The 59,915-nt window shown below is 41.0% G+C and overlaps 2 protein-coding genes across 2 annotated transcripts; both read right to left on the bottom strand.

The window, feature by feature from the left end:
* Window positions 1-4,749: 4,749 nt before the first annotated feature.
* On the bottom strand, window positions 4,750-41,494 carry trappc10 (trafficking protein particle complex subunit 10). The gene is made up of 23 exons (XM_071534383.1): window positions 41,349-41,494; window positions 36,348-36,429; window positions 35,612-35,747; window positions 30,440-30,639; window positions 27,996-28,191; window positions 26,669-26,780; window positions 25,236-25,483; window positions 24,042-24,188; window positions 23,296-23,410; window positions 20,621-20,697; window positions 20,239-20,330; window positions 18,835-18,975; window positions 17,780-17,889; window positions 16,312-16,844; window positions 15,880-16,021; window positions 14,658-14,816; window positions 13,462-13,691; window positions 12,715-12,815; window positions 12,286-12,409; window positions 11,296-11,460; window positions 9,570-9,750; window positions 8,715-8,909; window positions 4,750-6,047 (listed from the first exon to the last, which is right to left on the bottom strand). The coding sequence occupies exons 1-23, from the start codon at window positions 41,407-41,409 to the stop codon at window positions 5,800-5,802; spliced, it is 3,795 nt and encodes a 1,264-aa protein (XP_071390484.1). The 5' UTR covers window positions 41,410-41,494; the 3' UTR covers window positions 4,750-5,799.
* A 3,613-nt stretch (window positions 41,495-45,107) lies between these two features.
* On the bottom strand, window positions 45,108-52,309 carry cnga4 (cyclic nucleotide gated channel subunit alpha 4). The gene is made up of 7 exons (XM_071534389.1): window positions 52,158-52,309; window positions 51,771-51,872; window positions 51,460-51,566; window positions 49,700-50,283; window positions 48,622-48,867; window positions 47,493-47,658; window positions 45,108-45,877 (listed from the first exon to the last, which is right to left on the bottom strand). The coding sequence occupies exons 1-7, from the start codon at window positions 52,307-52,309 to the stop codon at window positions 45,108-45,110; spliced, it is 2,127 nt and encodes a 708-aa protein (XP_071390490.1).
* Window positions 52,310-59,915: the final 7,606 nt, after the last annotated feature.

Raw genomic sequence — 59,915 nt, 5'->3', positions numbered from 1 at the left:
AGGAAGAAGTATACACTTATTTTTTCCCACCCCTTTCTCAACTACTCATCCATAAACTCATATATAGAATTTAGAAACAACCGTCCCAATTCTACCCAAATATCCACCCGATGTCAACAAAAAAAAACTAAACCTTTAACACAACCCTTCCTCATCCATATACCTCTTAAAAATATATTTTTTGTATATCTTCTTGAACTGATTCATGTTTGTACTTACAGTATCAAACTGATGTGAGGTATGTGCGTATTCGGTCTTTTAAGGGGAAACAAATCTCATCTCCTTTTTGTTTCAAACTGCCTTACAGACACACTGTATCTGCCTAGAAGAATGATAGGAATGTTATAGTGATTTTTTCATGAGGCGGTGCCCATGTCACAGCTGTTGATAAAGCCACACTGGTCCCTCTCTTTCTTCTTGTTAACCCCTCTGTGCCGTTATCTGTATCAAGACAGCTCAAGGATCTGGGGAATATGGATCAACTTTATCAGCAAAGTCACACCTCTGGGTTTCTGCCAGGAAGTGTGTGTGTGTGTGTGTGTGTGTGTGTGTGTGTGTGTGTGTGGGAATACTATCACCAGAGAGCTCTTATCAGCATTTAGCTGGCTCTCAGACATGCAGAGGCATTCTGGGATGGGTTTCTGTATCCATGGCGATGCGAGCCTGGTATACAGCGACCACACTGTGACCTCGCCTCTGAGCGACCAGCAGGAACGCCTGTAGCCATCCAGCAGCCGGGCTCCTCCAGTCACATGACATGTCTGCAGCAGTGCCCAACACACGTGGTCGTGGAGTTTAGGAGTGACTGTATGTCTGTGTGGGGTGGAGAGAGAGATGGAAAGAGAAACGGTGATTGAGAGAGTGAGTGTGTGGAAGCAAGAGAGAGAGAGAGAGAGAGTATTTGTGATGAATAAATATGTATGAATGTATGTGAAAAGTTCTGTTTTTAATGGCTAATATATATATTTTGCTGGTTTATTTTTTCTCACAAACCGAATTTTTCCACACACACTGATACGTGGGAGGGGATGGGATTAATTTTCTGAAATGTTGGTTAATTGATGATTAATTTCTTATTACATGCTTTGGCAATATTGTTTTGTTTGTAAACTATCATGCCAATAAAGCACATTGAATTGAATTGAATTGAATTGAATTGAATTGAATTGAGAGAGGGAGAGAGAGAAAGAAACTGAGTGAGTGCAAGCAAAAGAGAGATTACTAAGAGAGTATTGCGGCAGTATTAATAATTAATTCATTCATTCATTCATTAATGAATTAATTATCTGCAAAGATGCAAGCTGTGGCTGCATTGCTTTCTAGTCTATTACAATTTTTTTCCAGCAAGGTCACTCAGGTCCTCAGACCACGGTCTAAGATAAAAACTAGAGGTTAGTGTGACTTTTCAGTCTTTCAGCTTCTTTTCTTCTTCTTCTTCTTCTTCTTCCATCTTTCTCTCTGCTAAAAGTGTCTGCAACAAGTCCTACAGCAACCATATTTGGCAGGTGGATGGCTCCTATGACTCAGGTCAAGATGATTATCTTCAGTACTGCCTGTTTGTCTTATCCATATCTTGTTCCCTGCTGCTGTGATAACCAAAGGAATTATTAAGGGGCAATCTAATCTAATCTAATCTAATCTAATCTAATCTAATCTAATCTAATCAGTGCATGCAGTCATGAGGTCCTATCAAAGCTATATTAATTATGGCATGTTGGTTTAATTGTGTGCTTGCAGTTCATTCATTCAATTCATTTTTGAATCATCTGTTTGCAGAGTACAGAGTTCAGGAGGCAGTTCAGGCAGCTACAGGCTCTGCATCAACAACCACAGCTGCAGTATCTGCAGCATGTTAACCCATCCTGCCCTCCACCTGAAGGAGTGTCAAAAGCCCAAAGCAGCTCTCCCATGGCCTCTCCAACACCACCAAGACTCAGCCCCACACCCACAGACAAACCCATCCGACCTCCCTACAGTACCCACCTTCAGATTCTTCCCCAGACCAGCACACTGTAATACCAAGCCGTTCTCCTCCCGCATCGCTGGATGAAAGCAGCGTGTCACACAAAGGTCACGTACCTGTCTACGCTCTGACAGGCTGCTGCCCTGCTGAGTGTGTGTCTGTACAGGCAGTGTGGGAGAGGCCAGATGTTGGGAACACACACACACACACTTCACTTGTCAACCCGACCATGCAAACACTGCATGACCCACACCTCACCAGTCTGGTGTCCATCCCCAGCCCTGCATATTCAACCTCTGGTGAGCAGACTTCAGCTGGAAACACACACACTACGCACAGAGCACAGCTGAAAAAGTCCACTAATGTGAACAAGAAATAGAAGTCAACGGGCCTCATGCAGGAAGCGATATACAAACAAATTTTCTCTTATTTTTGTTCGTATCCACGATTTGTTCTTATTTTGTTAGGACCCACTGATTTCTGGGATTCACCAATGTTTTCTTATTTTTGCTCTTCTCTTAGGTGAGAGAACATTTAACGAGTGGTCGAGAGACTCTGACCAAGATAAGAAAAAAAACATCTCGTTTTCACAGTCCACAAATTGTTTGTCCACCGCGAGGAAACATAAGTTTTAAATTTGAGGAACATAAAAAAACGCATGAATATCATATAATCAAATTTAGATTATTATATGTTTTAGAGTAATTATAATGACTGGATTATTAAATTCATGGGCTAAAGAAATACTATTGGTCCACTGATCCCAATTAAGACTATAAAAACCCTTGGATGATATTGCGTGCGTTCAGCTTCTGATTGGCTGACATTCTGCTCTGAGATGCTTCGTCCATCCAGACCTTACAGAGAACAGAAGAGTTTTTACAGATCACAGATCTATCTGATGAGGCGGATGAACGGCTGCTGAGCCGGTTCAGATCGCCAAGAGCAGCTCTCCAATTCTTGGCCATGTGCCAGAGTATTTCCACACGGCACACCTGCCCTTATATGGTGTTTAGGGGGCGTTACTTATGCTAATAACAAACAATCGGCCACGCCCCCTCCAATTTATGATCAAGTGGGATTCATCATTCAGCACCTGGGTAAGAGCAGATGTGGATGGTTAAGAACGTTTGGTGCATCTGGAGTTGACTCCTCTTATTTTTTCTCTTAACAAAAAATTAAGAGAAAATATAAGAGAAATTTAAGAGAATGCTGCTGCATGAGGCTCATTGTATCGCTCAGTGAAAATGTAAAAGATATCAGCATGTTGGGGTGCTGCTTCATTTAGGGTTCATCCAGCAACATTTCAAAACTGATCGTGGTCAGGTACAGAGCAGTGTGCTTGAAACCTTACTGAATAAACCACAAAGGAAGCATTGATCCACTGTGTAGTTGACTTCTTCTTTTCATTTGTCCTGTCATTTATAAGAAGAAACAGAAACAGGGGCAGGGCTTCCTTGCATGCAAAGAAATCACTGTAATAGAAGTAATTGTGTCCACATGTCCACACGTGTTGTGTGTAAGTTGGTACCTGAACGCTTTGTGATATTTTGTTCCTGAAGATGCACCACCCTCTACTCATTTTTGACATGTGGACACAATTACTGCTATTAAAGTGATTTTTTTGATAGCCCTGCCCCTGTTTTTTTTCTTGTTTGCTCTGCCATTTTTGGGCCCCAATTCTTTCCAAACTATCTTTGAGCTTCACTCCTGTCATTTATATAAAGCATCCAGTTCAGTCTTTGTAAGTCAACTTCCTCGATGTTCCCTTTAACCATAAACAAGCACTTAAAGTCCCACTGAAACGGAAGTTAGAGCGTCTTTAGCTTCTGTACTGTGACGTATTTCCCAGTGAAACAGAATATTTGAGTGGTGTACAGTTACAAGAGGGATTTAAATCAAATCCTTCGCATTTGATTGGACCGCTAAACAGTGGGCGGGGCTTAGAGTTTAGTGCGATGTGGAGCTACAGAGAGAAACGGAGCTACAGAGGACTGTTGGCTCCACACACACCAGGCTGAAGAATGATTGACGGGTGGATGTCATGATATTATTGGTTGAAATCGGTTGGTTCATGCTTACGTAAGCACACGGCATATTTTGTTTTACAGGAAGAAAACATGATTGGATTTTGATATAAGAATACAAAGAAATGGATTTTTTGTATTTTTTTTGGCATATATTGTTAAATAGGTGCACAATATGACCGGGGATGTGATCTAAAAGAGTTAAAAATGCATTTTTCATTTCATCTCGACTTTAACTGAACATGAGAGCACACACTACACAAAAATGTTAATGTAATTAATTTAATTAAATTCACTGCCAAATGTCTTTTCCATAACATTTTTCTAATCTTGTGGCCAACATCTGAGGAAAATTCCACTTTGTTCAGAAATGTGATGTGATTAAATAATTTTGTTCCACTGCACTAGAGCATGTAGAACTTTTTTCTGTTCATATTTGGCCTATTTTTTTTATTTCCCATGTGTAAAAAGTGCAAGCATGAACACCTTTTTCCTTCAAGATTTTATTAAACGCACAGTAGTGGAGACTAAAGCTATACAAGGTGATGACCTGTCCTGTCAGTGTGATATCTCAGCTGATATCTCAGACACCACCGGTCTAATTTGGATTAAACTTGTGTTCCAACATTCAAAAAATTTCTAAATTTGAAAGCCTCTCAAACTCTTGGAAGATAATTATGGCGAGGATAGTGAGTGAGGTCAAGGAGATTTTTAAGCTAAAATATGGATATAAAACACTATACCACAAAGTCAGGTCCAATGAATTTTTAATATAGTTGGCAATCAAAGAAGATTTGATTTAAATCACATTTATTTACAGAGCAGTATGTACAGTGGCCAAAGTTTGTTGGTTTTTTGGGGGGTGGGGGTGGAAGAAGTAGGTAGGGGGATAGTTACATTCGTGACATTCATTCTTTCAAATGAATGAATGAATAAATTCAATAATGAGTTATTTCATTCATTTATTCAAGACTTATGGTATGTGCGCATACCTTAGACAGATTCGGCAACGCACACACTCCTCACACACAGACAGAATAGATAGACACACTGTATATGGACATACGACTGATAGATAAGACAATAGATAGACATTGTGCACTGACTGATCCTTTTTCAAAGTCTCACCTGGTCAAACACACTCGTATGGACACACATACACACACACACACACACACACATACACACAACTACAAATGTACAGATACACACTGGACACACCCAGTCGAGGTACAGTACTTCAGTAGTCAATCTAGGTGTACACACACATCTAGGGCTTTGGTGCGTCTGAAGGAACACGGCCGTTTTCAGGTGAGTGAACAGGGGTTTGGCAAAGCATGATGGGACAGTCGGGAGTGTTACTGTGAGTTCCGTGGAGCAGGAGGGGTACCGACCAGAACCATCAGTCCGTATATAGAACTGTAGATCCATCCAACGAGCTATGTACAAAGTATGGCGAAGAGAACCGAGGAGGAACAGAAATCTTGATTTAAATTTTATCAGCATTGGTTCTTCACTGTGTCTAGTTCACGATGTCTCCAGTGATGTGAAAATTTCATGCTTAGGGGGGGGGGAGAGGGAGGGCAGGGTTAAGGGGGTGGGGGGAGCAGAGCCCACAGAGAGAGAGAGAGAGCCCATAACAGTTTTTTGGACATCGTCCCGTGGACCCGATCCGCCCCCCGGAGCTCAAGCCCAGCAGAGTCCCATCCAGGGGGCTCGGATCGAGCCGTAAGGGAGGAGGCGGTGGTGGCGGCGGTGCCGGTAAACGGGGGCGGGCGGGGGGGCTGGGGGGCGGTCCTGCCACCGGGGTCACGTAGCGTTGACCTCCATGATGTGGTCGTCGGTGGCGGGCAGCACCAGGACCTGCCGGGCGTGGCTGTGGTTGAAGACCTGTCCGGGGCTGAAGGGCTCCAGGCGCGGCATGGCCAGGCCCTTCTGCTGCGGCTCCCCGCTGCCCACGGAGTGAACGCTGCCCCGGCTGCGGATGCTGGCCGTGTCCCCCTGGTCGTCCAGGGTCTTGTCGAGCAGGGAGAGGGTGTCGTTCTCCACACAGCTGTCTGTTGGTGGCAAGGAGGAGTTACTCAGGGTATGTGCAGGAATCCTGAAGTTAAATTCAATACCTTTTAAGACCTTTTTTTAAGACCGTTTCAATATATTTTAAGACCTCAACGCCACTTCATTACATCAGCAACACACCTTTAACTTACATTTACTATACATTCATTTTGAGATTGCAAAACTAAACAGTCTTAGTTTGCGATAACTTCTATGGACCACTGTGTCAATACAACGGGAATTCTGGGAGGGAACAAAGCTCAAGAGAATACATTGAGTGATGAACCCAAAAGCAAGGTTTATTAAAAGTAATAACAGTAACACGCTCACACACACACACACACACACACACACACACACACACCACGGTCATTAACAAAAATCTCTGTGGTCTTTGCATGCTTTGCTCTGTTTCCCGTTCACTTTCCATAGTACTTTCCACTTAGTGACAGCCGACACAGAAGAATCCCAAATTCACCCAGACAAGAGAGCACCTCTTAACTTCCAGGTTATCCATTACTGTTTCCGGTCGTAGTTTGTTGTAGTTTGTTGTGAGGAGCAAAATAAATAAATTCACGCAAACTTTTAGCACACAAACGTTTGGGCAGATAGGCTATTCACATTGAAAAAAAAAGCTACAAAATTTAATACCTCATAAAATGGCGATTAAGACTTTTTAATACTTTTTAAGGGCCTTAATTTTTGCTAAATTGATTTATTACCTTTGAATACTTTTTAAGACCCCGCAGACACCCTGTTACTGTGCGTTCATACTGCAAGCAACAACATCAACAAGCCCATTAAATTCCTATATAGCTGAGCAACCAGGGAAACTCGGCCAATGTGCGGACGACCAACAAGCTTGTCGGTAGAGAAAAGTCGGCCACAGCTGAACTTTTCGCAGTCATCAGATGTCAAACAGCCAATCAGATTTCAGTGCTTCCCTACCAATGTGATTTTGTTTCATGAACAGTAAATTCCACCTGGCAGCCGTTCAAAGTCCCAGTCTTCTACAAGACCACAAGAATGTCTCAAAAACCATAACTGGAGAAAGGCTGCATCATCGTCAGGGTGGACGGTAAGCTCTGAAGTCATTTTAATGAGTTTTTCCCCCAAATTAACGCTACCTAATTAGTGCTTGCTAGCCAGCTATGTTAACTCATCAAAAAGATGTAATGTTATGAAACATAATACCAAAGCCGTGAAAACTACGTGATTTGCCTGTTCAAAACTTTGCAGCTGCAGACCACAACACAGATGCAGATGGAGCCTCTCACTAGAGGTCTTCATGGGTCTACCTGGACCCTAGGATCCGAGACCCGACCCCTACGGGTTCGGATCCACGTTTTATTATGGTCAATCGGGTCCGGGTCGGGTTCCATTCTATTACCGGGGGTCCCGGGTCTGTTTATCATTATGTGTAATACCCAAGTGGATCCGAGCAGACCCGTGATCAGTGCTGATCACGAGAAACGCATGGAAGCGCTGTGTGCAACTTGCGTGATGATTAATCTGACCTAGGATCAGATTACAAGAGCGAAAATAAGGTGAAAAAAACATTGAGCAGCGCCAGCGAGTTGGAGCGGAGGAAAGGCGCAAGATGGAAACCTTCTTCACTGAGGTGAAAAATAAGCTAAAAGAAAATGAATATAATTTAATAATTAATTTCCTTGTCACTTAGCGCTACGTAGCTGCTAGATTCCATTATGGAGTCTCACTGTCACCTTTTATTAGGCACCATATGTTGTATCCGACATGATAAACGTTTTTAGCAGTAGAACGGCATTTTTAGTGGCAATTTTAATTACCGGGTTTGTCGGGTCCATAAAATAGACCCGACCTGATCCTCTCTCCTCTCGGACATGCACCGGGTCGGGTCTGTCATATCTCGGGCAAAAAGGGTCGGTATATACAGTACTGTGCAAAAGTCTTAGGCACCCTAGATTTTTTATATAAATTTCTTAGAAGTCTTAGATGTTTATTTGTTTTCTGCATTAGTGTGTCAATAGACTGCTGTTTATTGTAAATTTTTGATATTCAGAAACTTTTCATTTCATTCGTTTTGAAAGCATCTTCGCTTTATGGATATCTTTGACATATGCCTAAGACTTTTGCACAGTACTGTATATATTTTTTTTAAAATTATCGGGTCCAATCGGATCTCAGAACGAATTTCCCAGGTCCAGTAGGGTTTGGGTCTGTCATTTTGGACCCGTGAAGACCTCTACCTCTCACATCACCCACAATCGGTCAGAATAAAAAGGCCCATCAACCATGCTGCTAGCAGTGTGAACGCGGACCTGTATGCATCATGAGTAATATGCTACACTGCCACAAAACAAAACTCAACTTTCAAATTTGGAATTTGATTTGTGTTTATTCGACATTCTCTCTTCTATACAACTTCCTCTAGAAAACTATAGTTCCTGAACAATGATAATTAGGGCTGTTCTTATGCACAATAATGCCTGCAATATATGCAAAAAAGAAAATAATTGACTATTTAGTCCAAAGAATAAACAAGTAAAAGAATCTGGAGTTGTGCACATCCCTGATCTAGATTCTGATCCAGTGTTGCTGTATGTATGTATGTGTGTGTGTGTGTGTGTGTGTGTGTGTGTGTGTGTGTGTGTGTGTGTGTGTGTGTGTGTGTGTGTGTATGGTCTTACCGGGGTCTGGTTGGATTGCCGGAGCCGCAGTGTGAGGCAGGTACTTCAGCACTTTGATCTTGGGAAAGGGCAGATGCCCTGCGAACAGGGGCATCACCTCAATCTGCACCTTGTGGGTGGCGTTGGCCGACATGGGCATGGATACCATTCCTGAACTCTTCCCACACACCGCCCAGTTGCTGCTGCTGTCAGCCACTGTGGAGAGCACACACACACACACACACACACCCAATGGGCTGAAGTCCAAAAATACTAAGGTTCAAAAAAGCACACAATTTCCCCTTTTGTAGATACAAGATGATTGAAAACACCTGAAAAACACCTGAGCAGGAAGCCAATGAACTCACAGGTGACAAATGCAAAGTATGACCACTAGATGGGTCTACAAAATGTATAGAAGGAAGTAGAAAAAAATAATGTACAGACAAGACAGAAAACAATAACAAAATATACCCCCATCTATACCAACATAGGCACTAGACCACATGCATCAGAACAACTACAAAAAAGGACTAAAATCGATTTCTTCATTCAGTCCTGGGTATACTGTGGCCTGCATTTGGTATATATAAAAACTTTCTCTCTGCAATAATAATTTCAGTCGCTCACCACCCCGAATGTTCTTTTTGATGGTTTCTACGCCTTCAACCATAAAGCTGGATTACTGTTATGTACATTATAAAAATGCTTAGCCATAAAATACTAAAATGAAACGTGAAACTAAATAAACTAAAAACGAAACCTAAACATGTAGAAAAAATAAAAACGAAACTAAAACTACCAAACCCAAGCTGTAATCTATGTGAAAATTAGACGAAAATAAAAACCGATGGAAAAACTCTGCTTCAGACTGACCTTCATACATGAGCTTGGTGGTTTTGAGGCCGTCGGTCTCAACCTTGCTCTCCTCGCCCGTCTCTCCCTCTCCGGGCTCGGTCAGTCGTGTAATACACATCTCCAGCCCACAGAGGGCGCCGGAGCGACAGTGCTGTTCCCCGGCGGCGGGCAGGATATCGGCTCGCACGCTGTATAAGGTCTGATGACATCAAACAGCAGAATGAAGCAGGGGAAAGGACTCAGGTGCAGTAGAAGACGCAGCACTGTGCAACGAGCAAGGTTTCTACTGTCCCACTGCATCAAATACATCTGTGGGGGGTTGATAGGGTTGTTGTTGATCAGGGACAAGACAACTTGGCCAAGTGCTGAGATTTCTGGCTTTCAAAACTCACTTTCTGGCTCGTACTCTGTTTTGGGGAAAAAAACAGTCCCCATCCCTTGGAGATTGAAGACACTTTCAGTCCCCCTCCCTCACCTACTGGCATTTTCAACTACTCAGTGATGGAGGACGGTGCTCTATGTGAGCGACTGCCGTTGCAGTACAGTAAGCACTGAGTTTTAGTGGCTCGCTTGGCCAGTTACCAAACAGTATGTTTTGTTGGTTGTGAAATGATATGACACAACGACTGTCTTGTTGGGAAACGTTTTCCTCTTTGCAATCAAGCATGCAGAGTGCTGACAACATGGTTTGCACTACATAGAAACATGAACACCGCCTTGTTCTGTGAGTGCGTTCCCCCCCGGCTCCATACACACAAGCAGCATCAGTCAGTCACAACAGCAGACAGGGTGTGCCGGGGTTAAAGTGGGCCGGAACGATCCGGAACGATCCGGAACGATCCGGAACGGCGTCCCGGCACCTTCGATTAATAAGTAAATAAATCTGATTGGCAGTTTCATACATAATAATGTCAAGCGAGTTCACGGGGCTGCCAACTCTCACGCATCGACCGAGAGACTCACACAACTGACATTTTTCACACGCTCTCACGCCACAAGTCCATTTTCTCACGCAGTGAAAAACAAATTCATAACTGATAACGTCGCGACGTGAAAAAAGGAAACTGACAGCAGGACAGACGAGACAGAGCAGCACCAGGCAGCAGAGAGTTATTCAGACCATCTGAATAGTGAGAAATATACACAAATTTATTATATTGTAATTTATTCCCATGCATGCTGCTCAGAGTAATCTCAGTCAGCGGCTCTTCTGTCTCTCCCTCTCCTCTCAGGCAGGAGTGAGAGTGAGTTGCTATGGTTACGGGGACGCTCTGTGTCTCTATCGCTCTGAAACTTTCTCATGATTCCCAATAAAAGGTTTTTTAGGTTAGTATGCCTATGCAAAATCATGAATGTAAGCATCTCAATGCTAAAATCTAGTAATATAACATAATTTTACATTTTTGCTTAACATTATACAGGGTTGCTGTTTCTTGACTTAATCCAAGAGGCTAGGTGGTGTAGAAATGCAAGAAATATGTTTTAAATTACACATTTTTTCTGACCCCCCCCCACCAATTATGTATCTTACCATAAATACATACACAATACTACAGCCACTGAGCAGCAGGTTACTTGTTCAATTTTCCCGTCCAGTTACTCTGTTCTGATTTTCTAAACTGGTCCGGAGATTTTGAACTGGTGACATTCCAGTCAGAACCTCACTGATCAAACCTTTAGGCTACTGATGCCCGCCGTTTAAAGAAGCACAAAAAAAGAGGAAAAGAGGAAAAGTCCGACTTACAGTGACTCTCTCCAGCTGGAAATGGTAGTGGAAGGGTTTGAAGGCCGAGACGTCTTGGTTGAGCGGGGAGAAGTTGGCAGAGAATATGCACTGGAGACAGGAGGGCAGGTCAGCCTTCCACCTCACCTCCCACAAGCAGAACACACTCTGCCTAGTGCACACCAGCTGGACACACAAACACCAGATGTCAAGATGAATTCAGGGAAATGGCTTTGATGTCCCTTTGATGTGTGCCTTAAGCTAGATCAACACCTGAGAATAGCACTGTCACAGATACTGCACATACATTCAATTCAGAATTATTTTGGGAAAAAAATACTTTCAAATTTCAACTTTCAAACTTCCAAAAAACTTTCATATGTCAATTTCACATGACAATGCTTAATGTTCAGTGTGGGAACAGAATGATACACTCAGATGGCGAACAATAATTTTTCCATTTTGAGGCTGTTTCACAAGTACATTAATTACATTATGTAGTCGAGATAATGCAAATAACACAAACATCATTAAATATTTGTATTAGAGCTGCAACAATTAATCGATTAGTTGTCAACTATTAAATTAAATCGCCAACTATTTTGATAATCGATTAATCGGTTTGAGTAATTTTTTAAGAAAAATAAGTCAAAATTCTCTGATTTCAGCTTCTTAAATGTGAATATTTTCTGGTTTCTTTCCTCCTCTATGACAGTAAACTGAATATCTTTGGGTTGTGGACAAAACAAGACATTTGAGGACGTCATCTTGGGCTTTGGGAAACACTGATCCACATTTTTCACCATTTTCTGACATTTTATAGACCAAACAACTAATCGATGAATCGAGAAAATAATCGACAAATTAATCGACAATGAAAATAATCGTTAGTTGCAGCCCTAATTTGTATACTCATATAAACAATACATTTGAGATATTGTTTCTTCTCCCGATCCATCCTTCAGTTACTGACAGTTCCAGTTTCAGCTTTCTTGTGGCTTTTCCAGTCACCTGTTGTGCTTTAGTGTTGAGGGACTGCAGCTCCAGTGAGGCATGCTGCTTCTCCGTCAGCTTCACTTCTGCCAGCTGGAAGTTCACATCTGACACATTCTGCACACACACCTGGATGTATTTCCTGTGGGATCAAGTCAAAGGTCACGGGTCAGGTGGGGGGGGTATATGGAAAGGTCATTCAAATAAGTAAAAGGCAAATAAGTAAACAGGTTCCTATGTATATGAAGAGTTTCATTACAAAGAGCTACTTTTCCAATTTCGAAAAACACTGCTCATAAATTATATTGTGAGAAAAGGCCTCGAGTTTGAGTGGAGGTGATTTTTCAAAAAAGAGATGAGATTTTGGAATTAAATTGCTCATTTGTAAATTCTTGTTTGAAACAGGTATACTGATAGGAATACATTGCTTTGTGGGTCCAGGCTCACCTGTTGCCAGCAGAGAGCAGTGAGTGTTTGGTCTTGAAGGGGATGTAGAAGGTGAGGGCTAGCAGGGTGGAGTAGATAGACCAGGGGCAGTCTATAGACATCTGTGGACAGACACCAGCATTACTTCACTATCTAACTGCTCAAAGAATCATGAGAAAAAACAGCAGCTAACTAGCTCAAGTCTGACCATGATGTCTGATGACTACATGTACAGACTGGATATACAATTTGCCCTATTCTTACTATATAACACTTTCCTTTGCTGTATCCCAATGACAATTTAGCAGTTGCAACTAGGGCTGAACGATTTTGAAAAAATATCTAATTGCGATTATTTTGACTGATATTGCAATTGCGATATAATTTTCGATATTAGAGGGAATGATAATTTGTACATCATTATTCTCATTTTCATTGAAAAACATATTAAAATGATTATGGCGTGATTTCTGCGGGGATCTGTACCAAACAAAGATGTTTTCTTAAGTCTGTAGAAGATAATGTGTAGGCCAGGACATCTCTGCAGCACCACAATATTTCATTTAAAACGGTATTTTGACACATTTCGCCTTTAACAAATATTGCGACTCCTGCGATTTGAAAATTGCAGTAGGCCATATTGCGATTTTGATAAAATTTTGATTAACTGTTCAGCCCTAGTTGCAACCACCCAATGTTCCCCATGTGGACCACTAAAGTTGAATGCAATCTCATCTTCTAAAAGTGTGTTTGTCCTACGGGCCTCACCCTCTGGTCGATGGCGGTCATGGGGGTGTTGGGGTGGCTGTAGCTGCGGGGCCGGTGGCGGACCTCCCCATTGGTCAGCCTCTCATTGGCGGGTCGGTCAGAACCGGACGGGATGATGCACAAAACCTCCAGCTGGAACTCCAGGGTGTGGTAGGGTGGGGTGGGGGGCAGACTGATGCTGGTCACCTTCTCAGATGACTGGATGGACAGGACGCTCTCCCCTATCACCTCTAAATAACATTAGCAAAAAACCATTAAAAATATTTTGTGATATTTTTAAATTAAAAACTATAAATGGCATCTATTCTTTTTTTTTCTTTTTTTTTATAAGGACAACACACAATCGACATTTCTGTAAATGTGCTAGTGTTAGCCAGCTGGCTAATTTTCAACTATAGTCCTTGTGGCGAGATGTTTTAAAACCTATAAACCTACAATATCAATCTATCTATAGTATATAGATAGTATACAGTTTGTAGTACACAGTATATAGTACCTATCTACCTGTCTATAGTGCCTATCCTCCTGTCTATAGTACCTATCCACTTAGCTGTATTACCTATCCACCTGTCTATAGTACCTATCCACCTACCTAAAGTACCTATCCACCTGTCTATAGCAGCCTTTCTATCCACCTATCTATAGTACCTATCCACCTATCTATAGTACCTATCCACCTGTCTATGGTACTGTACCTATCTACCAGTCTATAGTACCTATCCACTTAGCTGTAGTACCTATCCACCTGTCTATAGTACCTATCCACCTATCTATAGTACTTATCCACCTGTCTATGGTACTGTACCCATCTACCTGTCTATAGTATCTAGCCGCTTATCTATAGTACCTAGCCACCTATCTATAGTACCTATCCACCTGTCTATAGTACCTATCCACCTGTCTATAGTACCTATCCACCTGTCTATGGTACTGTACCTATCTACCAGTCTATAGTACCTATCCACTTAGCTGTAGTACCTATCCACCTATCTATGGTACCGTACCCATCTACCTGTCTATAGTACCTAGCCACTTATCTATAGTGCGTAGCCACCTATCTATAGTACCTATCCACCTATCTATGGTACCTATCCACCTGTCTATAGTACCTATCCACCTGTCTATAGCAGCTTTTCTATCCACCTGTCTATAGTACCTATCCACCTATCTGTGTGTGCGTATTTGTGTGTACAGACCAGCAGCAGGGTTGCGGATGGAGGCGGTGCAGCTTGTGGAGGGCAGGATGGGCATGGTCTCAGTATTGCTGAGCTGCAGGGCATCTCCCTTCTTCACAGCATAGTGGCCCGTCAACAGAGTGAACTTGACCATCTGAGGCAGGCCGGCCAGCAGCGGCTCTGAAAACACACGCAACCACAATGAATGGATGTCGCAAGAACATGAAAAATGACTTTCACCATGTTAGCCAATTCTCTATATCATAACTTATGCCTATTTAGCGATAAATCACAAAAAAAAAATGGAAAAGTGAATTCCATAAAATTCCGTACCAGTGGGCTTACATAAAAATTACATGACGGGGTGTAGGAGCTCACCCCCAAAAGCTCTGTTTCCTTTTTCTAAGACACCATGGTTGTGTCCTGGTGGCTGGAATTTGTTCATTTTAAACAATCAGAATATGTACAAAGCATTTAACTGCTGCCAGCTCTTCAGCCAAGGATGAAACCAGCGACCGGTGGTACACTCAATACTGGAAAACCAAATAAGCTATGGCATTGTTTTCCTCTGATATAACAGTTTATTGTTCACTTAAAGTGATTCAGTTTGTCACAGCACATTTATTTAGATTGCAAATTTCAATGGAATTCTATGCTCCATTCATTCTCCCATTGGAAGGCCATGACATTGATGATGCAGCCACCTAGTGGTTCTGCTGTGCATTCTCGATGAGAAGCATGAACAGGCAGCAGTGTTTCTTCTATTATGTTCTATTACCTTGTGTATAATATTACAATTTAAAAAAGAGTTAGTTCCCATTTAAATAAGGCAATATGAATATCTTCATTACAGTTTACAGGATTAAATATATGTTGTAGTGCCTGGCCAATGACTTTTGGATCAGATAAAGATCAAAATATTTAGAGTAAAATCCCTAATCTGAATGTATTTACCAATTTATTTACCAATTATTTTTTCCTTGAAGAAGGCATAATGCCGAAACATGTTGATCTAATCTAAAACAAATATTTTCATATGGAGAGAAGTGTGCAACCTTCATTATGCAAACTTCCTTGATTAACATCACAATTTACTCTCACCTTCATTGAAATATTGTAATCTATGGACACCAAAAGTATCTGTGGATATGACCCGGTGCCATTATTAAGGTGACACAAAAATTCTGACAAATTTGGGTTGCTAATGTCAGTGTCCCAGACCATCAGCATGCTGCAGTCAGACCTGAGAGAGGCTCCACGGTGAGCTGGGGCTCCTGAGAATAGACTTCATACTGGACCGATGGGTAGATGTGAGGCAGCACAAATTGCACCTGGCCCACCGTGGCACACAGCTGACGCATTGTATAAGTACCCGGGTCTCCACTCTACATAGAAAAACAGAGAGACATAGGGGGAGGAATTTTTAGAAGGGAAAAAGGAGGATGGAAGGAAATGCAGAGATGTCCAGAGTGACAGAGCAAAAGACAGAAAGGAAGAGAATCAGAGGTTTAGAGGGAGGTTTATATAAGAGAGACAAGGGATGGTTGGGAGAGAGCGATAGTGGGATAGAGATATATTTAAAAACTTCATTTTTTAATGAATGGTAAACACTCAATTAACTTGCTCCATTTCAACAGGAAGCTGTCTGTGAAAGCAGCAGAGAAGTGGCTCTTACTGGTGCTGTGAATACAATGCTGTTATTCCCGGGCTCCAGCGTTATATCTCGCACTTTCAGCATCTGTGCTCCGTCGTCCACGACAACCGCGGGAGGGCTGACACAGTTGGGCGTCTCTGGCGACGAGCTGCTGTCATGACGACGCATGACCAGGTGTGTGTTTTTACACACCATGCCCGTGGAGTTGAGGGAGTTGTCCGAGGGACTCCTGTCCTGAATCTCGTCCAGCTCTAAAGAAGGACCGGCAGCGGAGGAGAACGGGGGACCCACTGACGAGTTGCCCTGGCTGAAGTCTACGGTCCCTTGGTTCGTTAGTCTCTGAGCCCCCTTAGACCTTCCATGAGTCCCACCGTGCTCTAGGCTAAAATGAATGCTAGCGGCTAGCTGCTGCATGCACACTGACACGGGCATCAGGCATCGCAGACTTAGCTCCACCTGTAGGGCGGCGCCGGAGTGCACGGAAGCCGTTGCCGGATGGAACTGCAGCCGTGTGAGTTGGGCAAACGCACCCATGCTGAGAGTCACTTTCTGGCCTATGGAAGAAACAAATAGAGTTCAGTGTTTAAAAAGTACAGACTGCACGGTCCCAGTTTCTGAATACACGAAAAGGACTGTGGGAGTTCATCGTTAAGGAGTGAACATTCAGTGTTAAATGTTGACAATAATACAACTGTCTGTTGTTGATGAGATACTGCTATCTAGCTGCTAGCTATATTTAGATGTCTATACAAGGTTCCTACACATTTTCAATTAAAGAATTCCATATTTTTTCCAGGCCTTGATTTGTTTTCAAGATTTTGTCTGGTGTTCAATATGATTTACGCAGATAGACATCTTGCCCCTGCTAACTAGGTCATATCACTGTATAGATGAAGATTGTTCTTCACAGAGACAAATATCAGAATATGTGAGATGATTGGCAGGGCTCGGATTGGATTTGATTTTGGTGGGTATTTGATATAATGCAGCTGACAGCGGCTGGGTAATAAGAGCGTCCCTCTATCTGAACATTATTCTTCACATCAACACAAACTGTGGACTCAAAGTGGCTCTACAACAACATAAAAGCTATTATGTGTGTATCGGACCTGAACCACAACATTTTCCATACTTTTCCAGACATTTTTTCAAATTCCCAAACTATTCAAGACTTGGAAATGATCAAATTCATTTTTAATACTTTTCCAGACTTTCCAGACCTGCGTAGGAACCCTGTCTATATGCCCACCTTTGATAAAAAGCAACAAGTTCACAGACCTTCTCTGAGGGTTGTCAAAGGCATTCTGGGAAATTTAACAAATCACTAACTGACGTAGATGAGGCAAGGTGTAAACACCAAATAACTAAATGACAATACTTCATCAAAAAAATAACCCCTGGAATGTAATGAACAGATTGAACAGTGTAAGAGTGTGAGAGGGTGTAGTTTTTAAGAGGTGTCATCCTGGTGATGAACATGATCACTTACACTTGTCTGTTGATTTGCTGGCAAAGGTCAGGATTTCCTGACAAAAGTGCTTCCTCTCCTCATTAGTCAGATTTACATCGCCGGCCAACAAGGCACTGGTCTGCAGGTAGCTATGACGGGGTGTAAAGGAAACCAAATAGCACAAAGGAACTGCTCTTAAATTATCAATGAGATGGCACATGTCAGAGCACAACTCTTAGATGGGCCAGCCCAATAAAACCCTCACTGGAAAGATGGTGACACTAGAATGGGCTTGACTCACTCACACATTTTTCATTATTTCTTTTCTAACATTCGCAGTGTCCAAAATGAACTCTGTGGATCTACTGCAAAGGGCTGGTAAACTCAAAAAATGACTAACCAAGAATGATTTTTACCGGCCAAAAAATGAATATACGTCTTCATCATTTTTTCTTTTTGCTATGTGTCGCCACACGGGAATAACGTTAAATTATTGTAATGGCTGACTAACCTAAACACCTAAATAAATGACACACACTTAATGTTTTCTATGTACCATTTCTGTGTCATACGCAAGGGCAAACAAACTCAATTAAATTAATTTGCATTTCAGTCAAATTCATATCAGCTTACATGCAAGCTAATGAAGTATAGCAGTAAATAGAAAGGAAAGCGTAGTTATGGTTAGCAATGCCATGAAGGAAATAAATTGAGGTTGCGGACAAACTTACTTACTTGCTAACTGAGCTAAATACCAACATGCTTGGGATATTGTTTAGGGTTTTACAGTCAGGGTGGGGTGTTCTGTTGTTAAGGCAGCTATCTATGCTTGTCAAGCGCTGCCGGAAACCCTGAGTGTTTGTGCGAAGCTACATTTTAGATTATTATCAAGGCCATTTATTTCGGCAAGGAATTTCCACTCCCGATGTATTCAACCAATTACCTAACCCTATTTGACACTTGGCAGGAGGCAATTTTGTACCCTGAATGTAAGGAATTTCTAAAAAAATGGGTCTTTTTTATATATTTTGCCCTAAAATAACTACAGAGCATCAATCTAAGGTCATGTTCAGTGTTTGTGCTTTAAAGGATACTCCTCAGTTCGCCCCAGCAGTTTCTGACACTCGGCGATCTGTATCCTGGTGTTAGTGACAGGCAGACTCCACCCCTCTGACACATATGACCTCAGAGCTTCCTGCAAGAATCCCTCCGCCCGCTCAGGGTCCCCCTTCCTCCTGATAAACACACACACACATACATTACGCAAATTCATCACCTTTACTTTTCCAAGAACAGTTCTAAAAGTAAAAGAACGTAATCTCCAGACAGACAACTATAGAAGACAGACTATAGAAAAGCAGTGGGAGTATCAACAGGTTATCTGCAGGTTAAAAACTTTTAAAAATCTACTTAATGCTACCTGTAACTGAATTTAACACCAATTTAAAGCCCCATGTGTAGAATATTTATCGAAATATATCATTCTGAAACTAATTTTGATATCACAGTGTAATGGTCTATAGCAAAATTAGACCATTGCAGTGTAAATTGGTTTATTCTACGTGTTTATTCTATCTGCCCCTGGGTACGGTTTTCCGCGAATTGTGCAGAATTGAATTATGGCACAAAGGAGGAGCCTCAAACAAAAGAAGAAGAAGAGGAGGACTGCCTCACTTCTTGCTGTTGAACTACTTGTTCATGTGGCAAACAAATGTAAATGTTGCTGTAGTTTAAGTTACTACAGTCCTTGAATAATCAGCATCACAACAACATCATTCCCCAATGTATTGTCACAAAGAATAGATTCACTCTACTATACAGCTACACTCCGGTAGATTACTTAGATCTAACTAAGCAACAATCAATCACAAAAGTGGTCATAGATTACTTATTGCCCCTTTAATAGATTCATCATTTAAAAAAAAAAAAAAATCCAATTTTGGTGGGTGGGGGCATCCCAGTGGCACAGTTTGGGACTTCTGTCGACCCCCTCTCTCTCCCCCAGTATTTCTGTTGATGTTCTGTTCAACAATACTCAACAAATAATCTTTAATTTTGGTGGGTCGGACTGTTATTGCCCGTGCTTGTTATGTGCATCCGCCATGGTGCTTTTTTGCCCCCCAACCCCATGTAAATCAAATGCCCTCTCTATTGATTTGCTCTGGTGCCGGGGCTATATTACTTTATTATTTATGTCAATTACAGGCCACCGTAAGCGGAGCCAGAGACCAGTCGATGTTGTTGCAATTCCTACTGGTCGCCGATAGAAGTCGATAAAAGTCAAATCAAAAGATAGATTAATACCCCTTCAATCTAAGAGTGGACAAAGAAACCCGTCATTGCATGGTGAAAAAAATAAGACCTCTAATAACTGTATTTAAGGCATTTTGATACTTTTTAAGGCCTCAAATTTTAATTATTTATTTTGAGACTTTTTCAGACATTTTAAGGACCTGCAGATACCCTGACTGAACTAGCAGCTTCCCTCTCTTCCTTACATGTAGAACTCAGCCAGGCTTTTCCCCACCAGTCTGGCCGACCTCAGCCTGCTGATGGCCCTGTACATCTCCATAGCAGCATGAGACAGCTCCTGATGGACGGAAGGGAGAAATCAATAGGTTGGGGGGTGGGGGGCGTTGGGGGTGGCGAGGTAAAAAAGGGAGGGAAGGAGAGAGGAAAGACAGGAGGAAAGACAATATGGAATAGTGCATCACCGGACGTTTCCAGAATATTAGATTACATTAGATGACATGAAACTTTAATGATCCCTGTGGGGCAATTGGGTAAGGAGTGAAGAGAATGCGTAGTAACTTGCTCTAACTCTCTCCCAAGATAGTAAAAAAAAAATACCAAGCAGTTTTCAATGAAATTTGCACTTACAAGATAGTGCCTCTCAAAGGCCTCCACAGACGATAAGGCTTCTTTCAGCTTTTTGTAAGGGCTCTGCAAACTGTTAACTGTTGAAGAAGAAAGACAGAGTAGTGTAAGAATAAAGCACACAAAGTTTTTATTACACTGCAACCCAGAGCCACTATTTCTTCATTACTGAATCAAACCCAGCTGACCAAACCAGCATGTGCCGCTTTCCGTTAAAGCCAAATTCTACCTTGAAACACAATTCACATGTTCTCCCTATGATCTTTGGACAGTTCTGTCTTCAATTGTAAACACAAACAAGGTGAGACAAGAGAGTAGATTCTTTTAAAGATCATGAGAAAACACCTCTCAGGGTATGTGCAGGAATCCTGAAGTTAAATTCAATACCTTTTAAGACCTTTTTTAAGACCGTTTCAATATATTTTAAGACCTCAATGCCACTTCGAGCTGTAACGGGTTACATCAGCGACACTCCTTTAACTTACATTTACTATACATTGATTTTGAGATTGCAAAACTAAACAGTCTTAGTTTGCGATAACTTCTGTGGACCACTGTATCAATACAGGAGAATTCAGATCGGCCGCCTGGTGCACAAGAGAGCGTCTCTTAACTTAACTAACCGGGTTATGCATTACTGTTTCCGGTTGTAGTTTGTTGTAGTAGTTGTGAGGAGCAAAATAAATAAATTCACGCAAAATTTTAGCACACAAACTCTTTGGACAAATAGACTATTCACATTGAAAAAATAGCTACAAAATGTAATACCTCCTAAAATGGTGATTAAGACTTTTTAATACTTTTTAAGGGCCTTAATTTTCACTAAATTGATTTATTACCTTTGAATACTTTTTAAGACCCCGTGGACACCCTGCTGCTCCAATGACAATACATCGGAGACCAAATTTATGGACACAGAGTACATTGCTCAAGCTTGGGAGCTTGAGCAATGAGTAGAGATTAACAAAATATAAATTATGCTTGCAGAAAAAAAAGGATGTTAAGGCAAACATCTATAAATGTTGTTATGAAGCTTATTATGTGACCTAATAGGCTACTATGGTGTGATAAAACGATTAAGGCTCCAAATAAAATGTCCCCCTTTGTTATTATCCTTATCTTTGCCACATTGCATGGTCCAAACTATTCAAGACCTGGAAATGATCAAATTCATTTTTAATACTTTTCCAGACTTTCCAGACCTGTGTAGGAACCCTGTTAGCCCTTCAAAGGTAGGATGCTCGTTGCTTGTGTGTATGTGTGTGTGACAAGTTCATCCTTCCATCCATCCATCCAAAACACTGAATTACTAACTGAATCACTTTGTTGGCGGAGTCTGTTTTCACACACAAGGAATTCGACCAGGTTCTTTGCTCTCAGTTTACAATACAACAAACAACGATGTATCATGAAGCTCCCGGAAGCCAGAGACCGCAACAATCAGTTTCTCCTCCTTGTCAATATGGAACAAATATCCGATATGAACTTAAATAGAAAGCGAGATGTTACAGCGGGAAGAAAATCAAATCCCTATCGGCAAGTGGTTGCCGCTAATTTGTATAAAGTTGACTGTGGTGGAAGTTTGGAGAGTAGAGTTGTCTTTCTGTCGTCTTTATTTCCTGCAGACGAGGCACGATGCATTCACAGCAGGTGTGATCAGCAAAGGGCGAGAAACCAAGTCTCTGTCTTATAGCTGAATCCCCAGAAAGCCTGGCCCATCCCTATCTTAGGTTTCTTCTGATAAGAAGTTTTGGTGCATAACAAAATCCAGTTCGTACTGGACACTCAAGGCCATCTCTGGGCAGAACTTTTATTTATCTCAAACTGGTGGAGAATGGAAAATTACTGAAGGCAGAGACAGCATTCAACTGAGGAATGAGATTGTGCTTAATACATAATGAATAGAATGGTACATAACGGTATAAATTCTACTACATTAACCTCAGCTCAAATTCATTTCGTGGGCAGCCTCTGTGTGATGCATTATGTACGTCGTGTGGAGGGACACTTGCATGGAGCTTAAGTTAACAAGGAGTGAACCGCTATAAAACTGGGAATGGAATAGCATCATACCCGTGTCACTTCATCTTCTATTGCCATGGAGAACCATGGAAGTATTATAATATTGTGGAGAACACAACGTGTTCTGTATATCAGCTGTTTGAATAAAATATATTTACGAGGCAAGATTAAAATCACATTTGTAGATAATTTTGCCTCCATCCATATTCGTCATCAGCCAAGAAAATATTCAACATTTTAGGCTGTTTTATACCTTTAATTCGAAAAAGAATTATGGGAAATCCAAATCAAGAAATTGGCTTGAGTCGGACCCTGAGCAGCCTCCATCAGAGGGAGGACACATTCGAGGGGGAGGGAACACTGATATGAACTCCATGAAAAATGTGGTTAATTGTATTTATGTTACCTTCCTTTAACCTATAGGGACATAATATCTGCATTCCCAACACTTTTCCCCTTGTTAATGTGCTTTCTGTCTGAAAGTGTGACAGGGTAATAACATCCCCTCCTAGAAAATATTGTAGTTTTCATCTGGGGGAAAGGTTTTCAAAATTACCGATTATTATTTCCATTCTATCATGTTTCAAGTACTTTTCAAGTGCTTTTTTTGCAGGGCCTGAATCCCAGATGGTCAGAGCTGTTTGTGTGTGTCTTACCGGTCTCAGGCCTCTCATCCCCAAGGCCAGCAAGCAGATCCACAGTCCTGTTCAGGTCCTCAGAGGTTGGCCCCTTGTCCGACACCAGACCACAAAGCTCCCCCAGGGACTTCAGCTGAAAAAAAACATGAAGGAATACATTTCAAAACGCTTTACATAAATATTTTGCAGAAAAAAAAAAAGTTACATGACAGCTACTGCTTAATAGGGCTGAACAATTAATCAAAATTTTATTGAAATCGCAATAAGGTGAAATGTGCGTCAAAATACCATTTTAAAGTAAATATTGTGGTGCTGCAGAGATGTCCTGGCCTACACATCATATTCTACAGACTTAAGAAAACATCTTTGTTTGGTACAGATCCCCGCAAAAATCACACCATAATCATTTTAATACGTTTCTCAGTGAAAATGAGAATAATGATGTAAAAATTATCATTCCCTCTAATATCGCAAATCATATCGCAATTGCAATATCAGTCAAAATAATCGCAATTAGATATTTTTTCAAAATCGTTCAACCCTACTGCTTAATATTTAAAAAAGCAACACACAAATAATTGCATCAGCTAAAATGTTACTATCAGGTGAGCAGGTGAATGCAAATGTTATTCTTTTGTATATAAAAGGCACAAGATACATAATAACATCAGTAACGGACATTTGTGAGTGAGTTCTACTTTTATGCCAGCCATTATTTTTTTCAAGTGTGACATTTTCCATATGGTGAATCTCAAATGTATTACCTTGTCAGTAGCGTAAGCCCAGAGGCCAACGGTATGGGAGCAGTTGGCGGCAAGCTGGGCCTGGTCACAGCAGCCCTCGATCCTGTGGAGAACCTCCAGGCAGCTGAGGAACACCCAGCAGTCCAGCGCCCCCTCCAGGACCGACACCTGAACAACAATCTACATATTTAGGCTGTGATCACACCTCCAGGTCAATTCTTCGGTCAGCTCTCCTCTCTCTCTCTCTTTCTCTCTGAACTACTTTCAGCCGTTTATCTCGGACCGCTGTCGTCCACTGTCAACAGCCAGATTGAGGCTCTGTCTATTCTAATCCCTCTTGTTCTTCTTTTCACTATTCTGCACATATATGCCCTCTGGAGGTGACGTCTGTGACCTTATTCCGACTTACCTTCCCTCGCATTCACATAAGACTAGAAAAAAGCATCTTATAAAAGGGTAAGAAACTTAAACTTAAATGTACGAGCTTTAGTGTGGTTTGCGGAGGTCCACAGGTGTGGAATGAGCTTGATAACACTATAAAAATGTCATTATCTGTGTCAAAATATGTTTAAGCTTGAATACCCTGGGGACTGGGGTAGGGGATTTCTAGTTACTCTACTCCGAAATCCATTCAATTTGTACTGTTATTTCCACTTGCCATATGTCTCTACTTATTGTATCTTACCTATTAATCAATGTTTAGACTGATGGAATAAATGTCTTAGGACCATTTATTAGTAATACTTTTTAGGGTCTTAGGTTAGTCTTAGGTGTTCTGTAGGTTGTGTTACTGTATAATACATGCACTGTTTCAAATCTAGACGTGTTAGTAAACATATACTTTAAATACTATCTGCTTAGTGTCTGGACCCCTACTCTCAAGCTTCAGATAGCTTATCAGGGTGTCCCATTCCACATATCTCCATTATGTCTCATATGATTGTACTTGTATTTTAACTGATTTGTGAATAAACTGAACTGAACGTTGAAATGGAATTTCAGCTGGCAGAACACATTTGGTGAAACTATTGAATGTTTATAAAATTCAATACTTTTCAACAGCACTGTAAAAGTATGTTTGTGTGAAATTTTGGTTATCATGACAACATAAATAGGCTGTTCATCCCATCAGGAGTATAGCACCAAAGAGAGTCATTTGAATAGTTCTCCTCCCAAAACCATGCTATGACTTTACACCGGTGTGAGTCGGGTTACCTCTAGCAGGCGTAGCTCCTGGACGCAGTTGTGGAGCAGCTCCAGCGCTCTCTGGGTGACCTCCCACGGCCTCTGGAGGAAGATGAGCAGGGTACATTGGCGGGAGAACAGGTAGCTCCTCAGGTCCAGCAGGCTGGCCTCCCCACGCTGGATCCCGTCCCTCTTCTCCATGTCGATGGGCCGCCGGAGCAACAAGCCGCTCCAGCTGCGCACCGGGGCGCAGAATGAGCCCAGCCAGTTCGCCCCGTCTATGGGAGGACACACACCGGTCAGACCGGTACATCTGAGGGCTTGGACAGACTAGAAGACCAGTCCAATTCTTGCCCAACTAGGGCAATTCAGATTAAATGTTTGCAGTCTGGATGAGAAACTGTCCAGACTAGAGCTGCCACGATTAATCGATTAGTTGTCAACTATTAAATTAATCACCAACTATTTTGATAATTGATTAATCGGAGTAATTTTTTATGAAAAATAAGTCAAAATTCTCTGATTCCAGCTTCTTAAATGTGAATATTTCCTGGTTTCTTTCCTCCTCTATGACAGTAAACTGAATATCTTTGTGTTGTGGACAAAACAAGACATTTGAGGACGTCATCTTGGGCTTTGGGAAACACTGATCCACATTTTTCACCATTTTCTGACATTTTATAGACCAAACAACTAATCGATTAATCGAGAAAATAATCGACAGATTAATCGACAATGAAAATAATCTTTAGTTGCAGCCCTAGTATAAAAATGTATCTAAATCAGTCTCTAATGAGCCTAATATGCGGACATCACGTCATAAGTGTCATTTGGCAATGCACAGACCAGCAGATTGTTCTTGTCCAACAGAGCCTGCCGTTATGAAAACTAAAGTGAAACGTAATATTCCACAATTCGCTCCAAACTCGCATGTGTTAGTAAGGGATTTGTAAACAGTAATACGTCTTAAACAGAGATGTGTCAAACTGCTCAACACTCAGATAGAGGATTAACATGAGTGCAGTGCAAAGACTCACATATTACCCCTGTTTACCACTGGATTTCACCGGACAATGCTGTCGCTGTAGGTAAGGACAAGTAATTAATCATATTGAAATTATTTGCATCTATATAGTAGAGTCTACTATATGTGTAGATTCAGAGCACTCCAATCCATTTTCTATGCTACATTTTATGCCACAGCTGCTGTTTTAGGTCACAGGGCATTGAAAGAGCCTGAAAATGTTGCCCTACGTCTCACTGACTTTCAACAGGGAGGAAGAATCTTCTGGACCCTACATGGAAAGAGGGTCCAGTACCATTTATGGACAGAAAGTCTTGGGTCAAATGGCTGCATTTGCGGTCCGGCTAAACAAGGCGTGCCTAGCTTAAATTGTTCTATACACATCCCAAATCGGGTGTTGGTTTCAGAATGAGTGTTTGTTGGGTGTTGGGTTAAGTACCTCCAGCTCCGAAGTTGAGGACGTACTGGGTAAAGAGAGCATCCAGTTCATCATACTGGACCAAGGCATCCTCAAACTGCTGCAGCATCTCAAACACAAAGGCCAGCTCCTCCTGCACACAGACACACACACACACACACACACACACACACACACACAGATGAGACACAGACAAACTGTGACATGCAAGCATCCTCAACACCCCCAAAATCTGGTAACACTAAGTTTCAGTCCTGACACAACCTCTCCACCTCTTTCTCTACTAGGCATGGGACAATATGAAAATTTCATGTCACGATTATCCTGGCCAAAATAATTGCAATGCACAAATATTATCCCGATAATCATCAAAATATGCTTAAAACTCTTAAAATGGCACTAAAACATACTGGAATCACTTTACCTTACTTTTTGTTAAGAAACAAATATTTTTATTGCGTCATAGGACACATATCTTTTGTTTGTGAACATCCTTTTTAGTGAAAAACAAACAAGGACAGATTCAGACTCTCGCCAACACCCAGCAGGTAATCACAATGAGAGAAAAAAATCCATTAATAAAAAGAATCTACCTATCAACCTGATATCCAAGCATTCACATGGTTCAATTAGTTATGTGTTGTAAATGCACAGTGAATGAATAACTTGTTTTGAGGATATTCACGCTCATGTGAGGATATTCACGATTATCCTGGTAATGGAAATTCACTCAAGATAAAATTATCTTGAGTGTTTTTATCGCGATAAAAGATAAAATCTTATATCCTCCCATCCCTATTCTCTACACAGGATCCCATCAGGAAAAACGAAGCCCACATTAGGGCTGGGCGATATATCAATATTATATCGATATCGTGATATCAGACTAGATATCGTCTTAGATTTTGGATATCGTAATATCGTGACACGGCATAAGTGTTGTCTTGCTGGTTTTAAAGGCTGCATTACAGTAAAGTGATGTCATTTTCTGAACTTACCAGACTGTTCTAGCTGTTCTATTATTTGCCTTTACCCACTTAGTCATTATATCCACATTACTGATGATTATTTATCAAAAATCTCATTGTGTAAATATTTTGTGAAAGCACCAATAGTCATCCCTACAATATTGTCACAATACCGATATCGAGGTATTTGGTTAAAAATATTGTGATATTTGATTTTGTCCATATCACCCAGCCCTACTTACAACTGAACATTTAGCCCACTTCGTAGAAAATACCGAGATATATATCGTGTATCGCCATTCAGCCTAAAAATACCGAGATATGATTTTTGGTCCATATCGCCCAGCCCTAGCCCACATACCAATTGTATTTCCATGTACCTGAACCATGAAGTATTCACAGAAGCTCCAGCCAGGCTGGGTGCGCTTCTCTCTGAGCGTACGCATGTCGTCTTCAAAGCGGCCCAGGTTCTTGGTGAAGGACATGAGGAGGAGGGTTCGCAGCTTGAGCAGGAAGGAACTCCATGACTCCTGAGACCTGGACGAGTCCTTCAGAGGATCCGAGAGCACCACACACCTGTTCAGAGAGGCAACAACCTTTATTCATCCAGGGAAGGTTGCTCATGTTTAGCAGCATACCTCCTTCACACTCTTATACTGCATTTATATATAACCTTTATTTAACTAGGAAGTCACATTGAGATTAAAACCTCTTTTACAAGTGAGACCTAGCCAAGACAGGGTCAAACAGCAGCATCAAACACATAACAGGACAACAACATCAAATCACAACATCAACAATAGGTATGACAAGAATACATTACATAATACAGTGCATAAACAAAAACAAGGCAGCGATATTTAGTCATGAGTTTGTTAGTTGAAGCAACTGCAGCTAACAGTGACCACTTCCATTATTCTGAGTTTAAAATCATTTAAAGAGGTAAGGGTCTCAAGTTTAAGATTGGCCTGCAAATCGTTCCAGGACCATGGACCGTAGTAGAACAGGTTTGATTTGCCAACCTCTGTTCTGCTAGAAGGCTTCAAACTGAAGCCATTCGTGTGACCTAAGATTATGACTGCTTTGCAAAGGTAAAAACTTCTGGCTTAAGTAAATAGGTAATTTGACTGAAATAATCTTATAGACTAAAATGTACCAGTGTTGAAGCCTACGCAAAGTGAGGGATGACCATCCTACCATGCTGTATAAGGTACAGTGATGGGTCCTGAAGCTAGAATTAGTGAAAAACCTCAAGGCTGAGTGATACAGGGATCGAGTTTGGACAAGGTGGGCGATGAGGCAAACCTATAAATAGTATCACCAAAATCGATCTGAGTCTGAAAAAGGCCAGCAACCAAACGTTTTCTTGATGCCATGGAAAAACAGGACTTCAGCCTGTACAGAAAGCCCAGTGTAAATTTTAATTTCTTTGCGAGATAGTCAATGTGGAATGTGGAATTTGAAATTTAAACTTTTGTCCAACCAAAATCCCAAGTATTTGTAATTATCACCAGACTGAATAGAGACACCATCAAGGGTTCTGACACAGTGAGCAACTTTCTTGATGTTGCCGCTCTATTCTGACTGACTGTGGATGGTGCGAGAGGCTCTGATTCATCTATGTAGTACTTTCCTGCAGCTACAAAGTTCTGAACAGGCAAATGTATATTTCACTGTATATTTCATGTATATACCGCTTGTTATTGCATTCCATAATTTTACATTGCTTTGACGAGTTAACACAGAGAGCTGGCAAGCTTATTGGATGGCCCTGATAAAAAAAACATAACAGAACTCAACTTCAGAGCAATTGTTCTCCATGTAGCCAAGTCGAAGTTTTGATGTGTTTTGTGATTTTTGTTTAGCTAGATCTAGTTAGGCTCATTCTCTGTAAAGTCCTCTGAGACATGCTTGTGATAAAGCGCTATACAAATAAACAAACTTGAACTCGAACTTAAAGTTGAGGGAGGACAGACCGCTACCCATTCACTCCCCCTGCCAGTTTCCCAGACCGTCTGGGGATCTGAACCAGCAACCTTTTGATCACAGGCCTGCTCGTCTAACCTGTCGCCACAAGGAAGGAGACAGACATAAGAAAGCAGGGAGGCAAGAGGAGAAGTGGCAAACAAGCAGAATGGCTGGACTATAAATATACATGCAACACATTTGTTGAAGCTTGTCCGTGTCACCATATACTGTGATTAAGTTTTCAATTATAAAAAATATTTGTAAGAAAGTCAGCTAAGTTTTAGGGTAATGGACTTCCACTGATTTTACACTAAAACTTACCAAGGAATCATTTTTAAAAAGGTTTTTTTTAAAGGTTTTATTTTATACTGTAGGCCTAAATGAGTCTTTCCATTCAATATCCATCAGTGATTTCATTGTCAACTGACAAACACCCTGAAAAGCACCACAGCAAGTTCAGCCTTTGCAGACTGTAATGTAGAACTTGTACAACTAGCCTGGGTGAAAGATTTTTATGAGGGAGAAACTATTATTGGAGGTAGGCTTTCATTTCATTGGCACATTAAGCTGAGGTGGGAAGTGAACCATATAACCAAGTTGCATGATGCATGTCTCTGTAGTTCTGTTTGCAGAGGACACACAAAATCATAACAAATGTTTAACAAATGCTTTGCAACAGGACGTTCAACAAGTGAAGTCCATTCCAAGGTCTATAGCTGTGCATGCTGTGAGTCTGCACAAGCCCAGTTCAGAAGGAGCAGGATGTTTTGTATGTTTCAGTGGATGCCAAGTGCTTCTAAATGTGCAAATTCACTCCCGCCTGAAACGATGGTTCATGCGAGCGGCGTCTCCTCACCTGTCGTTCTGCTTGTTGCAGAAGTCGTTGCGGATCTTGTCCACAATAGAGGAGCGCGGCAGGATGTTGGTCTTGTTCTTCTTCTTGGCATCGTTGGTCTCCACGACGACAATGACCCAGTCCGCTGAGCCGTGGGCCCGCAGGCTGTTCTGCCAGCGCATCATGTCCTCCTTCACCGAGCCCTTATACGCCTCTGTGTCCTACAATATGGTGGGGATATTTATTATTCATGGTTTCTATGCAGAATCTGGAAAAAACAATTTCCAGGTCTTTAAGTGATGGGAAAACACAAAATTCTTTCAAATTGCATGCAGAGACATAAAAAAAGGCATCCACGAGTTCGTCTGACTCTGGGTAAGTAAAAATATCCAAATTTCCCAAAAACCAAACTATCCCTTTAACAATAAATGTCAAACAATTTTAATATTTTGTATTTTTATATCAAAATCCCATTACTTTTACTTCCTGGAAAATATATTTCATGACATATCAGTAAGCATACATAAAATTTCCAACCAGTAATACCAGTTTTGGGGTGTTCACCCCCAACACCACGGTTGTGTTTTGGTGTCTGGAATTTATTCATTTTGAAGAATCACAATTTGTGACAGATCAAGGTTACGCAAAAAGCACTGAGTCACTTCATGTTTGTTGTGATCCACGTTTTAACAGTCCCTCCCTATGTTATGTCCCACCCCAACATCCTGTTTCAGCCAGAAATACATTGAATTGCACAAGCAAGACACCAGCAAAATGCTGTTTCCTTGTGACTCTGAGTCTCCATCCATAAATTAAGCATATATCTCATACATATAATACATGAAAGTATTCAGTCTACACCCTAAGTCCCATTAAGATCTAGGTAAAAGACCTAATCTCATCTTTGTTAGCAAAAAAGACAAATTTCAATCTAATGAAGAAAATGTTTTCCAAATTGTTCATATTTTTGCTACTGTTGAATAGGGGTTGAATACTTATGCAAATTTTCTCTGTTAATTTAATTGTACACATTCATATACATATTTTTAGTTTAGCTTTCTCTTTGATAGAATGGGGTGCTCTGAATAGAACTCAGACTGAAAATCCCCCAAAAAATGTGTTGTGAAATAACTTAATAGCACAACATAATAAGGCTGGGTATTGGCAAGGACCTCACGATACGATACATATTGTGATACATTGCAATACTAAATCTACTGAAAATTTAAAAATAGAGCTGAATACAACTTGCTGTGTACCACCTGGGTAGTCTAATATGTACATCACATTATATTGATAACTGATAAGGACATTTTAAATCATTTAAAAAAATCATAAAAAAAATATATATATATAATCGATACGAGGGGCTGGAAAATCGATATACATCAGCTGTATCGATTTTTTTGCACAACCCTACAACATAATGCGCCAAAAGTCAAGGGGTCTGAATATTTTTTGCAAGGCACTGTATATTCACGACAGGGGCTTGATACAGATACAGACAGAAGTTTATTCGACCTGTAAAATCACACCAGCTCTCCAGTTACTGCTCACACTCACAGCATCAAATTACTGTGAAAACTACTCCCACAAAATACTAGGCCAGAACAAAATATCAGTTGACATTCAATATGCACAGCTGTTCATATTTCAGAATCTTGAATGAATGCTTCAGATTTAATTAATGTTTTGCATGCATTCTGTAGATGGCTGACACTCTTGCAAGTAGTTTTGAGTGAACTATCCCAAACCAAATCAACAACAAACCAAAAACAAACCAACCGAAAAACCTCCCATGATTTGCAGTGAGCAGGCTCACTTCTCCCACACCCAGAAGAGCCATGGCTGTTGGGAAATGTTATCCATGTAGGTCACGAGTTGCTGACAGCACTTCCTTAAACTAAATGGCTTCCCATGCCAACCGTACTCTATCAGTGACTACAGCAGGTTCCTGCTTCCCTTCCTGTTCTACTCCCATCCGCCTTCTCCTACTTCTCTAACAGAGTAGAAGTGCTGGGTCAGTTTAGGTTGGCAGGTTGTAGATGAAATAAGTAAGGCATGTTATCACCCAGCCCTAAGGCATGTACTGTTGAGGTTGTCACTGGTAATGCCCCTTTGAACAGAAGTTGTAGCCTCTGATAAGGAATGTTTCTGAATAACCAATGTTTGAATGTTCTTTGTTTGGTTAATCACGATCAAGCTTAAATGAAATTATTATCAGTATAGTTAAGAAGATGAACTCATCTTAGGGCTTATGGTAATGTTAGGTGTGATGTCAAACAAAACAGAAATATTCAAATAATATTCCTACCATACCTCATTTTATCAGAATTTTTAAGTAAAATTTGCTTGTCATCATCAATTTAGACAGCAGAAATGTGTGTCACAATATTACAATATCTTCATATCATTACAATATGATTCCACTGAAAGACGATAAACGATAATATTGAATTATCACCCAGCCCTAAGGCATGTACTGTTGATGTTGTCGCTGGTAATGCCTCTTTGAACAGAACTTGTAGCCTCTGATAAGGAATGTTTCTGAATAACCAATGTTTGAATGTTCTTTGTTTGGTTAATCACGATCAAGCTTAAATGAAATTATTATCAGTATAGTTAAGAAGATGAACTCATCTCATGTAGGCATTATTTTGGGGAATAAAGTGCAATACTTCAACTGTGCACAAGAGGGAGTGATATAGCCTAGATCAGTGGTTCTCAACGTGAGTTCCCGGGACCACCAGGGGTCCTTGATGGGTTTCCAGGGGGTCCCCAGCAAACTGATGAATTGTTAGACTTCAGCATTATTTAATTTACAAGAAGTTAACACAATTAGAGAATGCAGAATGACTGTTTTGGTCATAGTTTCTCTGTTATTTCTCTACCTACAATACAGATAGTCAAGGAATTCTGGACAAAATCATATCTAGCAATACAAATATTCTCATATTTGGGTCTGACAGACAAAATCTCATCAAATGGGGGTCCATGGCCCTAATGTGGACTCAATTAGGGGTCCTTGATGTGAAAAAGGTTGAGAATCACTGGCCTAGATGACTGAAGACTATTTTCCACAAGGCCCAAACACTAGAAATCCACTGACAGTGGAATGACAGAGAATGAGTGAGCGCCAGTTCGGTATGGAAACACTTCCATCAAAAAGATTTGACACAAAATGACTACACTGTGATGGCAGTGTAGCTACAAATACAACACCACTATCACTCCTATGGTATAACATAAGGAAAAAGTGTCTGAGTTAAAAGGAAAAATCCACCCTTAAACAGTAAAAAAAAAGCTAATACCAATGTACCTTGCATTACTGAGCCCATTTTTTGTTTGGATGTGTATTTTTCCTATTCCTATGGATAACTGGCCAAACGTAGACAATGTGACGTCCTGTTGAGATATTTCCAGCAAAGCTACAATGGAGTCTGACTGCAAAACATCAACAGTAAACATCATGTTTTAGTGTGAGTCCCTCAGAATCAAAGAGCGAAGGCTTCTTTCTAGATTCACCGTTTTTCCCCAACATTTAACAATCATACAGGGAGAAATCCATCGTAGAAGAGGCACAGAGACCCATGTCTCCACTGACCGCAGCCTCAATAGACCAGAATGCAATGTGACCACAAGACATGCTGTGTCCTGAGTAAGGGCTGCGGCAACAATCATAGACATGACTAGTTGGCAAGCTATCTATATGTATTTATATCCTATCTACATGCCCACCTTTGATTGAAAGCAACAAGTTCACAGTTGTCAAAAGGCATTTTGCAGCAGAAGTAGACAAAGTAGGTTGAGGGAGAAGTGGGCACACCAAAAAACAAAGCTACTCTTCATCACAAAATAACTCCTGGAAAGCACTGGGGATGAGTTATAATTTTGAAATATTCGACTAGTCACGCACATATAAGTGTTCATCCATCCATAGGACGCGTAGCTTTGCTATTACGCAATGTTGTTGTGATGATAAAACGTGTGGGACAAACAAAAGCGCTTAACACAAAGACGATAGCAAAAGACATGCTACCCGAAATCTAGGGCTGAACAATTCTGAAAAAATATCTAATAGCGACTATTTTGACTGATATTGCAATTGCGTTATGATTTGCGATATTAGAGGGAATGATCATTTTTACATCATTATTCTCATTTTCATTGAAAAACGTATTAAAATGATTATGGTGTGATTTTTGCGGGGATCTGTACCAAACAAATATGTTTTCTTAAGTCTGTAGAATATGATGTGTAGGCCAGGACATCTCTGCAGCACCACAATATTTACTTTAAAATGATATTTTGACACATTTCACCTTTAACAAATATTGCGTCTCCTACGATTTGAAAATTGCAGTAGGCCATATTGCGATTTTGATAAAATTTCAATTTGTTCAGCCCTACTGAAATCCCCCACGAATTTTCGAATATTCGCTCTCGATATCCATTAACATTTCGAAAATCATTTTGGCCTGTCATGCACATCCCTAGAAAGCACTGAACATCACAGATTGATGATAATGATATCCAACAGGGTAACAGTATCTGAGGTGGATTTTTCCTTTAAACATTTACTCTTACTGTTATGAATGCAACCGTTTAAATGTCATTCCAACTTGGAAAGAGTGTACTATTATTTCAAGAGTGTACTATTATGCTCACCTTTTATCCTCGAAGATTTTTGTTATTTTTTATTCATACTATATTCATATTTGGGACAAAATCGTATTAATTTTGTGTTCTGTGATTACTACAAGTTACTACAAATAAATTCATACATTTATTTCATTTATGTCCTGAGATACACTCAGATAAAAGTTTTGCCTCCCCAAGACGGCAGCCATTTTGGAGCGAGCATCTTTTGACCCCTGTATCTCTTAGAATTCAATGTCCAAAATTCTGTTTTATTAATTTGAATAGACAAAGATTGTGTCAAAATAGTATGAGGACAATTTGAGAAATCAATCTGTAAAACTCCAAAAAAAACATTTATGTCATTCATGGGAACTTCATAATTCTATAATGCATAGTGACACTGTCTGCCAATGCACAGGTTTCCCGAAAGAGTTCATTGAATGACTCATTGGATGATTGATTGGGGTTGTTGTGTGTGTGTGTGTGTGTGTGTGTGTGTGTGTGTGTGTGTGTGTGTGTGTGTGTGTGATAGAGATCTTTAAAGCTACTCACACAGCAATCAGTCCAGTAGATGTGGAGGAAGGGGAAGGTGAGGAGAGCTTTGTTACCCTCTTTGGGCAGGAGCTCCTCTTTAAACTGGACAAAATTAGCTTCAAGGTGAATCATTTTTGGCGCCCGGCCATAAGTCCTGTGGATGAAAGAAAGCAGGGTCTTATACAAGCAAACACATGGTGCTTAAGGTGTGATGAGTAAGATACTTTACTGCCCCATAGCACAAAATGACCATACTACATCTGTGGGGGTTGACAGGGTTGTAGCCTGGGAAATGCTACAAACATTTATTATATCTGATGTAGCCTAATAAATATTATATCTCTAATATAATAAATCATCACAGAAGGCAAAGTGGCTCTGGTCTCTAAACACAGTTTCCGTGCAAACAGTCCCTCTTACTGTCTGTTAATTCAATAGTTTCCCCCTGGACAGTTCTTATTACTTGTCAGAATGAAATGTTTTTGCTCATATCAGGATCCTGACTCCATTATTCCAGAGAGCGGACTGGTGAGGAGGCGGGCCTTTTATGCGTTGTGATCCGATAGCCTGCTCTAGCTGTGCGGTACAGGTTACCATGGTGATCTACCACGGTTAAAAGTGAGCCACCTTTGTGAGACCGAAAAAGCCAGGGTTAAGCCCAAAGTTAGCTTGCTAACCCACTAAGCTTGCTTTCTGAGACAGGCTTCCTGAGACAAGCTACATCCCATCACGCATTTAGCAGTGCGGTACTCACCTCCTCCATTCCATTGGCTCCCTGGGAAGCTGTTGGGCCAGTGGGGTATAGAGAGATGTGAACAAGCCCTGGTCTCCGGCACCTGTGACAAAAGGGGGACGGTGACAGGCAAGAGAAGATCAGTAAGTGCAGGGTTCAACAATGACAAGACAAGTAAAAAGCCACTTCAACTTCAGTAGTAAAAATTGTCTTCAGATATTAGAATGAAGCAGTCACAGCTAGAACTTGTGACCTCGCCACAAAGATGACTCTATTATGTATTATGTAATGGTCTCTGGTCCCTTGCTGATGAGGAGGGGATATAATGAGCTGTTCAGCAGAGTAGCCTCTGTGAATCGCTGGCTAGCTAACTTCTGTGATGAGCAGCGTTTAGTTTTCTTAGATAACATTTGGGGCAAACCTGGCATGTAGGGCTGCATGATATCGTTTTTTTTTATTGTCATTGCGATATGAAGTTCTGCGATAAACACATCCCAAAGGACTGCGATATCAAGTGTCAAAAATGTTGTGCGCATCTACACTGTACATTACTGTAACATGTTAGCGATGCCTTGTGTCAGATGCAATGGTCAGACCGTACTCTACTTGTCAAGTCAACAACGTAAACAGATAGCCTACAATTCAAAAGATGAAATACTCTGAAAAACTGTTCTGTACGTTCTGTAACGTTAGCTTGCGTAGCATTTCATGGGTCTGGGTGTTACACAGATTTTGGCGGCTCGTTAGTCAAACCCCCCACCCCCACCGGTCAAATCTTTGTTTGTTTCATTCTGAACGTTTCTTATTGCCATCGCAATATCCTACTAGGGATGGGTCATGATTTTCGAATTTTCGAATAGTCATTAAATTATAAAAAAGCAAATAGTTTATGCAACTATCATCTTGTCTTAAAAAGTATTTTTTCATAGCTTGCTAGTAGTAAATAGCTATGGCTTGATTAGCCCCGAACCGGTTCTTCTCTCGTTTTAACGTTAAAACGAGAGAAGGACCGGTTCGGGGCTCTTCTCTCGTTTTAACGTTAAAATGTTCGAAGAATGGTCAAATAGTTCCCAGTGAATATCGAATAGTATTTTTGCTTGAAATGCCCATCCCTATATCCTACATCATTAGTGCATATCGCATATTTCCCCCATATCGCGCAGCCCTACTGGCATGTTGTAAGCACACAGCCTTCATCTTTAATAATAATTTAATTTGATATTTAACAAATTATTTGTTATTCAGTTGGTTGGGGTTGGGTTAGGGTCATCGGTGCTGAGCGCTTGCGACTCGGGTTCATTAACATCAAGATCACCATCCAATAAGACACTGTTGATCAATCAATTAAGCAGCATAGTATTGACATGATGGGGTTGTGTGAAACCTGAAAGCGTAATGATGAGTGGTTTGTTGGCTTGGCGGTCAAATGTATCACACCGCTGACACCTGAAACCGGCCAAACCCTAGAGTTAACTTTATTTGTTGGCCCAATCACATGTCCACTCTCCATTAGGGGTGAAAAATTCGCGGATCATTCGGTTCTATGTCCCCCACCGCCCATGTGGGTCCGATCTCCCTGGAGACTATCTGTCCAATCAGTTGTCAGAATTACATGTCAATCTACAATGACATCACAGCTGGATACCGTTACTACCACAGGCGAGTTCGGAGCAAATTGTGGAGTTTGTGGGAGACTCCGTCGGATTCAGTACAATGCGAATTGCTAAATGACAAACCTAACATGATGCGCACATTAGGAGCATTAGAGATCGATTTAGAACAATTTCTATATATTGACCAACTTTTGATTTTGTTGCTTCCGTGCGCTGCAGAGGAGCCTGACATCACTCTGCAATCACACTGGCAGGAGGAGAGGAGGAAGAGAGCCAGGAGGACCAAAACAACTTCGCACAGCTTTTAAGCAATCTCTCAGTGTGAGTTCAGACAGGCACAGAGCAATAACCAAAGCCTTGGGGGTGTAATTTTTGAAAATGTAATTTGAGTAAATTGGAATTTGCAATTGCAAACCCCTCCCCGTGCACCAGATACCGTGTAATGTATACAGAACCGTGCCGAAACGTGACCCCAAAACCACGATACAAACCGAACCGTGAGTTTTCTGAACCGTTACACCCCTACTCTCCATTAATGTGGTCTATGTTACCAGAACCATCCATGACGTAGGCCACATCCACACTAATACCTTTTCGTTTTAAAACGCATAACTTTTGCTACATTTACGCCTAGCGTCCGCACGACTCCGGCGTTTTCGGACCCCTAAAACGGAGACTTTTGAAAACGCTGCTGACCCTGTTTTAGTTGGAAAACTCCGGGATTGCGTTTTAGTCCGGACGGGCGGAAGCAGAGACTTTTGAAAACGATGACGCAGACGCCCACGTTCACTTCCTGATTGGGTCTCATCAGTCACGACGTGTCCTTCCCTGATTCGTCACGCCCCTATCACGTGACCCTTTTCCGGAAGAAAACCAACGACATCAGCCTTGACTACCAGTGGTTAATTCAACATGGATAACAAATTACAAGGAGTTGCTGACCTTGTCGTCTATGCTACCAGCTGTGCAGTTAAATTCTGCATTTTATAATCTCTGGTCGTACTTTTCGCCATTGCTGTTCTTCCTCTGTAGTATTTTCTGCAACTAAGCAACCAACCGCAGAGTAGACAATCTGCTTCCTGTTTACACCGGCACGCACATGCCCAGTGTAGGTGAATGGTCATGTGATATGCGTTTTCAGGCGTGTTAGTATGGACGGAGATTATTTCTGAAACAGTCGTGTGGACGGAGATCGTTTTCGTTTCGTTTCCATTTTAAAACAAAAACGTATTAGTGTGGATGGGGCCTGACAGACCTCCATGCCCTCACCACAGCTCTTCAAGGATTCCTGGTCAAGTCCAGTGCTATTAAAAGCAGGTGATGATTACTCACCTAAACCAAAGTCTCCCTGGTAAAATCAAGTCATGCTAGGAGTATGTTGTGTCAAGGCATGGTATCATAGGCCTAAATAAACATATAATGCAATCGCCATTTCAAAAGCTTCCTCAAACATGCACTCATGAATCCTTTGAAGACTAATAGGGGAGGTTTCCCTGCTTGAGGCTAAGTTTCTGTGTTGTGTGTTTGGCTGCCTGTCACATGCTGCTAAGCTGTAACAGGGTAATTGTCTTTAGTGAATTTCACTTAACACACTGTAACCCTACTAGCCACAACTCAAAGCTGCATGCCATTTAACTTTAAGACTTTGCACTGAGTGGGACTGCACAACATATGGGTTTATTATTGCTATTGCCTTGATTACTACTACTACACCGAATCTAGCAATAACCTATGTAGCCTGGACAAGCCCAAACTTTTTCATGTCAGGAAGCCCAAAATAGAAACGCATCAGACCACTGCTGCCCCACTTTATAAGATTTTGTCCCAAGCAACCCCTATCTGAGAAGATCTGTTGTTGCTGGTTTTGATTTAGTATTGAACTGCATTAGAGCTGCAACGATTAATCGATTGTCAACTATTAAATTAATCGCCAACTATTTTGATAATCGATTAGAGTATTTTTTAAGAAAAATAACTCAAAATTCTCTGATTCCAGCTTCTTAAATGTGAATATTTTCTGGTTTCTTTACTCCTCTATGACTATATCTTTGGGTTGTGGACAAAACAAGACATCTTGGGCTTTGGGAAAGACTGATCGACATTTTTCACCATTTTATAGCCCAAACAACTAATCGATTAATCGAGAAAATAATCAACAGATTAATCGACAATGAAAATAAACGTTAGTTGCAGCCCTAAACTGCATAACTGTCGACTGCAGTCAGCGGTAGGTCAGTGAAACCTCTGATCACAACAGTCAACCTTATACATTCTCTCACTTTTTACACTATTACTCATTTCGCTGGGGACCCTTGGAACCCTCAGAGACCCCTAGGGCAGTGATTCTCAACCTTTTTCATATCAAGGACCCCTAATCTAGTCCACATTAGGGCCACGGACCCCCATTTGATGAGATTTTGTCTCTCGGACCCAAATCTGACAATATCTTTTATTGTTAGATATGATTTTGTCCAGAATTCTATGACTGTCTGTGTTGAAGGTAGAGCAATAACAGAGAAACTATTATCAGAACAGTCATCCTTCTACATTCTCTAACTGTGTTAACTTCTTGTAAATTAAATAATGCTGAAGTTTAACAATTCATTAATTTGCTGGGGACCCCCTGGAGCCCCCTCAAGGACCCCTGGTGGTCCCCGGACCCCTCGTTGAGAACCACTGCCCTAGGGGTCCCCGTACCCCACTTTGGGAACTACTGATTTTAGATGACTACAGTGCATCTAGCAATAAATTCCATTGCTTAGGCTAAAATATTACACCCAAGATTTCTGTCCATATTGTGATCTGACAGAGCCTCTATCCCCTCCTGTGCTGGGGAGCCTCTTGACCACTCAGTCCTAAAAATGGAGTAGCCTGAAGTCGAGGCTGGCCCCCACCGTGAGGGTCAATTCTTAAAATAACCCTTCTAAGAAGCTTCCACTAGACGCCATCAGTGGATTTTAGAATGGTAACGTTAGACACTCCCGCTCACACATATTCAATGGCGACCAGTGTCTGGGCCGCTACCAGAGGAAACCCTGTGGCTGTCCGGAGGGGAGCAAGGTGAATTCCTGCGTGGTGAGAACAGGTAGCCCAAACTGCACCAACTAGCCGTGACGTAGTAGGGACAGCAAGGCCTGTTAGCCAATGTAGCTAGCTAGCTTGCTGAGACAGTGTTTTTTCCATTGAAACGTTTACAATATGTATTTGTGCATTGTTAAAATATGCTGGCATTGCAGAGCAGTCCACTGAAACAAGCTGAAATCAAGCACCCAACGCCTCACTCAAGCGCAGTGTGCCAGAGCTTTGCTACTATCACCAGCTAGCTTAGCTAACCTGAGCTAGCTAACTTAGCTAGCTGTCAAGACTGGAAAAAAATGAAGACTGCAACGTCTCACGAAGAAACACTCACATGTCACAATCGGCTTGTTTTCCATGGTATAAATGATTGGTTTTTCTTCTTGTGACTCCATGTGTGTTAGCGGTAGCCCCCCATGAAAATGACATCCAAATTGAACGTTGTTATTAGTAAGTGCTTATGTATGCAGTTGTGTTGAATCGATGGGGCCTGTGTCCCCCCTGCTGCCCTGCACTTCCTGAACACCTTCATACGAAGCACGTAAACTGTGCGTCATTAAAGGGAAAGTGCACCTATTTTGCTGCATAGCCCGAACCAACCATAGCAGTTGGTGGAGTTTATCTGCATCTTAGGTAATGTGAAAATGAGGTTGAATATGAAGTTAAAATCAGTTTTTTCTAGGAGAAAGAAAAACCAGCCATAGGAATATGGGTAAGTTACATCCAGGGCAACTAACCACAGTGTAGGGCTGGGCGATATGGTTGAAATCAATATCATGATAATCATAAGGATTTTTCTTGATATCAATATATATCACGATATGGTTCATGTATGCAACATCACGTTAAATAATCAAATTAATGTTCATCTCATTGAACCGAATGGTAATGTTAGGTGTGATGTCAAACAAAACTGAAATTTTCAAATAATATTCCTACCATACCTCATTTTATCAGAGTTTTTAAGTAAAATTTGCTTGTCATCATCAATTTAGACAGCAGAAATGATATTAAAATATCTTCATATCATCACGATATGATTCCACTGAAAGACGATAAACGATAATATTGAATTATCGCCCAGCCCTACCAGAGTGGGGTTCAGCAAGTTAAAACAGTGAAGTAAATAAAAAATATAAATCTATACACAGTGTAGTATAGCAACCCTTCCCCATCCTTTTAACATGCATACACCATGCACAGTCACTGTCACATTAAGATCTATGAAACAATCATGCACACACACAGAGAGAGAGAGAGAGAGAGAGAGAGAGAGAGAGAGAGAGAGAGAGAGAGACCCCACAGACCTTGAAACCCCACATATTTGATATTTTTCTCTTTGAAATGTTATTGTGTACTGTATATAAAATGTGTGTAACTCTTGTTACCAGCAAACATTAATTCCTTCACATACTGTAGTTTACTGATCCTCACTCTGTGATGGAGGCTCTGGGTTCAGGAGCTGAACACACAGCAACCCAGTTCCTCTGTCCAGGCACTGACAAGTGGCTCAAAATAAAGCGGCACGTTTTGCTTTATAGAACTAATGTAATAAACATGCATGACAGTCTGAGTTGGCTAACTGTCAGTCAGAGATCCTCCTATGCTTTGTTAAACTTGTTAGAAATATAATGGTGACATGATCACCACAGATATTATATGAAAGGTTATTCTCTGTTAGCTCAACACAATTATCAAACACGATATGCAACAGAAAGAAGGTTCATGCCATCTAAAGCTAAAACAAGTGTGATACAGAAAACTGTCCTGTACAGAGCCAGGGTCAGGTGGAATTCATTGCCAGTGCATATTGTTCAAGAGAATACTAAAGATCGGTTCCAAATTTTGTAAAACAGTATCTCCAAATACTTCAGGAACCATAATTGAATTGTGTGTGAGTAAACTAGGAAAAAAATGGTGTAGGAAATAAAAATGTATGCCTGGGTGAAAGTAGAAATCCCCTTGGCAGAGAATGAGAAATGTATTTTAATAATCTATTTTCTTGGAATTGCATGTGTGAAAGCGCAGGATGGATAAATATATAATTTAAGAAGGTCATTCAGACAAGGATTTACAAGTTTGCTATTATTCTTGAGGAATTGTGATTGATTTATAATTTTTGGGGTTTGGCTTGATGTCTGGATGACAATATTGTTTCTCTTCCATATGTACTTGATTGTTAATGCAATGAGATGAGCTGTTTTGTTTGTTGTGTTTATGTGGTTATAGTGTGTATAAGTGTGTATGACTGTATGTGTGGTGGACCCCAGGAAGAATAGCCAATGCTTATGCTGGTGCTAATGGGGATCCTAATAAAGACATAAAGACATTAAAGACATAAAGACTCTCTCTCTCTCACACACACACACACACACACACCTAGACTGCGATGAGAGAGAGAGAGAGAGAGAGAGAGAGAGAGAGCAATAACTAAGATTATAATGTTGTCTCACTCATTCAGCCACATAATAGCTGTGGGTACAAATGACTTTTTAAACCTTGTGGTTCTAATTTTCCGTTGCAGGATCCTGCTGTTGCCCCAGTTGTTCCATGGAGCTTCTCATGAGGGAGTGTGGGTGGGGCCGCTGCAGCCAGCCTCGCTCAGAATGAGATCTTTGCACAGTTGAGCAGCTGATATCTGATCACATCCAATGACCCCAATGCCAACATGGGGTCTGGAGGCCTCCAGAGCCCCTTTCACACATGAAACCTGTAAAAGTGCCGTTTTTGCCAGAGGGCTATTTCATGAGGGTTATTTGGCACTTGACCGCCATGAAAACCAGAATATTAACTGTGAATAGTGTATATTCTGTTTAGGGCTGCAACTAACGATTATTTTCATTGTCGATTAATCTGTCGATTATTTTCTCGATTAATCAATTAGTTGTTTGGTCTATAAAATGTCAGAAAATGGTGAAAAATGTGGATCAGTGTTTCCCAAAGCCCAAGATGACGTCCTCAAATGTCTTGTTTTGTCCACAACCCAAAGATATTCAGTTTACTGTCATAGAGGAGGAAAGAAACCAGAAAATATTCACATTTAAGAAGCTGGAATCAGAGAATTTTGACTTATTTTTCTTAAAAAAATTACTCACACCTATTAATCGATTATCAAAATAGTTGGCGATTAATTTAATAGTTGACAACTAATCGATTAATTGATTAATCGTTGGAGCTCTAATTCTGGTTTTCACGGCGGTCAAGAACGGATGCAGCTGAGTTTGTCGTGTTCAGATTTTTACTTCCCATTCATTTGAATGAGGCCATGAAAATAGCCTGAAAACTGACATTGAACACGTTGGTGAACATATTCAGCAACAGATCCCACTATACTGTGATTTTCAACTGACTGTTGGTCCAATGTTTTAGAACATCATTTTGCCAAACAGCATTTTTATTGATAGAAGAGAACATAGCGGAGAGGGATATCATTCAGGAGAGATAGTACCTGTTTGGGAGATAAATACAGATTTTAGTGTGAACCAAAAATAGAAATGCAACATAGGGACGGACCCAGGACTGCTTTGTTGTCTCAAAAGCAGGATATGTTGTTGAATATGTTCACCGACGTGTTAAATGTCAGTTTTCAGGCTTTCAAGTTTTCAATCTTTGTGGACTATTCCTTTAAGTATGTTGAGTTTTGTTTAAGCTCCCTGAAGAAGACAAGACGCTTAATTATGTTCTGTATATAGAACTTGCCAGTGAAATAAAGACATTTAAAAAAAAAAATTCAACAACAGACATGTAGTTTCACCCCCCTTGTTCCCTTTTGGCTTATATGTATTTATCTATGTGATGGAATGTGGGTGAGCTAGGTAACCATGCAGATATACAGTACTTTGATATGGTGTTTGCTACCATCTAGGGGTATAAAGTTTTAATGCCAGAAACAAGGTGAATGAGCGTTCAAGTTTTTAATATTTTTTTTATTAATAAAACAGCCTACAGGCAATTGATCACATGTAGACCTATTTCAGTTGTATTCTTTGTTTCACTAATCTTAATTTTTCATGTTTGATTCCTCCCTTGAACCTTCTCTCCCATCCCTCTTTTTTTGTCTAAATCTTATTTTTTCGCTCCTCTCATCACGGTCTCATTCTTTCTCTCCACTGATCTCTTCTTTCTCACGTTCATTTTCCATCTCGACTCCGTCCCCTTTACCAGGTCTGTCGCCGCCTCTCTCTTGGTTTTTCTCTTGATCGTCCCCTCTTTTCTTTTCCCCTTCATCCGACTCCTCCACCCCACGTCCGTTTCCTTTCACCACTCTTCTTTCCGTATCCTGACTTTTTTTCCCCTCCTCATTTGCACTTTTAGTACTCTTTCCATCTCCCTCTTTGGTCACAACATCGCCATCCTCCTCTCCCTGCCCTTGTTCTTTTGCCTTCTCCTCTACGACCCCCTCCTCTCCCTCTGCCTCTTCTCGTTCCCCTTCGACCTCCCCTCCTACCCCTTCGCCTCTCTCCCCCTCTCCTTCTTCTTCTCCTTCTCCACCTTCATTCCCCGCCGGTCGATTCTCCAGCGCCTCCAACTCCAGATCGAGCTGCTCCACCCTGGCCAGCATCTTGTGGTTGCTGGACTCGAGCTCCACCATAAGCCGGGCTAGTTTGGTTTGCAGGGCGTCCAAGTTGCTCTCCAGCCTGCTCAGCTTAGTCTCCACTTTCTCCGCCTCCCCCACCTCCCCCTCCCCGGTCTGCTCCAGCATGCCCATCTTGGTGAGGATCTGTCTGCCTTTCTCCTCCAGGAGGCATTTGGCTGCGGGGAACTCGGACAGCACGTCTGTCAGGTCCTCCTTCGACAAGCTGAAGAGGTCCGAGTGCCCGATGCTGCGGATGTTGGCGGTGCGACGATTGCCTGATTTGTTGCCTAAAAATGAGACTTTTTTTTATCATAATCTGTGATGTTTTCATATACACTGCCTATCAAAAGTTTGGGGACACCACATTTTTCTTTATTATTACTTATTTTCCACATTTCAATAATCAGTGGTGGAATGTAACTAAGTGCATTTACTCAAGTACTGTACTTAAGTACAATTTAGAGGTACTTGTACTTTACTTGAGTATTTCCATTTCATGCTACTTTATACTTCTACTCCACTACATTTCAGAGGGAAATATTGTACTTTTTACTCCACTACTTTTATTTGACAGCTTTAGTTACTAGTTACTTTGCAGATTTAGATTATTAATACAAATTATAAATCAACTAATAAATGATGATATATTTTTATATGGTTAAGCTACCCAGCAGTATATAAAGTAATTAAAATTAGCTCCACCTTTACCAGCTGCAACATTAAAGTGATGAACACATTAATGCATCAATAATTATATTCCAATAACATGATATATATGATTCAGAAATGGGTCATTCTGCATAATGACTAGTTTTACTTTTGCTACTTTAAGTACATTTTGATGCTAATACTTTTGTACTTTGACTTAAGTAAGATTTTGAATGCAGGACTTTTACTTGTAACAAAGTATTTTTACACTGTGGTATTACTACTTTTACTTAAGTCAAAGATCTGAATACTTCTTCCACCACTGATAATAATAGACATAGACAAAGACATCAATCTGACATCTATCTGTCTGGTTTTTCCCGGGAGAAATCCCCAGGCACACAGGAAGCAATGCGCTTTACATTTACGGTTTGTTTGGAATAAGTAAAAGAAGAACTGGGTAGTTAGCATGGGCAGTGATAGCCACCATGGCTGAACAGACAAAGAGAAGAGCGCCACCTACAGAAACTTCATCAACAGAGATTAAAAAAAAAAAGACGTCACAGTACTGGACACACTGTTTGATTGACAGGTGATCTCTGGGAAGAGCAGTGCAACACACCACAGAAGGGAGCACTCAGCACTAGGGCTGGGCGATATGGTTGAAATCAATATCATGATAATCATAAGGATTTTCTCGATATCAATATATATCACGATATGGTTCATGTATGCAAAATCACGTTAAATAATCAAATTAATGTTCATCTCATTGAACCGAATGGTAATGTTAGGTGTGATGTCAAACAAAACAGAAATATTCAAATAATATTCCTACCATACCTCATTTTATGAGAGTTTTTAAGTAAAATTTGCTTGTCATCATCAATTCAGACAGCAGAAATGTGTGTCACGATATCAAAATATCTTCATATCATCACCATATGATTCCACTGAAAGATGATAAACGATAATACTGAATTATCGCCCAGCTCTACTCAGCACCAAAAAAAAAGACACAGCAGCAATGAGTGCTTAGCACAGAAGATGGAGATAAAAAAGGAAACAAACAAAAAACAAGAATCTTACAGATTACCATTTAAGTTTCTCTTTCTCTCTTGCTTTCATTCTCTCGGTGTGTGTTCCGTTTTTTTTTTCTCCCCCCCAAAAAAAAGCATTCACTACCTACATAAATGCATAAACGCTGTATAGGTGAACACGTGCCAATATGCATTATTGAGTACTTTCATCTACCTTTGATATTGAGGATGCTAATCTCCCCAAAGAAATTCCCCTCAGTCAGCACAGCAAACTGTGTGACCCCATCGTCTGCTACAACGGCCAGTTTCCCCTCTTTGATGATGTACATTTCATGGCCCACGTCTCCCTTCTTGCAGACGTACTCTCCTGGACTGTACACCTGTGGAAAACGAGAGGAACGGCAGACAAGTAGAGGAGCACGTCCGGAATCGCGGGGGAAGGGGGAGGTATGTAATGATATGTACATGATATGGTATGTAAAGGCGCTTTGAGATATGCTTGTGATAAAGGGCTTGTAACAACGCATTATGTAATAACTCGACAAAATTTAATAAATTTTCACTTCACTATGTAATAACACCCGCATTTTGTAATAATCTGCCGCATTTTGTAATACACAGCCTGAACGCAATATGTAATAAATGTCCCCGCATTTTGTAATAAATTATTACATATTGCGGTGGTTATTACAAAATACGGGAGTTGCACTTTTTTACGATGAAAATGTAATAATATGGTGCATTATGTAATAACCAACCAAAATGGATGTCTTCATTCATAAAAATCGTTATAACATTATAACAACAATGTTTATTTTATGCATTCTAGCATGAATCATACTGACTCAAAATTCATTTTAAAAAGATATTATTAGTTCAGTAGATTAGTGTCTTTCATTGGTCAAAACTACATTAAGTGTCACTGTATTCCTTAGCTTCATAGAAACTACTAGACTTGAGGGTTCATAGAGACATAGAAACTGCACAACACTGAGTGTTATACTGACACAAACATCTACTTCAGTCTTAACATCTTAAGTACTGGTACACACAAATGTCAGGAGACACACATACACACACACACACACACATCGCAATATGTAATAATTTTTTACAAAATGCGGGGAAATTTATTACATATTGCGTTCAGGCTGTGTATTACAAAATGCGGCAGATTATTACAAAATGCGGGTGTTATTACATAATGAAGTGAAAATTTATTACATTTTGTCGTGTTATTACATAATGCGTTGTTACAGGGCTATATAAATAAACTTGACTTGACATGGTATTGTGCCCTAAGCCACCAGTGCCCCTTGAACTCCGTCTTTGTGACCCCTTACCTGAGGTGTGAGTTTGAGCACCAGCTCCTCCAGCAGGCTCTTCTCACAGTTCTGGAAGATGGTGACCTTGGAGAGCGTGGGAAGGTGAACGCTGACGGCGATCTCCGTCTGCAGCTGGACAGGCAGCTGCTGCAGGATTTCATTCTCTCGCGTGATCTTCCTGTTGATGTGAAGATGCTGGTACCAGTCGTTGGCGCGCTTGCGAAGCTCTTTGCTGATGTGATGGTTACGCAGGTAGGCCTTCACCTGAAACAGCAAGAAGAAGAAGAAAAACATATTCTTCTTCAGAAATCAAATAAACCCCAGAGGGCAGATTAAATTAGCAGACTAAGGAGTGTAATAAAACATGAAGCCTCCTTTCATTCCCTTCCTTATATTTTCTTTATGTATTACATCACAAATAATCTAACAAAGTGGTGACCCTGTGGTGTAGCCATCTTACACCTAGTACCAAGTCAGTCTCAAGTCTTGAGCCGCAAGTCTCAAGTCAAGTCCCAAGTCTAAATGTAGATTACCAAGTCAAGTCCAAGTCAAGTCCATGTCATTAATGTCATTAAGTCTTAATGTAGAACAGCAAGTCAAGTCAACAATGAGTCCAGTATCAATTTAATATCTTAAAGAACACTAAATATCTAGGACTTTTCAATGCAATATGGTTTTAATAGGATAAAAACTTGGTAAGAGCATCATGAGTTTGATTTCTATAATCAGTTTCAACTTCAATAAATTCAATCATTCCATACAAATTCAGAAAACAGAATTTAAATTCAGTCGTCTGCTGGAGCAAATCTCATCACTTTCAATCTAAGTCATTTACACAAACACAAGATCTCAAGTCAAGACTTTAGAAACCTTTTCAAGTCATCAAAGTACAGGTGAAAGTCAAGTCCCAAGTCACCAGAACCCAAGTCAAGTCAAGTCAAGTCTCAAGTCTTCTCTTCATGCATCAAGTCAAAAATTGCGACTTGAGTCTGACTTGAGTCCAAGTCATGTGACTCGAGTCCCCACCTCTGCCTAGTACCCTTTCCACAATGTCATCTCTATCTATTCTTCCTCAATATCAATCTCACCAACTCACCAGCTCATGGTTAGGGAAGAAGACATTGTCACGGTCCCTCAGGCTGGTGATGACATTGCCAACATTGCCCACAATGGATGCAAACACCAGCACGGCAATGAGCAGGTCTGCAATCATGAACAAGTACTCTTCTTCCCTGTCCGGCAGGGGTGTGTCACCCACTGTAGTGAAGATCTGGGCAGAGAACCAAAAGCAGTAGAAGTACTGGCGACGCATGGAGGCGAACACCGGGTCGGTGATGTTGGGGTAGACCCAGCGGTCGGCTCCGAAGCCGATGTAGTTGGACAGCGCAAAGTAGAGACAGGCGTTCCAGTGGATCAACACGAAGATGTAGAGCATGAGCTTGGAGATGCGGAAGGTGTTGGGGTAGGAGGTTCGCGTCTCCATGCGGTCCAGGGCCTCACTGAGTCGCGGCGTGCGCAGGAACCGGTTGACCCTCACCAGAGGAGTGTGGATGCCAAGGAAAACGTACAGGAAGTCAGTGGGCAGCAGGGCGGCCAGGTCCCATAAGAAGCGAGAGGAACGCAGGTAATACTTCTTCAGCTGAGCTCTGTCCTTGATCAGGATGCCCTGCTCTAGATAACCTGCAGGGGGCAGCACAGGATCGTCAAAGCCCACAATGCACCTCCCACACTGTCATGTCACAACTTCCTATAGTCAAGGCTTAGCTTGGCATAAACTACTGGAGGAAATCAGTACCTGTGCTCACTTCAAAATACATGATTCAGAATTATTATAGAATAGAATACAGGTTTGGACAAAAGGGGTTAGGGAACACATATTAACTATTAATAAGTTGCTTATTAGGGCTGCAACTAACGATTATTTTCATTGTCGATTAATCTGTCGATTATTTTCTCGATTACTCGATTAGTTGTTTGGTCTATAAAACGTCAGAAAATGGTGAAAAATGTGGATCAGTGTTTCCCAAAGCCCAAGATGACGTCCTCAAATGTCTACTAATAATGTCTACTAATGTTTACTGTCATAGAGGATTTTGACTTATTTTTCTTAAAAAATTACTCAAACCGATTAATCGATTATCAAAATAGTTGGCGATTAATTTAATTGTTGACAACTAATCGATTAATCAATTAATCGTTGCAGCTCTATTGCTTATTAACAAGCATATTAGTGTATTGGTTCATTATTAGTTATTACACAGCATGTATTAGCACCTTATCTTATTCTGCGCTATTATATTCTACAAGTATACCCCATAAACTATGAGTTTTCCCTCAATAGCTTCCTAATTAGTGCTTATAGCAGTCTGTAAGGAAGTTGCTGCACATGAATTGGGCTTTTAGTAGGCTATGCTTTGCTCATATGGGGCTTATAAGGTGCTAGCATCACACATTATTGAAAGAAATTATTAAACTATTGAGGGGAAAACCCACAGTTAATAGTTAAATGTGTTCTAATCTAAAGTGTTACCAAAAGTTCTATTTGATTGTCATAATTTCATTCATTTCTTTACTTGCTTATTCCTTCTCAGGATCACAGGGGGCCGGAGTCTATCCCAGCATGCATTGGGTGGAAGGCAAGGAGACACCCTACATAGGTCACCTGCACCATCACAGGACTAACACAGATATACAGACACTCACATGGGCAATTTAGAGTCTTGAGACGGGAATCGAACCCACAACCTTCTGACTGTGACACCATGATGCCCCTATTCTATTCTATTCTATTCTATTCTATTCTATTCTATTCTATTGCAAAGACTGAATCAAAGGTAACTGAAGCAAAACATTTACCAGTGCGCACTCTGATGATCATGTCCACCACATACATGAGGTCAGAGAGATAGTCCAGTGTAAGCCACACAGCTAGGTAGTTCACCTCAATTGAATTGAAGCATGTCCTAGGGATACATAATTAATAATTGATTGATTGTATTTAATCAACAATTCAATTTAAAAGCAGAGAACAGCATGTAAAACGCATACGTTTCAGTGTGGTTGATAACAAATTATTATTTCTTATTATATACACCGAAGGAGTAAATAGTTGTCAATTAAATCAATCGTACAATATTAGACTTATTCATTATATTCCATGCATATACCTGCAGATGATAATCACCCAGTTGTAGAAAATGGGAAAGATCATGACCTGGAGCCATACATAGTAGAATTGTTCTGATGGATCGACCACCCATTCATTCCAGCTGGCCAGGAAATGGTGAGTGACACAATGGGAAGAAAATGAGTGGAAAGAGAATTAGAAGGACAGAGAATTAGTGGCTATGTAAACAATCAAACATGAGGAATGTGCATATACTCAAACACAAATAATCTGCATTGTTGCATTTTACTTATTTGTACGCACGTATATTTTAACACATAATGTACGATCTTTATCAATGAAATGTTCTTCCAACGACTTCAAGATAATGAATGCTGTTTTCCTCATCCTTGCAAAAATATGTCCAACCCAATCAGTAATCACTCACCCCAGTCTGAGCTTCACTTCATGAGGACTGTTGTGATCTTTCCCCTCTTCCTTCTTGTCTTCTCCATCCTCGTTCACTTTCTGGATCTGACGCCACCTGAACAGCCTCTGCCATCGGCTATTTTTGACGCCAACATCACCTGTTTTATCCATGCTCCTTTGGGGTTTTTAGACTAATACATTTTTTTTTATCCTAAGTGAGGATGGCCTTTGCTCTTGATCAAGCGCTCCCTTCTACCTAAGAGTTGTACTTGCTCGGATATAGATTACATAGATATAGACAGCAGAGTCCAGCTGCCTGCTTGTGGCCGCGGCCTAACCCTCTTGACTCGTATCCGGCAGCATTGCTTGGTTCACCTAACAACAAACGAGGTCTGCCTGAGCATCGCCTGGTGATGCTTGTCACCATGGATGGGAACCACAACAGATGCCCTGTATCCTCTGGGGATTTTTTAATTCCCCTAGAAATCCTTAGAGGTCATCCACTGCACATCCCAGAGCCAGCTGCCAGAGGTACAAACAGCAAACAGACTGGTTGCTTATTGAGGGAAGCATGATTTATGGGTCTCAACTTCTAAAGGTTTTTTCAGCCCAGGATCCAAATGAAAAATATATAATGTGCTGGGATCTAGGTGCATCAATATGTTTTAATGAATCTCTGGGACACAGGTTCATTAAAACATTGATGAACCTGGGTCACAGCACACTATATTTTTCATTAAACTTGTTTTGATTTTGATATCAAAATTTAGTCTCTCATTCTGGGACCCAGGCTCATTAAAACGTGGATGCCATTCTGGATACATAGCAGCTTTGGTAGTGATTTTAGAGTGATTTCAGATTCTCATACTGTAGGTTTTTATAGTCTGCTGGAAATTGCAACGACTTACACGACGGCCCTCCTACACACACCTGACCAGGTAAACAAGTGCACAGGTAGAACAGCAGTGTCCTCTGGCAGCAGTCTGGTACACTGTAGAACAGCGGTCCAGAGAGGGCGTCATAGCGTCCCTTGCGTGTGGGCGTGTGTCAGACGAGTCAAAGTAAGATGGCTGCTGAAAAAGAGTGGTTGTGAAATCACCAAATGGGATGTTTATCCCTAGCTAGCAGGCTGCGTGGCAGACCGAACGAAGGAGTGGTTTATTGCATAGCTTCTCTGAATGCGTATTTTCTAGCTAGCCAGTTGTCTGCAGGCGACTTGTTTGCTGATCATTCGACTGCTGTACTGACACTGTGGAATTAACTAGCAGCTAGCCGTTAGCTAACGCTACCTTCTAACAAGAAGCTAGCAGGTAGCCGTGGAAATCAGCGCCTCATAGCAACTGAGCCTGCTTGAGAAACCTGCAGATAAACGAGGTGAGTAACTCCTGACAGATGGGCGAAGATGACAGCAAAATGACGTTACATTTTAAAGCGCAACAGCATTATAGTTAGGTCAGATATGTGTAAACAGTCCGCGGCTGATAGCTGCTAGTATCCTAGTAGCAACACCAACAAGCTTGCTAAATCGGCGCGCCATTGAAATGCGTTTATTGTTGTTTTCCTGAATGTAAACAGCTGCAGATAGCAAGTGTGCGGTCTGCTGCGAGATGATGACTTCAACTTCAGGTCAAGAACATAATTGGCATTAAGTTAGGAAACCAGCCATTTTGCAAGCAAGGTCATCGAAACTACGATATTCAGTGTTGCACTCACAAGCTAGGTTAGCTTAACAGCTCCGTGCCTCTCTCAGGCTGGACGGGACACCTGACCCCAGGCACTGCAGTGATTGATGACTTTCTTGGATTCCCTCACGACACAAGTTGAGAACGGTGGTGTGCTGGATAAAAGTCGTGGATAATGTTCACCCCCCAAAGACAGAGGCATATGAAAGCCTTAACAGGTTTCTTTATACCTTATTAAGTGTGGCAGACAAATGCACTAAACGCCTCTCTTCATCGTAGGAAGCCTTTTGTTAGTATATACGGTTAGTTATTGACTGTCATGTCACACTATCTTCTTGAGTACTCCTCAAATTGCAAGTTATCAATAGAATAATGTCCTTGATCAAAGGCCTGTAGATGGTTGATTTTTCTCCAAATACAACAAATCCCATCAATACTGGATAACTAGGCAGCTGAAGTGACATTTTCATCAAGTATGCATGCACAGTAATTTTTTCAAATAATATGATCCAGACATGAACTCACTCAGTATCCTCGCACAGAGCGTTCTCCTTAGCATGTGGCATTTTGCTTAGGGCAAACTACTAGGGCCTTGAAAGAGTGGCATGAAGTCTGTTCACTTTGTCTGTCCCTTATTCACTGGACAGAATGGAGTCACTGACATTTCCAAAGAGCAGACAGACAGGGCCCAACCTAACTGGAGCATGACAATATTTTTTGCCAGAATGGCTCCTCTGATTGTGGGTTATATACTGTGAAGATGTCTCATTGTGTTCTGACCTAAGTTAGACTAGACTTTGAAGTCTGAGATTGTAGCTGTCAAGATATTTGGTACTGTTCAATTACCAACCTTTGACAAACTGTCTTGTTTTTATTAAGGCTACCTCCCTGCATAGGAGTCTGCTGCTGAACTTTGAACTCATCTTACTGGCATTTTTATGGTGTGCATGTGACCTGAATTTCCCTATTGAAGATTTTGTCTGTAGACTGCCTTCTGCCAAACTGTACCCATGGTGAACCTGAGTCATAAGTAGCCTACATTTTCAGCAAGCTTATTTTTCATGTGTAATTTGGCCATAGATTATTTTGCTTTGGTTCATATAAAAGTGTCACACTTTAAATAATTAATTATGGAATCCACATGGGAAATTTATTTCATACTTTACAGTCGTCAGTTGCACTGAGATTGTTGCTGTGACATTATTTTATTGCATCAACAGGCATGGAAGTTGATTCAATAAATAAGTGTTTTTGACGGAAATTACTGAATTTTCTGTGTGCAACAGCGGTGTCTGAAATTAACTTTTTGATTCACCTGCCATGGGATGGTAAATAAAAAATGTACCTGCCAAGAATTATGTTCACTGGCTAATTAATATACAGTTTTCTTAGAAATATGTCACCCTACCTGTTTTCAAATGCTGTTTTCATGTGTACAATCAGGTACTGAATGAAAGATTCAATTAAGAGACAAGAGCAGATTTAGAGCTTCAATTAATAACCTGTTCACTTACATATAGGCCTACAGTAGATACTTTTGTCATCTTCTTCTTTATCATCTATTTTTTCTTTTTGGTGGCCCCACACCTGCTGTGTCTCCACATGAGAATAAAAGTTCAGCTATAGTTTCACGTTCAAGTGTTGCTGTAGCTTGCTTGCAGTGTCTACGGTGGTATGAACATTTATAGATCTACACTGTTGTTCTGTGCACAGACGTAGTAGCTAGATAGCAGTGTCATGCTTTGTTGCATTCTGTCTAGAAGAAAAACTCATGTAAGCTAAGTAGGTCCCTGAAAAAGGTTAGCAGTTACCGGTGTCATTGTTAGCAGGTGTTGCCGTGGAGCGGACTTTCTTGGAGCTGGCAGCCTCTGCCGTTTCTCCAACAATGACTGAGTTTACATGGACTTGAGTATCCCGGTTATGAGGCTTATCCCGGTTTTGATCATATTCGGGATATGGCGTTTACATGCAACAGAGAAATCTGGTTATTCATGAATGAATAGGTCAGCATTTTGATGCTTTCTCCCATCTAAACTGCCAAGTATATTTAATTGTTTCATCACCGAAAGACAAAACTCTGTTTCCTCATCGCTCCAGAAGTGAGACTCTCTCGTTGCCGCCTTTGTTTGTGTTTTTCTGTTTGTCACTTGGCTGAAGCCAATTCAAGATTATGATTACAGCCACGGCAATATGGTAATCGTGAAAAGTTGCGATTACTGCATTCCATTTAATAGGCTACTCCCGCTGGGTCAAAATCAAGTTGTTCTAACTTAGTTTCAAACTGCTCTATACCACTTTGCACCACATCATTGTTTGAGTGCACTGGTGAATCAGAGGAATTCACATTATATGACCAGTCCTGAGCCGAGCTGCTGAACCTGCATGAGCATCTTTTAACAAGTGTGGATTTCTCCTCTGTTTGCTGTAGCCTCCAAAACAATTTGAGAGGTGGGCCTCCATTAAAATGAGTAGGCTGAATAAGAGTTTTGTTTTATGATGCTGCTAAGAGGAGCAACGTGAAGTTGAAAACATATTTATGTTGATTTATTCATGTTTAAAAGTCCAATTAAGTAATATCAGTGGCGCACCGCCACATTATCGGCAGGGAACGGTATTTCTAAACAGTAATCGGAGATGTGTAAAACTGCTCAACACTCAGAGAGTTAACATGAGTGCAGAGCAGAGACTGACATACTGTCCCTGTTTATCACTGGATTCCACTGAACACACTGCTATCACTGTAGGTAAGAGTCAAGTAATTAATCCTGTTGAAATGAACCCTGAGGACCCCTTCAGGGTTTGAACCCTAATAAACAGCCATCAACACATATCAATATGCTTTTAAGAAACGGATCTGACTCAGACAAGAATCATATCTATTTTTATTTATTTTGAATCTAAACTAGAATTCAAAGCCACCCATAAACCGACTTCATGTCGTTTTTCATTTGTGTGGAGTGGGTAACATTATTACCATGTGATATTACAGTTGCATTAGTAGAATTAGGTAATTTCACTGATAACCGTGTGGCAATGCTTCAATACATTGAATTGAGTTGAACTGAATTTAACACACGCACCGTGGGCCTGTACAGGATCTGTGTTTTTTTTTTTACTAGACAAAATAACTTAAATTCAACTGCTTGTTGAATCCAACACTGAACATAAAAACAATCAACTCTTCTCTTCTCTTAAAGAACACAACCTTTGAAGAACTGTTTTCCCGTGTCTGTCTGCTGTTCTCTGTTATGTCTCTCACTGGATTTATTTTCCTTTCTGCTGGTTTGTGTGGCAGAATCGTTGTCATTTAGGAATGAGATCGCATAGAGATATGAATCGAGATCCCGATTTCATTTAGAAGAGTTAAACACGAGATGTTAGCAAGGAGATGGAAACAACAGCAATGAACTGGAAAATGAAATGGATGCTTTTCCACAAGGTGACACAGCCAATGGTGATTTTTTTTTTTCAGTGGCAGTCAGTCAGTCAGGGACGCTTAGTGAGATGATGCGCTTCGTCAGATGGCCTCTAGAGCAGTGGTTCTCAAAGTGGGGTCCTTGAGGGGGTTCCAGGGGGTCCCCAGCAAAAAGGGGAATCATTTATTTTCACTATAATTCCATCCGTAAGTAACACAATGACAGAATGTATGACTATTTTGGTCATGGGTTTCATACACTTTCTGTAATAAAACATCTAAAAGCAAAAATCTTTCAGATGGGGAACCCTGGGACAAAATCTTATCAAATGGGGGTCCGTGGTCTAATTTGTGTCAGGTTAGGGGTCCTTGACATGAAAAAGTTTGAGAACCACTGCTCTAGAGGACGTCTTTGTGAGATGCAGTGTTTCCCATACAGAGGGTTGTTGAAGGGTCACAGACACACAGAAGACTGATAATCTATAATATATATCCTATTTATTTATTGGCATTTTCAAGGGAAAAAAGTTGCATATTGCAGCTTTAAAAGCAAACTCTCCTGTTGCTCCTGCAGGTTACGGTTGACATCCAGCCCAGGGTGAACTGTTCCCAGGCTGCGTTGTCCCTGCTGGCCTCTGGAACCACTGGGGCCATGAACCTGTGGACCAGAGCCAACATGACGGTTTAACCCAAACTCTGTCAAGCCACACTTCAGGTAAGATGGTTTGTATTTGTATATGCTGTTTCTCTGTCTTGTTAACTCTCTCATTCTAGTGGGATTGATACACAGGCTGATGCAAAATTAGCGTGAATCACCAGTCTGGTGTGAGGCGTTAAGACAACTTACTTTCTGGCCTCAGATTTTGTTTTTGCGAGGCAGGTATTGCGATCTATTTTCTATACCTGCTGGAGCTTATCCCAGCATGCATCATACTATAAAGCAAGGAATCTCTGTCTGTGTGTGTGTCCTTCGCATTTCTCGAGAACCGTTCGTCCGATCTACTTCACACTTGGCGGGTGTATTGCTGGGGACCCGAGGACGTGCAGTGTGGGATTGGACACGTGACACGTTCAATATTAATAAACTTTGAATAAACAAGTGAACAGTGCTCTGTGCAGCAGCGGGGCTCAAAGCCTGTTTTGAACGGGCACTGCACTAGTTGGGCAGAATGCAGGGAAACACCCGGGACAGGTTGCCAGTCCATCACAGGACTAACACATACACAGTATAATCAGTTATTTTATTTATTTATTTATAAACTGAAAATTATTTAGAAACTAAAATTGAACATGTACCAATTCACATTTAATGCCCATAAATGTGGTTGTGTGTCCTTAGTATTACTGTACTGTACTGTATTGTGTGCATGTGTAAATATGATAAAAATAATAGTATAGCGATGTTGTTGCTGCACTTTGCCAGTTGAAGTGATTGGATAGCTGGACACGCTACACTGTTGCTGTGAAGGGCACAGCTGTGATGGATGCTGAAGCTTCACAGTGTTTCTCGTGCCAATATCTAAATTAGGCACAAGGCACAGAGATTCATCCTTTGTAGCTCGATGGGTAGAGCCTGACACTAAAGAGCACGGTAGAGGCCTAGCTACTTGCTTTGGAAATTAATTCCGGCAGGTTGATACGGACAAAAGGGCCCGTTAGCGGGAAACGGCAAAGTGCAGCAAAGTGGGAAGCGAAGTGCCGCATCAGCTCCGGCCTCCACAGTGTGAACAGGCTCGTTGGCTGAACTAGTCAAGTTCTTTACACACAAACCCACACTGCATGACCAGCTTCAAATGGTCTAAAATGTCACCTGCTTGGCTGTGTAGCCTTGTGGAAAAGCGTGTCCATTTCATTGTCTGGTTCATTGCCATTGTTTCCATCTCCAGGCTAACCTCTCGTGGTCAGCTCTTCTAAATGAATGGTTTGGAGGCTCGGCTTGTTAAAGGAGATCTGCATCTTGATGTCTTCAAACAGCTTCTAAATCCTCAGATTTCCTCAGGCACCTTTGTTGCTCTTTCACCACAGCCGTTGTTGTTGTTTTCCCAAGTTTCTTTTGTCACGGTCACTTCTGGTTTCCCTAGGTTACGGCCACATCTTTATTCTCCATGCGCCCCCCCCTATTAGTTTGTTTGTCTGTTTGTCTTTCAGCACAATATCTCAAAAACGTATGAATGGACTTAGATGAAATTTAGTGGACCAGTAGGCCTTGAGCCAAGGAACAATTTATTCGTTTGTGGTGGTGATCTTGGATTTCCACCATTACAGGATTAGCTTTTGTGAGCCATAACTATGAAACTAACGGAGATGGAGACTTGGTTCCAAATCCTAAGGGTATATTTCCAGGGTCAATAAATCAACTAAACGATTAATGAATGATTAGTGATGCAAATGATGTCCTTTGGCGTAACAGCAGTTTGGAGACTTCTTTAGCATTGGCAGAAGTTTGTGCTGTCTGAGTGCCTTCTAGTTGTTGTTGTTGTTGTTGTTGATGTTGCTCTCTGAGTTTTTGAGTTTTTTCCATTGCCATTTCTGGTTTCCATGGGTTATGGTTACTTCTTTAATCTTCATGCACTGCCGCTGTTGTGGCGTATAAATAAACAAACAATATGAAGCTGCAGTGTGTACATATTTGTGTGTGGCAGCGTGTTTGACTGTGTCTCTATTTTGAGCAAGTGTTAGT

Source organism: Centroberyx affinis, unplaced genomic scaffold (genome assembly GCF_046629955.1).
Source record: "Centroberyx affinis isolate AG114_WGS23_722 - 3 ecotype Tasmania unplaced genomic scaffold, CSIRO-AGI_Caff_v1 ptg002533l_1, whole genome shotgun sequence".
Lineage (NCBI taxonomy): Eukaryota > Metazoa > Chordata > Actinopteri > Beryciformes > Berycidae > Centroberyx > Centroberyx affinis.
This window is presented reverse-complemented; position numbering and strand designations above follow the sequence as displayed.

What these genes read in the sequence shown, in the direction of transcription:
- trappc10 (XM_071534383.1), bottom strand. Translation starts at nt 41,409, where the DNA reads ATGGAGTCACAAGAAGAAAAACCAATCATTTATACCATGGAAAACAAG. An exon ending in AGGAGCTACGCCTGCTAGAG is followed by an intron (nt 24,189 to 25,235) that starts GTAACCCGACTC and finishes ATTGTTGTTCAG; the next exon opens with GTGTCGGTCCTGGAGGGGGC. An exon ending in AGCCTGGCTGAGTTCTACAT is followed by an intron (nt 18,976 to 20,238) that starts GTAAGGAAGAGA and finishes TGTGTTTATCAG; the next exon opens with GAGGAAGGGGGACCCTGAGC.
- cnga4 (XM_071534389.1), bottom strand. Translation starts at nt 52,309, where the DNA reads ATGGATAAAACAGGTGATGTTGGCGTCAAAAATAGCCGATGGCAGAGG. An exon ending in GAAGTGAAGCTCAGACTGGG is followed by an intron (nt 51,873 to 52,157) that starts GTGAGTGATTAC and finishes TTTCCTGGCCAG; the next exon opens with CTGGAATGAATGGGTGGTCG. An exon ending in TAGCATCCTCAATATCAAAG is followed by an intron (nt 45,878 to 47,492) that starts GTAGATGAAAGT and finishes TCTCATTTTTAG; the next exon opens with GCAACAAATCAGGCAATCGT.